Source organism: Carcharodon carcharias, chromosome 2 (genome assembly GCF_017639515.1).
Source record: "Carcharodon carcharias isolate sCarCar2 chromosome 2, sCarCar2.pri, whole genome shotgun sequence".
NCBI classification, from domain to species: Eukaryota; Metazoa; Chordata; class Chondrichthyes; order Lamniformes; family Lamnidae; genus Carcharodon; species Carcharodon carcharias.
This window is the reverse complement of record NC_054468.1, coordinates 23,433,839-23,505,927: the sequence shown is the minus strand read 5'-3', so window position 1 is coordinate 23,505,927 and position 72,089 is coordinate 23,433,839. Positions and strand designations below refer to the sequence as shown.

Genomic DNA, 72,089 nt, shown 5'->3' with positions numbered 1-72,089 from the left:
GACAATCAAAATGACGGCCTCCAAGAATGAAACATTGCTGTCACTTCCTGTCCAAGTAGTAACCGCTTTTATATCAGATGCAGCAGGTATCTGGAGCTGTAAGTACCAACACTGAACCCCTATGTTCAGCCTCAAAAGAACATTATGCAAGTTATTTGACTTGAAACTACTGAACTAAATGCCACATTTTGGAAATGCCCTGCAATATACGAAACAATCACCATGTTCAAAATAACATGCACACCACCACCACCCGCACCCCCCCCCCAACACCCCCACCACCCCCTCACCTTACTCCCCACCATCAGAGTGCTATAGAACACCTCAGTATGTTACTAACTGCATTGATTCCTTATCTATCATGGAATGCAATGTGCCAGAGAACGCAAAAATCACCTTATTGGAGATTCTAATTACCTCTTCTAGCTTAATATGTAAAACACCGGCCACATTCCAGTGAATTGATGCCCATGACACAACTGAGGCATCCAGAGGGTGCACACAAACCACAATAGAGAAAGGTCAAGTGGTTCATGAAGATTTTTTGAGCTTCTAACTCCAACTTAATGGGGTAGATGTGTAACTTGCTGCCCGCCTGTGAAAATAGCATTGCAGGTCGGATTATGTAACCCCCTCAATTTTCATCTCCATACATTTGAATGCAAAGGGATAGAAAATTTTCCAAGCTCTATCATATATGTTGTGGTAGAGTTTCTTCTCACAACAAAAGAGGTCAAAGAAAACTGAATGGGGGACAGATAAGTCTTTGAGTTGGGTGTTGGGTCTCATGCCTGCTTTCAGCCCTACCTGATTTTGCACTCCACCTAAGACAACGCAACAGAAAATGGGCACCCGGCCTGAACTAGCCCCGTTCCCACTGGACAGGTTAGATTAAAATCAGGGCTTAAGTGGTATCCGCAAGCTATTTGGCCACAAGGAATGTTGGAACTGAACCCGGTCTTGCCTCATCTCATATTTACGCATGCAAACCTCCTAGCAGTGGAGGTCACTGGAAAGTTACCAGGACCCAAAACCATGACTAACTTTGTACTTATATACTCCCACCCAATTCACAGAAGCTGAGGCCAAGTCTTAAACCTTCCCCATTGAGATCATCTAATTTCAAGTAGAATAGGAATCATACCTGGTGCAATATCTGAACACATGCATATAGGGTGTTGACCCATTCAACCAGAGTTATCAAAACTTTGGTCTTCCCATTCCATATTGGTGCTCATGTACTGTGGAAACTCAGGGCCCACACGTCAATCCATGTTTCTATTAATTTCTATATATCTCAAGTTGTTGATCTCTGACCTGATTTTACCTCCAGGTCCATAAAATTCAAGCTCCATCATAATGAGAAATGTAAACACATAAGATAGCATTTTCCCTTACTCTAATGTTCTGACTGCCAGATTTCATGCCTGGTTGTGACCACAGGGCTGCTGTTTGGATCTTGAATAGTAGACCACCAGCACCAGAGCTATCGATATAAATTCAATTGGTAGTAGGTCACCAGCAAATGAATTCTGCAATAACATCAGGATATTAAGCTAGTAGCAACATTCTGTTTTACCTATCAGGCATGCAATAAATTATTGGGGTTTTTTTTACGTGCCGACACTATCATTCAGAATGAGTATGATTCCATACACAGTGGGCAGGATTTTGCCCTTGGCAGGGATGCTCAGTGTGGGGTGGCGCTGCTGCCCGCAATCGGCAGGCCAATTAAAGCCCGCCCAGCGTCGAACCTGTGCGCCAGCACTGGGTGTTGCCTGTGCGGACAGGGGCAGGAGGGCTAGACAGGCTAGCACGAATTTTGGGCGTGTGCAAAAGTGCGCTTCAATCTCCCTGAGGCACGGAGCTGCGTCAGGGAGATGAAACTCTGGTTAAAAAAAAAAACTAATGAAGAAAATCAAAATGTTATGAAACACGTCCCCTCAGGTGACTGTCACATGAGAGTGGGGACATGTTTTTAATTCAATTGCTCCAGGAAGCCTCATCCCGCCCGTGGTTGAGGTTTCCTAAAAAGTGCAAAGGCCACTTGGAGTTTTCGCCTGCCCGACATCATCGCGCGTCATTTTACGCTTGGCTAGCTCGGGTGCGTGCCCGCCCGCCGACCTTAATATTCTGCCCAGTAAAACACTGAAGGAAATATACTACCTCGTCTCCATATGGAAATCAACATACATTTTTAATAGAGCTTTGACTTCATTGTTCTACTGGGAATTACACAACGACATTAGAAATTAAACCAAAGTGTCTCGAATTTTTGCCCCCCCACCCCACCGCCCCTGACACCCGCCATCACCCCACCACCCCCCCCACCTCCTCTCCCCCCGAAAGAAGCCTGTGATTTGGCTGATGACTCTAGTACGTTTTACAAAAATCGGAAAAAAGTCACGATTTGTTTTCCCTGCTATTCCTGTTTGGTGAGATCTCCAGTTGTGGTCAACGAGATTATTCTCTGATATTGTTGACAAATGCTGATATGCTTTGCCAGACCATTGAAATATTAATCATCGACGTGAAACACTGATGGTAGGCATGGATTATCGAACCTCCTGCGATTGGAATTAGAAATTCAGTACAGTGCGCAAACAGATTAAACCGCAGTGGATTTGTCTATGATCGGATGGCCTAGTATTCAAATTATACTTTTCTTGGGTATCCATGTTCGATGGACCCTAATTGTTAGTTTGTTATTTAGAGTCTCCTGTGGTTAGTCACACATGAGGCAGCCCATTTCTTTCGCTGCTGTCTGTCCAGAGCAAGATTTTCGATTCTGATCGGAGTATCATCTTGCCTGGTCTTCTTAAGCAGCGTGCTCACTGCAGGAAGGCCTTTGCTGATGCTGTATTGAATCGGCTGCCGAGAGATGCACTACATTGGCTTGCAATGTTTCTCTCTCTGGGATTTTCTTCCCTGTAGAGAAGTGCTTTGCGCATTGCTTTCCTGCGGTGATGTAGCTGAAGTTGGGGACTCAGAGATTGAACAGCATCCTGCCACTTGCTGGTATTGTGCGCTGGTCCTCTGAAAAGCTTTGCCAGCACACTTCACAAACCCCTTTTAAAAGACCACCCACAAGTGCTGTGTGCTGTTATACCAGGCAGAGCACAGGAATGGCAGGTTGAGTCAAATAATTCTTAGCAGCAGTAGGATGTTGTAATTTGCCTCAGTGTCTTCCAGTGAGGGACAGTAAGAGTCAGTCAAACAGGCCAGCTCCTGAGCGTTAATCGGTGATTTCTGATGGAAAATGCATATGTTGTGGGAAATCTGGAACTATATCCCTCAAAACAGTTGTTGAGGTGGAGGGTCAGTTGATCATTTTAAAAGTGAGATTGATAAGCCTAGAAAGTTGGTAGTATCTTCTGGGCTCCTTACCTGGGGAGCGCTAACAGCCTGTGCTCAAGTGGGGAGGCCTTAGCAGCACAGGGTTTTGGGCCTTGGACCTCGGAACTCACTGTCATGTAGATGGCACAGCAGCAGAAGCTCGCACATATTTGTTTGCCGACTTTCAGGTAAGTGATTGTGTCAGATCACGGGGGTCTGGAGGAGGATTGGTGCCTCAGGTTGCGATTGGAGCAGTTTTGGGGATTGGGGGAGAAAATCACAAATGCCCTGGAGGAAGATCTCAGAGGGTTGTCAGGGGTCAAGGAAGAAGATTGTGGTGCTCTGGAATTGGCGGGGGAGATGCGGTATCAGGGGTGCTGCCTGTCGGGGGGTAAGAAGTCAAGGTCAGAAGATGAGGCCAAGGGCAGCGGGGGTGCAGGGTCTGGTTCCTGGAGGTCAGAAACTTGTGTGTGAGATAGGGGATCTTGGGATTGGGAATGGCAGTGATTACGGTGAGTCCTTTCCCTTTTTTCATTCTGTGCTGTTTAGCATTGGTTTCCTGGGAGCGCTGAGCACTGACGTTGGCTGCCTCCAGCGCAAATCAAAGTTGCAAGAGGGAGCAGAAGCAGGCATTTGGCCACTTGTCTATATATGGGAATGGTCTGACACCTACTTCAGATGTGGGTAAAGGACTGACTTTTACCAAAATGGCATCTATCGCACCCCACAGCAAAACTGTGTGCGTGTGATGTTGATGCCATTTTGGACGCAGGCCGGGCACTACGGAGTCCAATTTCCAGCCCATAGATTTATTGTTAGGCAAGGTTATTAAGAGTTATGGACCCAAAGGTGGGTAAATGGAGTTAAGTTTCAGATTGGTCATGATATATGATTGAATGGCATAACTTGGCTGAAGGAGCTGAATGGCCTCCTCCTGTTCCTATTTGTCATGACAGGTAAGTATAGAGTGGGGGGGGGGGGCGCTTATCTGTAATAGCTTAGTGAAATGAATAGCCTGAATAGGTGCCACTGTGTAGAATGGGCACTGGGGTGTGGTACAGGAGGGTAGATGATATCCATTGAGTCTTAACAGCACATGACTCAGCAACATCAGGGAAGAAAATTGGTGGGGGAGGGGTGCGGCAGTGGTGTTGGGGCAGTGCATGGAAAAGCTTTTCAAAATCGAACCATTCTTGCAGAAGGAAAACTGTTAATTTCAATATCTGTGTGTTTCTTCTGTCTGAATCTATTTTTCTGAGGTGGGGGTGGGAGTCAAATATTTGCTTAAACAGCAAATCACCAAAGAGACTGTTGAGAGCAGCATTCGGAAAGAGTTACTGAGTGTGACAATGAGAGGAAGCTGGATTAATGTCAGGTAGAGATAGTCATTAACCCACGGGTGCTTCAGCGATCATTTCAATTCAGCTCCCTCGTGCTGTTTGGCTTAAAACAGATTCACATCAGTGCTTCCCCATCCCCCGCAACCCCCACCCCCCCCCCCCCCCCCGCAACACACCCCACCCCCCACCCCCTACCCCCTACCCCCTACCCAAAGATGTCATCATCACTCACTGTTTAAGCGAAGACATTCAAAATGTGACAGAGGTGGTCAGAAATGAACAAACAATGGCTGGGACTGTGTAAATAGGATTTCCACGACACTAATGCTATTCTCCGAAAGTATTCATGTTGATTGTAATTCTTCTGAACTGATTTCTTTTTACATATAATGAGGTCCTGGTAGTGAGATTTATTCTTTAATAATCAGAAAAATGCATAATAAATTTAGTGAAGAGTTATTGCACCCACAAATTGGCTCCAGATGTCAGCGTTAACATGTAGGCCCTGTGGTTATGTGTTCAAATATTCCAGAAATGGATTTGTGTCTGTGTGGTATATGTCACATGTTAGCTGCAGAAAGTATAATTGATATTCAGTAATAGTAATTACCCTGGTAATTGCTCTGTGAGGGAAAATACGAGGGATCTTTAATCTCAATAAAGTGTTTGACTCAGGATACAGTCCATGAAAATCAGACGGAAATAAGAGACTTGGTTTGTTTTAAGCAGGATCACAGGAGCAGCAGATGCAAATCTTCTACAAGCATCACTAAATCATGCATCTGTAAAACAAGCACATCTTAGTGGTGACATTCTCCTGCCTATTTTTGCGCAATTTCCATGTGGAATAGAACTGCACTCGTGTTTTTTTTTCCAGTTGGATTAAAGCCTTGTATCACTACTGCTATCTTGAGGAACGGCTACAGCTAAATATAAACAGCTTCAAACTGCCAACACAACTAGTCACCAGGGGGACTAACTATAATTATATTGGAACCAATCCAACCCAGCTACTCTGTTTGTGATCGCTGCTTCTATGAAACATATACACAGCTATTTGCAGTCTTTGGGAATTGCTTTTAATATTCAGTAGAATATCAATTCCACTTTCAACTATGAGTAGCCATTAGGATAGTCAAGATACTGTCAAATAGCCATATGCTCTTAAGATGACATTACACATCACTCTGCTTTCGTGAAGAACATTTGTGTGTCAGTTGTGTTGTATCTTTTCTCTCTCTTTGCCCCAATTAATATATGCAAGGCTCCTCCCTTAATCGTTTCACATAACAACTGTCTCTACCCATTAATTTTTCAACTTTAATGTGAGAGTGTTGCAGAATCTTTGCCCAGATGCCTCACTAAACAAAATTAGATTCAGTGGTATGGCTTGAAATGAAGGCATCACAACAGGTCCATGGGGCTCATTAGGCACAGGAAATGAAGTTACAGTAAATTGTATTCCACAGTAATGGACTAAAGAATTGTAGAAAACTGTACAGACAGCACAATGTGTGACTTTGGCTCATATTTTATAGAATGTGTGCAATGTATTTTAATGGCTAATGTTCAAACATTCTACCATGCATTACTGCCTCCTTTCTGAATGGACTATTAGATGTGATGCAGTTTTATTTATATATATATTTTATATATATATATAAATGTAAAATCTTATTTTAAAGAGAAAATAACCTTTCAAGATGAGGTGCTGTCATTTTCTTTTCCCTATTTAGGTGAACATGTGGTGATGAAAGACAAAGAAAATATAAAATAATTACCACTTTGAATGGAACAATTTTAACATTTTATTATTTAGTCTTTGATCACAGAAGAGAGCTATCTTCTTTGACAAGGAACAGTAGTTATTCTTAGCTAGTTCCATTACTTCAGATTCCGAACCCTCCCCTCCCCACCCAATGTTTTTAGCATTAATTATCCTCCACGCCCTCCAAACCCTGTTAAGCATTCTGGGTGCTAGGTGTCACTCTGGGGCTGAGGAGATTGGTGAATGATCTGCTTCATGACTTCCGTTGCTAATATAGTATAACTGGCTACAATGAAGTAAGGAAGAAAGGCACTGTTGGATACACAGACTGACTCTTCCCAATGGGTGTGTGAAGCTCATTTCTTTCCCTCCCTAACATGGTCAAGTTCTGATACTGACTTTCTTGAGATTGGCAAATGCTCAACTGTTCTGTTGTGATAGACTGGGGCCAGTGGTAGAGTCTTGCTGCCCATTGCCTCACACAGAACCAGAGGAACTAAGTCAAAGTAAGTCAACCATTCTATCGCATCAGTGCTCAGAGCACTGCGCTTGAGAGTTCACCATAGTTGAAAAATGGAATGTAAACCATACAGTTTAGCACCACATCTGTGTTTAATCATCATCACTTATTCAATAGATTCCTGATTCACTTTCTATGATGTTAGTCAGCTATTGAGAAGGTGTTAGGACCAACCTCTGCAATGATGGTCAGTTATTCAGAAGGGGCTGGTTCCAATCCCAATGACGATGGTCAGCTACTCAGGAAGTATTCAATCTACTCTGCCTTATAGTTATCAACAGCAACACCAATATTTAAGTTGTCTATAAGTTGTTGAGTTGTTCCCTCCCTAACAGCACTGTGGTATACCTACATCGCATGGACTGCAGCAGTTCAAGAAAGTGGCCCATTACCACCTCCTCAAGGGCAATTAGGGATGGGCAACAAATACCAGACTAGCCAGTGATGCTCAGATCCTGTGAAAGAATAAATTAAAAAAAACAATGAAATGATATCTATAGTGATTCACACCAGCCTTTAGGAGTTCTAGTGAACTGGAGGGGAAAGAAATCTCAAACATGTTCTCACTTCAGGGGGTAAGTCAGAAAGGTGAGTGCAGAGTAGATTTTCAATTGGGCTTCTGGGCATATAACTGGTGTAGTGGATTATAGATTTCAATGGAATTAAAATTGTGTGGTTTCTATAATGGTGGGGAAATCCAGAAGTCCAGTTTAATACCCAAAAGGAAGCTTACACATGTGTCCCACATGTTTCATTGTGCATTGATTGTTAGAGACCAGTAACATTTTTTTTAAAGTAGACAAAGTTTGAAATCCCAGTTACTCACTAGGAGTGTAAAGCCAAAAGATGCCATGGTTTTATGCAAATAAAATAAACTCGACTGTACAAAGTCTGAAAATAAAAACAGCCTACTCTACCTATCTTACCACTCCAAAATATTAACATGAGCCATGAACCAGATATTTGTTATAGTATTAATAGGGCAAACTGCCTCTTGTGCATCTTATCTAGAGACCTTAATAATAGGGTAAATTGTGTGAAGTCCCCCTATGAGAATGCTGTATCAGCAACTGTTATAATGAACAGGATATTTATGATGTTCATTCCCATTGGGAACTAGACCGAGACACAGGGCTGAATCTTCCCCCTGTTGTGGGGGATGTTGATGGGCGGGCGCGTGCTGGCGATCGGAGGCGTGGCGCCATTTTCCTTGGGCTGGCCAATTAAGGCTGGCCCAGCTTGATGTCTACAGGGAAGGGCTATGCGCTTCCTGTGCGGGCGGGGGTGGGGGGGATGCCTAAAATCAAGAGTGCGCTGTTTCGCGCATGTGCACAAAAGAGCGCACTCATCTCCCTGAGGCTAAGTGCAGCCTCGGGGAGATCACCTCTACTTTCAAAGATATTAAAAATAGAAAAAAAAATTCCCTTACATGTCCCCTCATGTGACAATGTCAGATGAGTTGGGACATGTTCATAATTTCCAAAAAAAACTTTATTAACATTTTTAAACCCTACTTGAAACCTCATCCTGCCCGTGGATGAAGTTTGATGCTTTTTCTAATTCCCGCCAGGGCTCCTGGCCTGTCCACCAACCTTAAGGTTGGACGGGCAGGTCCACTAATTACTTTAATTGATCTGTCAATGGCCTCAATTGGCCATTGAAGGGTTGGCGGGCCCGCATCTGATTCTGCTGTGCCCCCGCCTTCCTGAAAATTTAAATGGTGCGCGGTGATGCCGGGATTTCCGCCCGATGTCACCGTGCGTCATTTTATGCGTTGGCGAGCGGGTCCCCGCCCCCACTCGCTGACTGTAAAATCCAGCCCACAGAAAAGCTAACTTCAGTGACAAAGCTTAGAGAAGAAACTTTCTGAAAAAAATCTGATTTTAAGCATCAACGTTTTGAGCATATGACATTTGCAGAGCTTCCCAGTTTGGGTGAATAGGTTTCTCTGAATTGAAATAGTAAAGGTCGGTCATCCTGCGAGACTTTAGAGTACCTTTCCTCTTTCCAAAAGACTTCAAAGCAAGCTGGAGATTGAATTCTCAAACCATTATTTCCACTAGAATTTACATTTCTAAGAAAAAAGGAAGTACTCAACTTTAAATAGGATCTGACTTCATGATGTCACGAAGTGTTTCAAAGTCAATGAGATATTTTTGAAGTCATTGTTGTGCTGTAGGAAAGTGCAGCAGCAAATTTGCGTACAGTTATTTCCACAAATAGGAATGTGATAAGTATTTAGACGTTCTGTTTTAATGATGTAGGTTGAGGTATAACAGTTGGCCAGGCATTATGAGAACTTCTTTGCCCTTTGAATAGTGCAATGGGATCTTTTACATCCACCTGAGATGGTAGACTGGGTCTTGGTTTAATGTCTCATCCTAAAATGGCACCCCTGACAGTGCAGTGCTCCCTCAGCACTGGATTGATGTACTAGACTAAATTATATGTTCAAGTTCTGGACTGGAGCTTACATGCTGTTCTTTTCTTTCATGATTGGCTGATTTTTTTTTCCCTCAGAAAGTCAGAGAATACTTATCAACAACAGAACCTGTGTATTCACAATGTCAAAACAAAAACAGAATTACCTGGAAAAACTCAGCAGGTCTGGCAGCATCAGCGGAGAAGAAAAGAGTTGACGTTTAGGACTCGAAACGTCAACTCTTTTCTTCTCCGCCAATGCTGCCAGACCTGCTGAGTTTTTCCAGGTAATTCTGTTTTTGTTTTGGATTTCCAGCATCCACAGTTTTTTGTTTTTATCTCTGTATTCACAATGTCCTCTGACTCTCCCCTCTCTGACCCTAAAAGATCTGTTCTCAGCGAAGGCCTCATGCCCTTATGTCCCGACCTCATGAATTTTAAGTTCTGCATGACGCTGAGCTCTTCTTCTGCCACCTTCACGTCGATTGCACATCAGACCCTTCTACCCATCTTTAATATTCTCCCTCCTCTGGACCCCACTCTCTGGCCTCCTACCCACCCTTGATCTTTCATTGAGAACTGCCAGTGTGTCTCAGTTTCTCTGCTCCCCTCACTCATTCTAACTTGTCTCCCTCTGAACTTGTTGCACTCCATTCTCTCACATCCAATCCTAACATTATTATCAAACCGGCTGACAAGGGTGGTGCTGTTGTTGTCTGCCAAATTGTCCTCTATATTTGGCAGAGGCCAAATGTCAACTCTCTGATACCTTCTCCTATCTCAAACTGGACTATTATCCCACTGCTGAATATCAAGTCACTGTTGCAAGGACTGTCAATGACCACGTTTTGTCCCAATATCTTCCTTCCATGACCTCAAACCTCATAGTCCTCCAACCCCAAACAGCCCACTTTTACCTCCTTCTCAAGATCCACAAACAGAACCTCCCTGGTAGACCTATTGTTTCAGCTTGTTCCTGCCTCACTGTACTGATTTCTTCCTATCTTGACTCTATTTTTTCTCTCCTTCCAGTCTCTCGCAACCTACATCTGTCCTACGACACTTTAACCAACCCTAATTTAGACCATAAGGCTCTAACTGTCTCCTCTTCACCATGGGTGCCCAATACCTCTACACCTCTCCTCTCCACCAAGATGGTATAAGGGCTCTCCGTTTCTCCCTAGAACGGAGGTCTGACCAGTTTCCATCCACCACCACCCTTCTCCACCTGGCTGAACTTGTTTCCACATTGAACAATTTCTTCTTCAACTCCACTCACTTCCTTCAAATAAAAGATGCTGCAATGGGCACCTGCATGGGTCCTAGCTCTACCTGTCTTTTTGTGGGATACATGGAACATTCCTTGTTCCAGTCCTACTCGTAGTCCCCCCTCACTCAACTCTTTTTCCAGTACATTGATGACTATAGCGGTGTCACTCCCTGCTATTGCCCTGAACTGGATAGCTTCAGTAACATTGCTTCCAATTTCTACCCTACTGTTACCTTCACATGAGCCAGCTCCAACACCTCCCTTCCCTTCCTTGATTTCTCTGTATCCATTTCTGGGGATTGGCTGTCAACAAGCATTCACTATAAGCCCACCAACTACCACAGCTACCTCAATTACACTTCCTCACACCCTGCTTCCTGTAAGGACTCCATTCCATTCTCACAGTTTCTCATCTGCTCTGAAGATGCAACATTCCACTCTAGCACTTCTGAGGTATCTTCCTTTTTTCACAACTGACGATTTTCCCTCCAGCATTATTGGCAGGGCCCTTGACTGTGTCCAGCCCATTCTCAGCACATCTAGCCTTACCCTTTCCCCCTCCTGCCAGAACGATGATTGGGTTCCCATTGCCCTCACCTTCTGCCCCACCAGCCATGGCATTCAATGGATCATCCCTTGCGACCTCCAGTGGGATTCCGCTATCAAACACATTTTCCCCTCTCCTCATCTTTCATCATTCTGAAGGGACCCTGGGGGTTCCCTCCCTGACACCATGGTCCACTCCTCAGTTACTCTAGCATCCCTCCCCTTCTCAAGAGATGCAACACCTTCCCCTTTACCTCCTCTCTCCTCCCCATCAAGACCTCGAACATTCTGTGCAGGTGAAACAGTGTTTGTGCACTTCTTTCAACTCAGTATGCTCCATTCACTGCTCACAATGCAGCCTGTCCTATACTGGGGAAACTGAACACAGACTGGATGACAGCTTAGTGGAATACTTCCATTCAGTCACCAGGATGACCCTCAGATTCAAGTCACTTGCCATTTTAATTTTCCACCCTGCTCTCATGCTGATATCTCTGTCCTCAACCTGCTCAGTGAAGCTCAATGGAAGCTGGAGGAACAGAACCTCATCTTTCTAGCCTTAAAGCCTTCTGGACTAAACATTGTGTTCAACAATCAGATTGTAATCTCGGCTGCTATTTTGTTTCTTGTACTTTGCATGTTTTGGTCTTAATCTTGCTTTTCTCTTGATTTTGCTTTTGGATGGCAGCTGTCTATGATTTTGCCGTTCACACCTCTTCTGGGTGCATTTTTGTTTCTTTGCTTGTCCCATTACTACCATCTTTGGCTCTGCCCTACCAACTCTTTTGTCATTTAATATCTCCCATCTTCAGCCCTATCACAGACACCTCCTTTTGTCCTTTTTTCTCCCTCCCCTATTTGTCCTACATAAAACCTATTACATTTTGAATTTTTTCCAGGTCCGATGAAAGATCATTGATCTGAAATGTTAACTCTCCTTTTCTGTCTTCACAGATGCTGCCAGACCTGCTGGGTATTTCCGGCATTTTCTGTTTTTATTTACGGCCTGTGGTTTCTTTCATTGGCAGTTAGAAAATAAAGACTTACATTTATATAGTGCCTTCTATGACCCCAGGACATTCCAAAGTCCTCTATAGTCAATTAAGCACTTTTGAGATGTAGTCACTGTTGTAATGTCAGTAATGTGGCAGCCAATTTGCACACAGCAAGCTCCAACAAACAGCAATGTGATAATGACCAGATAAACTGTTTGGGAAACAAAACAAAGATGCCAGAATTTACTTGGGGGTTCCCCTGGACCCCTTACTGAAAGCCTGGTGGGCAACTGGCAGAAGCTTCAGGAAAATATCATGGATCTAATTATGTTGGATCTATGCTTATCCCTCACAAAGCTAATTACATCAGGGATTGGCTGCAGGACAAATCCAGGGACAGTAACCCCCCCCCCCCCAACTTACTGGAAGTGCCCAGTACTCTGACCTAGTTAACCTCGTGGAATACTGAAGGCTCTCGCGGAAAATTGACAAGGGAAAGAGACGGCATGTCCTCTTTCAGACACCAAAACTACCGTGTTCCTGCCCATTAGCTTTGGACATGCCTCAGTCACAGTCACTTATCTGATTCCCCTGATACTGCATTTTGTATTGTCTGCTGGTTTTTAGCTTTAAGTTCTTGCCTTGAGTCATTTAATAGCAAGATTTATGCTTCTTGCAACTAATGGACAGGAAATCCTGAGTGCAGAATTTCCCAGGCTGGAATTTTCTGGCTCCATTGGCATCGGGCGTCATGGAGGGTGGGGGAGTGAACAATATGGCAAGAAGGCCAAAAATCAGTTTATCGCTGGTGGGAAAGCACAGCGGTGTCTGCCATGGTGGAATGCGAATCCCAATGGAACCCTGGTTTGCATCCCAGCAATGGATGTAAATTAAGGCCATACTGGATTTGCCCCCTCCCCCTCCTCCACACCCCCCAAGCCCGATTTACCATTACACCAGTGGGAAAACAAGCTGGCCCAGAACACGTCTGGACAGACGTGACACGCAGAAGTTGCTCAGGTCCTCAGGATTTCCGAGGAGAAGAAGATGGCTGGAGCCCTACTGCTACCGGACCCTGGAGGAACACGTGCACCGCATGCTGGATGGATTCTCATGGACATGGTTCCACTGTGAAGCAGCTCATGGAAGGTGCGAGGTGTCTGTTGATGTCTTGGGTCTGCTTCGGACATCACGGACTTGGACATGGGCTGCTACAGATGATAGGCAAAGAGGTGGGAGAGGAAGGTCCAACTGTGAGTGGGAGAGGAAGGTGTATCCGGGAGAGGGTGGGTGGCGTTGAAGTTGAGAGGGGGGGATGAAAGTTGTTGGGGGGGGGGTGGTGGTTGTTGAGGTTAGTGGGGTGAGGGGAGAGGGGAGTACGGGGGAGGAGGGTGTAATGGGAAGAATGCTGCAAGTGGGGAGGTAGGTGTAAGTGGGCAGTAAAGTGTAAGGGAGGGAGTTGAGAGGGGGGAAGGTGTTCAGGGGGAGGAAGGAGTTTGGGGGGGTGGAGGGAGTTCAGAGGGGGGAAGGCATCTGGAGGAAGGAAGGAAGGTGTTGGGGGAAAGGAGGGAGTAAGGGTAGGGGAAGGTGTCTGGGGGGAGGAGGGAGTACAGGTGGAGGAGGGAATGAGGATGGAGGAGGGAATAAGGGGTGGGTGATGTCCTGATGAATGTGCCAGCAGGTGGTCTGTGGAGTCAATGACTGCCTCCTGGGGAGCAAACTGAGGGTGGGCGTGGTAGGAGGGAATGGTGAGTGTGAGGGGGGGCAGAGTGAGCCAGATGGGTGGGAGGGTGAGGGTGCATCAGTAACGGTAGAAGGGACGGCGAGGGTGGCTGGTGGGGACTCGGCCGATACAGACCCTGGGGGTGGACAGGAGAAGGTTGGGATGATCGATGCAGTTGGGGGTAAGCTTCTCCAGAAGTTAGGGAATGTGCACAGCCATCTGGACATCCCGTAATGACAAGGATTTGGGTCGGTAGGTGATAGTGGGGAGGTAGAATGTGATGCCGGAGATTGACAGTGATGGGGTAAAGGACATGGGTAACTGAGGGTGGGGAAAGGACAGGGGAGCTGATCAAAACCTCGACTATGACCATCGTTGTTGAAATCAAAAGCGTGCGGAGCCTCGTGTTGGATAGGCACTGGTGCTGCATGGGAGTCTGATCAGTGAGTGGGCAGAGTTGACAGGTCAGCTCAGATGGACAACTGAAAGAGAACCCAGCAGGTAGTTGGCTCACAGGGTCTCCATGGCGTCCACCATTCTTCCCATGGAGACCTCCATGCGTGTACATGTTGGCACCACTTCATCAGAGAGTGGGTGGACATGCTCCTCTGACTCGGGTGCCACTCTGTTGAGGGCTTCCAACAGCTCTGCGTGATGTTCCCCCGCCTTCTGCTGACTCTCCACGATCAACTTGAAGGCTGAATCCCAAGGCTCATCACCTGACTCGGACTTCGAAGATGCCTCTTCCCCAGCAATCCTCCGAGTGCCTGGGAGCGCGGCTGAACCTGCCTTCTCCTGCTGCGGACATGTGTCCGTGTGGTGACCACCAGATTGTGAAGCCAAGCCTGCTCTAGATCTAGGTGCCGCCAAAGTGTGTGTCTCTGTGTTGGTGTAGGGTGTGGGTAAGCGCTGTGACGGGTCTTCCAGGCTGCTTATTTCCAGCTGTTCGATGGAGGAGGTGTCCTCTTGGCTGGATGTGAGGACCTGGATGGAGCTGATGGACTGGCTGGCTGAGAGTGTCAGTCGCTTGACAGAGTTCCCTGTGAACTAAAGTAGAGTTGATTAGTGCATGGCAGCAGAGTCAAAAACAGGAGAGAGAGCACCCACAGTTGCTTTGAGAGAGAGATGATGTGGTGCAGGATCCTCACGTGGGTGTTCGCCACCAACCTCACCGTCACCACAGGCACAATCCATGTTTTCACCAGTCAGCACGATGGCACACTCCTCAAAGTGACTGAGGGGTCTAATGTGGGCCACACCACCCCCAGCCTGGGACCTCTCCCTGCTTTGTGAGCCAGCTTCTCCTGCATGAAAACAGATGGAGAGAGTGTGAGCGGGATGCATGGCACCGTGTGGAATGGTCGTGTGGTGAGCGGTGCCATGGATGGATGAGGACACGAGCTCCAGAGAATATGAGTCTCACGACGATGTGAGGGTGAATGTGAGGGTTTGTGGTGTCGTCCCTTGAGATGTGAGAACCCTGTGGATGTGTGATGGCTTTGTGAGCGTGTGAGTTGAGAGTGAACAGGTGTGGCCATTCATCCTTTTCATGCTGACCTCCTCTGTGCTCCAATGGCACTGACCACTGCTGCCACCGCCTCCCAAGCCTGGTTGATGACTCTGGTGGACATCCTGTGGCCAGAACGGAGGCAGAGGACATTGTGGCGGCCTTCCAATGCATCCAGCAGGCACCCCAGAGTTACGTCACTAAATTTGGGGCTGCAGTCTACTTTGCTTTTGGGGCTATCATCTAGAGCAGTCTTAGTCTGAAGACATGAAGTAGGCACGCGCTCCGGTGCGCTTTAAATATGGCACCTGGAGCGAGGAACTGCTGAGGTCATAACGTGGCGGGCCAATCAGAGCCCGCCCGCCAGCGATCCAGAGTATTTCCAGCGAATGCATGGTTAGTGAGACAGGACATGTCGAGAATGGGACGATACGGCGCAAAAATCCGCCATTGCGGCCGACGGGTAAAACTATATTTTTTATGCCCACTACTGATTTAGCGGAGATGTGGGAGGATTCCACCCTCAGCATGTAGTCCAAGGGCAGAATTTTACTGCCCTGTTTTGGTGGGGACGGGGCCGTATAATGTGGTGAGACGTTCTAAACCTGACTGGCTTCGGCAGCAACGCAAAATCCCCCTGCCGTAAAATCTCGCCCCAAGTGCCCATCAGGAACAGAGAAGCAGATTAACCTCGTAGTAAACTGTAACTGAGTTTGCCAACTTACACATAACAAATATCAATGTTAATAAGTAAACAAAAATTACTTCATAAAATGCTCAAGAGTTCATCATTTATACAGCTGAACGCTCTTATAAATACAAACCCTCAAAAATGGCCCAGGAGGCAAAGGTTTATAATTAAATGTTTGTTTTCAAATAGAGACTGTGACTAAAAATACATCAACTTGATAATCAATTATTTTTCTAACCATCATCAGAGAAAACACACCTGCTCTGGAAAGATGCTGCCTGTCTGTGTGCATTTCATGACAGCATTTACTAATATATTTAAACATGACGGGTGTGAATTCAGTTGTGTTGCACTGCCTCCACCTCCATGTTAATAGTGCAGGAGGTGTCGCTGGCTGCTTCCCGCACAGGCCTCACTTGATCAGGCAATTGGTGTGATGCTCACAGGTTGGCCCCTGCATGCTCCTGAAGAGGTTGAAAGGGCACCATCTACATGCCAACCGTTATGTTATTATAATGATATAATACCTTGGGCTTATTTACTGTACAAGACACAAGACACCAATCGCTCATAATGGATTGGGTGGGCACGTTGTGCGTTCGTTTATTAAGACTCGGTACATGAGAGCAGTTATACATTGGTATAAAGCTCGGTGGCAACAGAGCTGTGTGTGTGTGCTCTGCTCAGAGCAAAAGTGAAACAAAGACTGGCTCACATGACACATTTCCCTTTTCATGATGTCATGCTGATATCTCTTAAAGGCATATTACAACACTAACAAGCTGTGTGTCATGAAGATATTAATGTATATAATGTTATTGGAAATTATTTTAAATTGGACTTGTAATAGAGTCTGTGTCTGTGAGTGTGTGTGTCTTAATTGGATTAAAGCCATCTAGTCTGGATGCTTTGATGTATAGTAGTTTAGAGGTGTAAACAGGAAGATAAGGAGTACATTTGCGTTTTGTTGAATAAACCATTCAAAGACTGGGGGTGAAATCTTGCACCTAGCTAGGAGACTCCAAGCAATATGTTTATATTACTAATAAAATTGGTACTATGAAAGGGGTTTTATTTTTAGAAGAGGCAGAGTTCAAAAGGGCCTGGTGATACAATGAGAATTTAAATTCAAAGAGAAGGCTAGGTTTATACAGAAGAGAGTTTTGTGTGGGGGTCAGGAGCATGTAAAATCTAAGCCGTCGGTGAGCCTACAACTGTCTGCGAAGGAACCAAATTGAAAGGAACCTCATTTTGAATTTGTGGTATAAAATGTGCTTTACCTGGTGTCTGTTTAAGTCTATGGGCTATTGTTACTTCAGTGAAGTTTTACCTGGGAGTGATTAATCTGGGGATTTGTTTAAAGTTATTACGGTAGTAATTTGGAGATGTGTGTGTGTTTAATTTCTTATCAAATTAATCGATGTTTAGTTTAATTTATGTAAAAAACCTCCTGAGGCTTGGTGGGTTTCATTCCTGAATTCAGAGCTACATCTCAAACATACCAATCGAAAATATCGGTTATGACAGTTGTTTAAAGTTTCCCTCTGGGATTTTAAAGAACTCAGTCTTTACCAACTGCTGGGTCATAACAGATAACGCACAAACAGTAAAATTGGTCAACAAATGTGCAGGGAATACCTTCCTTATTCGTTCCTGAAGCAACAAGCATTAGTAACAAAGATGAGTCCTGATCTGGGCCACTTGACAAACTGAAGCTGAGGTGCTTTTGACTTCATTGTGCCCAGGCGAAGTTGATGGAAACATTGTGGTGAGTTGCTGGAGGCGTTTGAAGTTTCTGCTGACCACAGAAAGTCTGGAGAGTTGCATTAACTTTCACAAATTACAGGGCTACTTGCTAAACAACATGAGCAGGACAGACAGAGGGGCAGCTAGAGAGGGAAAGCTTTGTTAAGTCCTGTGCAAGAGAAGAGGACTCCCTGAGAGGGTTCCGAGAGCATTAGTCCCAGGTCAGGAGCTGTGTCTTAGGAGGTTTCTATTTGCTAAGGACGTGGTGATGGAGTTGTGTCACCTCATTCAAGGTGAAGATGGCCCTCACGATACCAGGGAAGATCGCTATTACCTTTTCCTTCTTCGCAGCTGCTTTCATCCAGGCAGAAACTGGAGACATCAACAACGTGTCACAATTCGCCTTCCCCAGAAGTTCCCGGGAAGTGACAGAAGCATTCTGCGAGACAAGAAGGGGACTAATCATCACCTCCCTGAGGAGAACACCGAGGTGCAAGAGCACATGGACTCACCAGGATAGTAGGAGTCGTGATGATACAGGGTGACAGCGACTGCACACATGTGGCTCTATGGGCTCCTCCCATCTATGGGGAGCAATACCCCAACTGCAAGGGCTATTAGCCTGTGAGTGTGCAACCACACCAAGAAATTCATCTTGGTGAATGTGCACTGTCCTGGCAGCACCCATGGTGCTTTCACCCTTTGACTGTCTGCACTGCCACAATCATCGAACCTCCAAGGCAGAGAGCACTGTGGCTTCTTGGAGACAAGGGATACTCCCTCCATAGAAGTCTCATGGCCCCCTTTCGCCATCCCACCATGTGAGGTCAGAGGGCCTTCAATGAGAGCCAATGGATCCTCACACAACACCATGGAGCAGGCCATCTGCCAACTGAAGCAGAGATTTTGCTGTCTAGGTTGCTCAGGAGGATCTCTGCATTAAACAGCTGAGAGGATCTCTATGTTATTGGTAATATGCTGTGTCGTCCACAACCTCCACCTCCTGGTTTCTGGATGCACCTCAGGTGGAGGAGGTAGTGGAGGAGGAAGAAGAGGAGGGAGGGAGAGACCACATGCACCAGCTGCAACTGGACGGAGTGAGTGGAAGAGCATAAAGGGAACGTCCCCACCCCTAAAATAGACAAACCATTCCCTTACAATACATCCATTTCAGATTCCCCATGACATTGCTCAATGAAAGCCAACAACAAAAACCTTCACACAGAAAATTAATTCAGCAATACAGCAATAATGAGAAAAAAAGAACTAATCACCTTTGTATACTCCCTTAGTGCCTGCCATGTGGGTGTCCTTGACTGGTTTAATTCTTTATGCAGTTTAACCCCAACAGCAGCAACATGGCTGCTGTAGAGCTGCTGCCTTTCACCCTTGAGCAGCTCTGGTGGGCCTTAAAAGCCTGTCTTAACTGCCCCATCTTTGCATGGGTGACAGCAATCTGCACTGGCTAGTGGAGGGGCAACAGCAAGGGCACTTGCGGAGTGGCAGGTGGTGGCATGAATGCTGTCATCTTGAGAGAGGATGAGGGTCATGCTCCACATCACCACTGCCACTGCCAAAGGGCAGCAGCTCAGCAATCCTCATCATCTGTTGGAGGACTGGTTGCTGGACAGCTCTGAGAGTCTGCATACCCTGTCGAGCACTGAGATCCTCGTCCAAGGTGGAAGGCATTTACTGACTGCAGCACTGATACATTGGGAGGCCTCGGTCTGTGCTGCAGTGGAAGGGCAGGCAACAGGCAACTCCATCATGGGTTGGGTCTGGCAGTGCTGCCATGGAGATGCCACCACTTCCACAATGGAAAGCATCTAAGTTTTGCATAATGCCTTACGCAACAGTCAACTGCTCCAAGCCAGTGACTGGATGCTATGTGGTAACCCTGCCAATACGCCAAGCATCTCGGTGTGCACGTTCATCAGTGTTCTCCTGTAGTCACCAATCGAGTCTCCTGCAATAGAATTGATGTGTGGCCTTGCCCTCCTTGCCACCACACACACCCACATCTCCCCACCCCCACTCCCCACCACATCCCCAAAAGGAGTTTGCACGTGAGTGATGACTCCCCTCTCCTGGCTGCAGCCCACATGTGCCCAGTGACTCAAATGTACAGATCCCAACTCTGAACCTGCCTCTCAGATACGTGCTGTGCCAGTATATGAGCTGGTGGCTACGAGTATTAGGCCGAGTGACAGTGTTTCTTCCTCCTCTTGCCCTTCAACTTGCCCCAGCAGGGGCTGGCCAACTGGCAGTTCCTAGCTATCTGAAAGCAGGAAGTACGAGGGGAGGGTAAGGACAAGGGAAGGAAGGGTTGGGCAAGGAAATCAGGAGGCCCCTGTTCACTCCATCTACAGATTTCATTTCATGCATCTTTCAGATGGAGGTTCAGGATTTGGTAACTATATGGTGGACAAGGCACCAACTTACTGTCATCCAGGATGCCCATTGCTACACTGGATGCCACTGACTCCATGTTACTGCTGTCAATGAGGACCATCTCCTCCGAAGCACTGAGGTGATGTACTGTCCTGATCCTCTTCCAATCTTCTGGCTGTTTTTTTTCCCTTTTATGTGCCACTTTCTCCTGCAAGCGAGAGAAAGCAGAATGTCATTGGTTGTAAGCCAGTGTGCTTGAATGATGTGCCCGCCACAGCTGAATAGATACAGACATGTGGAAACTGTGAGAGGAATGCATTGGGTATACTTCAGAGGTGTGTGTGTGTGGGGGTAAGGTGTAGTGTAAGTGGGTGTCAGGGTGTGGTGTTGATTGAGTGATGGGTGTGTGATTCATTGAGCAGCGCAATAAGTGGGTGGTGCAGTGGTGTAATGTGCCAATAAATTCACTCACCTTTACCACCTGAATGAAGCCATTAAACTCTTTGGCACAGCTGCCTGGTCCAAGGTTCTGCACTCTGAGCAATGATGACTCTTGTCACCTGTTCCTGCTCCCTTCTCAGAGACACTCTTAAAAGCTTCTTACTTCCTGCCAGAAACATGGCTGCCATGCTGGCTCCAATCTCCTGGCAGAGTGCATCCAGTCACTAAATCTAAGAGCCCTCTCTTTCCTTTGCTGTAACATAGCTTATCTGTGGGTGGCCAAAATCAAACAACCAGCAGCTGGAGCGCATTGCTACAACTTCCCTTTAATAGGGGCTGTGGCTTTAAAGAGGGGAGGTTGCCTGGAACAAATGGGCCCAGATCTTCTGGTCTCCAGATAGTTGGAGACTGAATGTACCCCCGCAAAAATGAGTTATGGGACCCCTCAGAAGTCCAGATGCAATGACTCCGTGGGAATTACCTGGGAAGTTTGAACTTCCAATGACAATTCCTCTACTCCCAGGGACCCTTTGAAAAAGTCGCCAACTCTGAGTTAGAGTCGAAGGCTCTGGACAGTTCCGACTTACTTACCTGGCTAGTTACCCAGGATATGTTGGACAGATTGGAACCTAGTCTAACTCCTGGGTAATTATACAACTGACCCCCCCCAATCACTCACACTGATCCCCGACTCCCCCTCAAACCCACAACTTACCCTCAACTCCGCACCCTCCCCTCTGATTCCCCCCTAACCCCCCGAGCCTCGGACTTCACCCCCTGACACCATCGAGCAACCTGACCTGACCTCCTCACCCAACTCCCCCACAGATCACCCAACTCCCCCCCCCCCCAACCCCACAACCTCCCAACTGTCTCCCTGATGCCCCGAATCCCCCATCACTGACCCGCCCAGTTTCCAACAAGTGAACCCTGACCCCGATCTCGAAAATCAGGGCAGTTGAATTTCATCCCCACAACTTGTCAGAAATAAAGAATTGAATCTCCAGCATACTTTAAACTCTTGGAGAAAGAAAAGAAATTCTCTGAAAGCCTCACAGATTTAAGAGATATATTCTTCTATACTCATGTCCTGCTGATGCATAGGTTGCATGTGAGGAAATTTTACAAACTCCGCAGATTTAGAATGCAGCTGTGGTTAAAATCTCAATCCTGCAGCTCTGAGGTAAAATATTTCAAGTCAGATCCCAAGCTTCCTAAATAGACTGAGGCTTTTAAATAACTTTAAGGAAGGAATTTTAAAACATTAAAGGCATTTCATCTGACCAATCTAATCACACGACTGCAAATATGTGTTCCTTCATTTTACCTAAAAACTTATTTTGGACAATGAAAATTTCAGTTGCAAAGAGGAAGTGATATTGAGCAGAATTTTGCAGACCCTGCCATGGGTTTGCAGACGGGAGAACAGGGTTTCCTACCTCCTTCCCGTCTGGCCCCTGGCCTCTCCTGAATTTGTTGGGTAGCGGGTGAGGTCTAAGGGAAGCTGAACAGTAAACCGGTGCAAGTAATAGGAATGCTTAAGGAGTCTTTAGAAAAATGCTGTACCAAGATAGGAAATGCATGTTAAAACCATAGCAATAGTACAAGTGAAATGTGTTCCCTCAGAACCTATTAGAAAGGGAGATATGGTTCAGGATAGTCAAGGGAATTCTCCCTTGGGAGGTTTTAGAGGTTTTGTCTCGAAGGGAGCAATGTTCCCTTACTCCTCCAACAAAACAAGCAAAGACACTGGGACAGATCAGTAATTGATGGTGGCTGATGATGCAATTTGTGTTCCAGGTGGTTTGATGAAGGTAAAAGTATTAATAGGGGGAATATTAGTGAGATTTATGAACCTGTTCCCTTGTATAAAGTCAATTTACAAAGTGACTTAGTAAACAGAATTGTTACTGTGGCAATTGTTCCTGTTGAAGGGGTAGATTTTATTCTGGGTAATGATTTGGTTAGCATTGACGGTAAATGACAATGACTGTGTTACAGCAAGCACCTAATCATGCTGACCCTTGCTAACTTCCTAAAAATCACTGTGGTTGATAACGAGAAATTGAAGGAAAACCTGATTAGTGTAGAGGACCAACATTCACACACAAAAGATGAGTTTGCTAATGAAAAACAAGAACTGATGAGAACATCTGAGTGTCGGTCACAGGGAAAGGAATTGCTGATGAATCAGGACAGTTGGTTGAATGCAGAATTAAAAACCAATACAGATGAGTTTAACCCTGAAAAGTGTGAGGTGGTACACTCTGGGAGGAGTAATTTGACAAGGAAGTATTCAATGAATAGCATGACACTAGGAAGTTCTGAGAAACAAAGGGACCTTGGCATGCGTGTCCATAGATCTCTGAAGGTGGAAGGGCATGTTAATGGGGTGGTGAAAAAGGCATACGGGACACTTGCCTTTATCATTCGAGGTATAGATTACAAAAGTAGGGAGGTCATGTTGGAATTGTATAGAACCTTGGTGAGGCCACAGCTGGAGTACTGTGTGCAGTTCTGGTCGCCACATTATAGGAAGGATGTGATTGCACTGGAGGGGGTGCAGCGGAGATTCACCAGGATGTTGCCTGGGATGAAACATTTAAGTTATGAAGAGAGGTTGGATAGACTTGGGTTGTTTTTGTTGGAGCAGAGAAGACTGACGGGCGACCTGATTGAGGTGTACAAGATTATGAGGGGCATGGACAGGGTGGATAGGGAGCAGCTGTTCCACTTAGTTGAAGGGTCAGTCACAAGGGGACATAAGTTCAAGGTGAGGGGCAAGAGATTTAGGGAGGATGTGAGGAAAAACATTTTTACCCAGAGGATGTTGACAGTCTGGAATGCAGTGCCTGGGAGGGTGGTGGAGGTGGGTTGCTTCACATCCTTTAAAAAGTACCTGGATAAGCACTTGGCGCGTCATAACATTCAAGGTTATGGACCAAGTTCTGGTAAATGGGATTAGGTAGGTAGGTCAGGTGTCAGTGCAGACTTGATGGGCCGAAGGGCCTTTTCTGCACTGTGTCATTCTGTGATTCTGTGAAGTGTTGGGACTTCATTGAGAAAAGAGCAATTAAGTTCTTGAACTTCAAGCAATCAGGAGAAGATGAAAGGTGAAATGTGTGGCATGGAAGGGCAAATTCAGACTTTAAAAGCAGATAAGGAAAATTGTAAGAAACAGATTGAGGAAGCAACAAGTGAATTGGAAAAAGTCTGTAAGATGCAGACAGTAACCATAGAAGAAAGAATCTGAAAGGAGCCGAATGCCCAGGTGAAGTTATGAAATTTGTGTAAGGGTTCCACAGATAATTCTGAAACAAAGGAAACTGAACTCACCAGAGCAGTTGCTGAGTGAAATGGAAAATTTAATAAGCTTGGGAAAGAATTAGAAAATAAGGGAAAAAACAAATACTTGGATAAAATTGTGAAATAAATAAAATGGAGGTACATTTTTGAAACGTCAAAGAGAAGAATATGAACGTGTGCTGAAGGCTGTGGCACATCTCTTGCATAAACTGAAAAAATGACTTGAGTAAAGAGAGGAAACTCCCTCCGTGCAAGTTTATTCATCTGGTGTTGATCAGAACAATGGAAAGAGAAAGTCTGTTCTGGAGGAAGTGATTGAGGAAGATAATTTTGTAGTTGGTTGTCAATCAGACATACACGGTTTCTGTCACAAACTTAAAGGCATGTTTCCATTAACAGACGAGAAGAGTAAGAAAATCTTCATGTTCTTCTGTATGAAAGTTGCTAAACCTATGCAAAAGTTAATTGAGGCATGACTAATATGAATCCAAATGTGAAGAGGGGAAGACTGCCAGAGTATTGGTTTGTAGTCATACCAGCAAAGTTGAAAACTCTGGTACAAAATAGAGATACAAGCTGGTCAAGATATTGCTAAAGAAAACTTTGATGTGTCTTCACTATCTTTGGTTGATCATAAAAATATTATAGCCAAAAAACATATAATTATTGGTGTTCTATTCAGAGTTTAAAGAAAGGGTGTAGGAGAAAAGGCAGATTCTGAGTTATGATAATTCTGTGATGTTTAACTTCTGCTAATCCTACTTGTTACATGTATTGGCTTTGGCTTTGGTTTTGGTAATCCAGAGGCCCAGGATAATGCCCCGGGGACCTGGGTTCAAATCCCACACGGCAGATGGTGAAATTTGAATTCAATAAAAATCTGGAATTAAGAAGTCTGATGATGACCATGAAATCATTGTCGATTGTTGTAAAAACCCATCTGGTTCATTAATGTCCTTAGGAAAGACATTAGGAAGGAAATCTGTTGTCCTTACCTGGTCTGGCCTACATGTGACTCCAGACCCACAGCAATCTGGTTGACTCTTAAATGCCCTCTGAACAAGGGCAATTAGGGAAGGGTAATAAATGCTGGCCAAGGCGACAATGCCTACATCCCATGAATGAATAAAAAAAAAAGCCCCAGTTAAGTTAAGAAAAAAGAGAGGCGCAGAGAATGCACGATCCGAACAGGAAAAAGGCTGTGGGGAGCTGACTTTAAGTGAAAAAGGCAGTTAAAAGCTGTTGACTCCTGTTCTGCAGACCATTGGAGCAATGACACACCTTTGGAGTAGTGGTGTTCTGCTCAGCATGGCCGGAGATCTGAAGTTGGTTCTTAAGTCTACTCGGGAATCCAGTAGACGAGACTGAAACCCTGCGAGGTGGGCTGTCGTCAAAGCTGTACGAGTTGGAGCGACCTTTGGAGAGAATTCCATGGCAAGGTCTTTGAAGGTGAAGGCTGGAAATCCTCATGAGGCAGAGGGAGTTTCAGTCTTTCAGAGACTGGTTGACTCACACCTGGGTGACTCCTTTTGAGAGATCCATGGAATCTGTTTTGGCTGCATTTGGCATTTATTATGTAATGTGGTGTGTTCGGCCACAGTTTGCCTGTGTACCTCATATTAACCCTGAATGTTAGAGTTTAAAATAGATATTGTAAATTGTTTTTATCTTTCTGACCTTGTATTGTAAAGTTTATTTTTGTTTGTCCAAAACCTGTGGAACCTTGTGGCTTTCTTCATTGAGCAAGTGTCTTAAACATCAAACTTTGTCTACTTTAGACAAAATGTTTTTAGTCCATGGCCAGATCTTATCAAGAATCTTAGGGGTCTGACCAAGGGTCATAACAGGACTGCCTTAAAGAAGACAGGGAGATGGTGTGGCAGAGAATTCTGGAGAACCCAGCTTAAGTGGATGATAGTGGGGCAAAGGGAGTAGGGGTGAATAAGAGGCCCGAGTGATGGGAATGGTGAGTTTTGTTGTGCTATTCAATTCTAACTTCTAATATGGCTGGAGAGAATAATGGTGAAATTTATTTGTAAACTGCAACCATTATTAAATTAAAGGGGCAGGGTCAAAAAATTTTGAAAGAAAAATATATGTGCTAAGTATAATTTATGTGTAACTTGCTTTACAGGTTCTGTTTAGATCTCCACATGACAGAGCAGAATCTATCTGAGCCTGTAACACTACCAGCATCTTACAGAATGGGTGGTCCCAATTCAGGACAGAAGAAAATCACTTTTTTTGTATGAAGTCAACGGAAATGACATTTGTGAGGGATGTAAAGCAAACAGCTGATCCGATATCACCAATTTTATACGACTGACAAAAGCTCAAATACGTGTAGGTAAATCTCCCTTTATAACATAAATGGCATTTGGTTTAACTTTTTAAGCAGTTGAGTTCCTCAGATGTTTTCACAGGTCTGGGAGAAAATGATTTAATTTGGTAAAATTTTCAGGTTTATGAGTCTCATTTTAGCCATTTGGCAAATACTCTTAGGGAGACAATGGGCGGAGTCATTCCAGATTTGCACTAAGTGCAGTAGCGGGTGGGAAAAAGAATGTTTTACTCACTGGCTGCAGCAGCGGCTTTTTGTGCCATATCGTCACATTTCCGGTGCACCCTGCCTCATTAATTATGCATTTATGGGGAACGCGCCAGCTCGCTGGCAGGCAGGCTTGAATTTGCCCACCACGCAGTGAGCTCAGTGCTTCCTCACTCCGGATGCCATATTAAAGCATACCAGAGTGCACTCCCCCTTCATGCCTACAGACCAGGATGCTCCAGGCCACAGATGGCCCCGAAAACAAAGAAGATGGCAGCCCCCAAATTTAGTGGCACTTCTCTGGGGTGTCTGCTGGGTGCAGTGGAAGGCTGCCACAATGTCCTCCACATCCGCTGTGGTGCAGAAGGTTCACCAGAGTCACCAATCTACTTGGGAGGCGGTGGCAGTGGTGGTCAGTGCCAATGCTGCACAGAAGACGTTGGCCATCCAGTGCAGAAAGAGGATGAATGATCTCATCTGTAACGCCAGAATAAGGCAACCATCTCATCACTCTAAACTAACACACTCAAGCCCATCACACATTCACAGTCATCTAACTCACTGCCAGCTCAAGGGACATCACTATATCACTATTCACTCTCTCACACACACCCTCATATCTCCATCTGGCCTCATCTCCTCTGGAGGCTGCCTTCTCAGCCCTGACCCTCTTGAGGCCACTTGCACAGGTCAACATCTGTCCCCACACATACCATGGGATACCCCCCTTCCCCAGTACTGCCTTAGCCATGCAGTGTTGTCCCTTGCTTAAGGCCACTTCTCCCCTTTCCTCAAGTTGCCCTAGCCTTGCAACCATTGAAAGGCCACCCCCACCTTAAGGCCTCCCCTTGAGCCCCTTAAAAGTGATGTGTTGCTGCCTGCGAAGCCTGGCGCTGGTGACTGCTAGTGCTGCCGAAGCAAAGTAGGCAAACAAACCTCAAAGTCCCGAGTGAAGTGCAGCTCACCAGGTGCATATTGCTTATGTTGTGAAACACGCCGGTGTGATTCGTCGGGGGATGATTCCAGAGGGCAGGCAAGATGATGAGATGCAAATGCATTGAAATTAGGTGATCAATGTTGGACGGTGGGAAGGGCAGCCCACCGTTGACAGGCAGAGCTGACGATCACAAACTGGTTTCACAACAGCATAAAACCGATTTTTGGCCTTCTCGCCATATTGTCCACTCACGCCCGCCATGACGCTTGATGCCAACAGGGCAGAAAATTCCATCCCAATATATTATTTGTATGGGACCCTATCTGGTAGCACTTACGTATATAACGAATACACACTGTAAAATATATGCACATACCAGCAAAATTACTTATGTACATAATTTTGTAAATGATTAAGAAGTAATGCGCTTTCTTTTCTAAGGTTGCTATGTTAATTAAACAATCAATAAAGAGCCAAAAATTACGTATGTTCATTGACAGTTGCTAAGCAGCTATTATCCAACCAGTCAGAACAAGGAACCATAGCGAGATTTAGAATAACTTCCAGGAATAAAGATTAAGAACTCTCAGTTTGATACAAATATGATTTTTAAAATTCAGATCTGGTTTAGCATTGATGTGTAAGCCAGAACTTGCTCTTGTTGGAGAAAAATAATGTGGGCAAATTATCTGAGCATTAGTAGGATGAGGTTTGATTTCCCTGCTCACTGTTAAATCTGATGAGTGGCATTAGTGCATCAGCTGATTAGAATTGTTGCTCTTCCAGCTGTGCAACATAGTATTATCGAGTTTGACCACTTGGGGAAAGGTAAACCCCTTAACAAGAGCATCATACAATTCAAGATGGAAAAAGTATCAGTTTCTTGATCAACATTGTTAACTTAGTTTTTTTTTACTGTTGCTGACTCAGTGCCTAATTGAGATTGAGTGACATTTCAGAATCCAATGTTTCCAATAACCAGAAATGTGATCTTACCCTGCTCCTGTTACCTTCATAAGGCTCTTGTAAATGGAACAAACCAAACTCTGCTATAGTGTAGACTAAATTTGACCTGTATTGACTGATTTTCTAACTGGTTTTCAAATAAATATCCTTTCTGTTTTCACATTTAGACATTAAATTAGCTCAAAAGAACTTGATGGAGCTACAGATGCCTTGTGGTCAAATTTGGAAATGGCTATAAGTGCCATGATATAACAACACAATAATAATATAATGGATTTACAGCCTTTAGGGATGAACTTCCTCAATAAAGTCAATTCAGCTGTTGGAATGTCAGTGTAAGATCAGTGGACTCCCTCTTTACGTGCAACTTCGACTGACACGACAGTGATGAAATGAGAGAAGCTCAGAGGTAATTTTTGCTACATGCTTCTATTCAAAGTAAACATACTTATCATATGACAAGCATTGGTAAAATAATAATGCAGCTTCTTTATTAGAAGATAAGACTACATACATAAAGTGTTAACTAGGAGATTGTGTACACATGTCTGACTTCTACATCTGCTGCTTTATACTGAGTACAGAGGCATGGGCTGCTACATCACATCCTGTCTTAATGGTAGTGATTGGCAGCCGTTTAAGACTCGCTCCCTTAAAGGAACATGTACATCATATCACAACGTCCTCCTTTTTTCTAAACTAGAGATTTACCTTTAAAGAACCAGACTCTTTATGTTAAAACAACAGAAAATAACATTGTGTCTGGATATGCCATTATACAAAGCAATAAAATTACAAAGCTCTGAAACGTAATGATGGTTTACTTATCCATCCAGACTTAGTTACTGTGAGCTTGGTTGGAGGCTGCCATATATTTTCTGAACGCTGGTTAGGGGGTGCTTTGTTTGTGCTGTGTCTTAGACCGTGTTATATTCATAATAGGATTACTTTGTGTTTCTTGTTGCGGTATTGTTCTGAGCTGGCATCTGTTTCCTCACACTTTCATGCAATTTGGCATTTGTACTTGATGCAATCTTGGTTCTGGTCTTGTGCTGATGATTTTTGCTGGATTCCACATTCCATCAGCTGGGTGATGTACTTGAACCTTTTCTCAACATTCAGGTTACCTGCTTGCTGGCCGTGGGCAGATTTAATCTTCCCCAGTTTTTTGATGAATGTATCTTGTACTCCTGGGAGTATCAACGAGTGATGACTGGGGAGGGTTGTCTGTACTTGCCTGCTGAATAGTGCTTCCACAGATGAGGGAAGGGTTGCACTCAGTGCTGTTGCTCTAAGATGCAGCATGGGCACATGTAGATCGATGGCACTTCATGATGAAGGATTTTATGGTTAGATCCATATGTTCCTCCATTCAATTGAATCTGGGGTAATGTGCTGATGAAGTGCTGTAGTTGATTCCCTACTTCTCACACATCATCTTAAAGGGTTGTCCTGTGTATTGGGTCCATTGTCAGAAACAGCCTCCTGTGGTGTCTCCAGTAGACTGAAGATCAAAATTAATGTATCTATGATGGTTGCACTAGATGTGTCATGTAATTGATGGATAATGGGAAGTTTCGAAAAATAATCTATGACAACCAAGAAATCATCTCCATGGACACAAGTTGTAAGTCTGGTCCATGAATGTGAGAATTCCTCGTGAAACAATAATTATTCTTCCTGGTTGCTAGGCATGAAGGTTTGACATGCCTTGCATTCCTCATGGCCTTTTTGATGACATGGTGATATCCTAGTCAATTTACTGACTCTCTGGCCAACATTCTGGTCTGATCAATTCCTATGTGTACCTGGTGCAACTGTCGGATGATATCAGGTCGCATGGAGCTTGAGATGATGATTTGCTTAAAAATATTTTGATTTGAGATATTTCGATTTCATCTCTATGGGGCCAAAATAGTCTTACGGCCTGTAAAACATCCTGGAAGGACTCTGCCCATCCACCAGTCACTGTCTTCCATAGTTTGTGTTCTTGCTGCAGTGCTTGGCACTTAGATTGACCAAATGCATAAGGTCAACATGCAGAACATCTTCTATTTCAATGTCCACAAGATCTACTTGCAGATCTAGGGAGATATTTGCAGTTTCTGACGGGTTAGGTAGATGCCTTAGGGTATTAGATGTGACCATGGAATTACCTGGTTTGTAGCATACAGCACAAACGTAGCCTTGTATTTTGACCAGTAGGTGCTGTAATCTTGGTGCACAAGTTCAGGGCTTTCGCCAGAACATTTTAAATAGCTTATGGTCAGTTTCCACAATGAACTTCTTTCCAAATAAATAAGTGTGGAACCACTGCTTGCTGAATACCATTGCTAAAGTTTTGCATTCTATATTTGAATAATTAGCTTGGGAGTGGACAAACTCTTGGAGGCAAATGCAGTAAGCTTCTCTTTCTGGAGAAGGCACACTCCAAATCCTTTGTGGATGCATCAACCTCAAGCATAGTCTCCTCAGTTGGATTGTAGAATTAAAGAGTTCATGGCGCTTTGGTTAATGACTTTTTGAGGTCATTAAAATATATTGATGGTCCATCTGCCAAAAAAAAGATATTACTTTATTCAAAAGTTCATGAAGAGATCAGGCTTCCTGGGAAAGGAAATTAAACAAATCAAGTCAACATTGCAGATCACTTTTGTCTTGTGGGTGGGTGTTGCACTGATATCTTCCATTTTGTTAGGGCCAGAATAGATGGATCCGATAAAACTGATCTGTGTTGCGTTGATATGGATTTCTGACCATTAAACACAGGCTTCTTCTGTGTGCAGCTTCCATCAGAAGGTGCAAGTTTCGATCCTGCTGCTGTTTTCTTGTGCCAACAGTGGCGATGTCATCTATCACGCTGATGTAATCTGGAATCTTGCACGCAATCTTGTCCATATGTTGTTGGAAAAAATCCTGGTTTATGGAAAGCCCAAATGATAACCTTTGGAAACAGTATCTCCCAAAAGAAGTACGGAATGCCTTGAGCTCTAGGATGGCTTCTCGGGATGCATTGACTTGCAGCCAGTCTCAGCATCCAGTTTAGAGCAGAATTTGGCATTTGCAAACTTGGGGTTCAGCTGCTTAAATGTGGGAATTTTATGGGGGCTTCATTTTAGAGCTGCATTCAGATGCCTTGTGTCTAAACAAACTTGTACAGAGACATCTTTCTTAACAACACTCATAATGCAGCTACACTAATCTGGGTGGTGCTGGACTTTCTGGACAATGCCATCTCTCTCCATCTTATCCAGTTAGCTTTCATCTTATACTGGATGTGAATGTTACACTTATATGGCAGATTGATGATGGAGCAGCATCTGCATCACCCTTGAAACTTCCAAACTTGTTGAACCTGTCTGGGTATTGGGATATTAGGTCAGCTACTGAGGCAATCAGGGTGTCCTTGTGTTCTGTTGCCTTCGTCATAAAGTCATTGTCGCTGTGGATGGTAACCAGGATTAGTTCCCTGCGTGCCAGTAGGCCTGTGATCACCGGACCCATGGTGTTCATGGTATATACCAGAGGTGACCTGAGTGAGTTGTTGTAGCGACACTTGAATGTAATGGAACCCAGGGATGGAATCTTTGAGCTATTGTATGCAATAAGTTTGACATTGGTTGGTTGAATTATCACTTGCCATTTTTGTGGGTACATACATTTCAGTGTGCGAAGTGGAAGTTTGCACCTGCGCCATTATCTAGTTTTGCATACAATTTGAGCTGCCCCTGCATCTGCGGGCATATAACCTGGATGGTGGCAAAGGCTTCTATCGGTACCACCGTGCTAATACATTCTTTGTTGAACACCATGTGGAATGTTTGCTCACTTTGTGTATCGATGGTCTGGTTATCCCTGCCACCTGACCATTTAGCTTGGCTAGACATTTTATTGACCTTATTATGGCAATGACTGTTATGTGCCCTTGATTGATTGGAATGCTGTACATGTCTGGCCTTTGGTTGTGGCTCCTCATGACATCGAACTAATTGTTCCGACAGTTGCTTTCTGCATTGGCACTTCCAGTATTCTCTGATGCCACATGCCTTGAATATATCGTTAAAAGCTGGGAAATTTCTGGGTGCATGTATGAGGCTGGAACGCCCATATTGCTTACTAGTCTTGCCTGCATTGCCTATCATGCCAAAGGTGCCAATATTATGCATAACCTGCAGATTCTGTCTACCTAGTAGTATGACATCATGCTTGCATCTGCTTTGCAGTAGTGCTTCCAAGCTGTAAGCTTTGGCTTGGTCCAGGGGATCTTTTTGAAATGCTTCTACTGGGATAGATAATTGATTATTCTGTTGGCTAACTCTGCAGCCGTGAAGTTACAACCATGCCCCTTGTCTCTACATCTACTTATGAATTGATCAATGGTCTCTGTCAGTTGTTGCCAAAAATACATGAATTCTAGTCGGTGTATTCAGAAGTTGAGATTCACTTGTAATTGATCTTCGAGTGTTGACAAGATTTTATCTGGATTTTTAAGGTAGTTGTCCAACAGACCTGAAGCGTTCAGTCTGTGGAGGCCTTCATTGCCCATCGCAATTTTAATCTTAATGGTTTGTTTTTCTGGTTCAGAAATATTGAGGTCCAGAAAACAGAGCTCTACGGATTGGAACAAGGTAAATTCAGACAGGAGGTCTGCTGCCTTCAAATTGAGTATTGGAAATTTTGTGGTCATCCTGTGGCTTTTTGCAGGATTGTAAAGATGATTTGGAACAGGAACAAATGTTCAAACCTTTTTTTACAACCATTCAGAGCTTAGTTTGTCTCCCTGAGTTGCAGTACCTTAAGCGACCACAGCCTTAGATAATCATAGGTTGTTGCTTGACTGCAATAGTGGTGCTTTTGAGCTGTTTCTGCTTTCCTGGTTGTACTGAAGCTCTGCCCACAAAACAGTGATCTTTGGCATGAAAATGGCCTGTAGCCTTCTAAAGGTAAAAATAAACAGAAAAAAAATACTTTTTGCAGCCTTCTTCTAGCTGTTAGGAGCTTCTGGAAACTGTTACTGGATGGAGTCTGCTTCCCTGGCTCAGTGTCCAGTGTTTCATCAAACCCTCGACCTCCTGAAGGGATAGTAAGCAGCAGTAATGGATTTTCCTTTCTGTTGAGCTCTGCTTAAAGATAGACCCCCCTAGAGTTGGCTGTTTAATCATAGTTCCTGAGCAAACTCCACAGCAGGTAGTCTTAAACAAATTAAGCTCTCCCAAATTTGAACAACCTTACGAGCAACTTGTGCCTGCTGGCTGGAGCAAGGTGTTATGACCAGAATGAAGATACAGTGTGTAGTGTTCCTACAGTGTTGCAGAACCACTTATATATACTGAGTTAGTACTTGATGGTTGTTTCATTTCCATAGCAGTTCTTCTCCTGCATGTGAAAGGTTTCAGACTTGTATTCTTCTCAGTCAGATCTTCAAAACTCCACTGCCACCATGTTACATTCTTCTATTTGATGTAAATGTACCAATCTTTATTAGAGGATAAAACTATATACATACAGTGTTAACCAGGAGGCTACGCATATATGTCTGGCTTCAACATCTGCTGCTGTATACTGAGTACAGAATCATGACACTCATACATCATATCCTGTTTCAGTGGTAGCGATTGACAGCAGTTTATGACAAGGGTAAAGATACATGTACGTTATATCACATCAATTTTCATCCTCCACCCTCACCCATTGCATTGTTTCTGTAATACTGTAATATAGTCAATCTTATTAAGGAAGACATACATAAGAGCTATTGCAATTATAAATAACAATGTTGAAGTCAAGGGAAGGTGGTGGCATAGTGGTATTGTCATTGGGCTGATAATCTAGAGACCCAGGGTAATGCTCCGGGGACTTGGGTTTGAATCCCACCGTAGCAGGTGGTGGAATTTAAATTCAATAAATATCTGGAATTAAAAGCCTAATGATGACCAATTGTTGTAAAAACCCATCTGGTTCACTAATACCCTTTGGGGAAGGAAATCTGCTGTCCTCACTTGGTACATGTGACTTCAGGCCCACAGTAATGTGATTGACTCTTAAAAATATCCCCTGAACAAGAGTAATTAGGGATGGGCAATAAATGCTGGCCTTGCCAGTGACACCTACATCCCATGAATGAATAAAAAAAAAAGTTTACTGTATCTGAAAAGCATGGTCCTCCTGATAGGAAATGGCATTCATAACTCTGAGTTTGTTCTGTAAAAGCAGACATAACAAATTAATTGTAGGATGGCATCAACATCTAAACAAGGCCCATGTGGCACATCTAATTCATGTTGGCACCTGAATCTGGTTTCCTAAATAAGCTTGCAATGGAAGTTGCTATTGGCTACCCTGTCACTTTTATCGTCTGCTAGCCACAATTTTAAAATGGCATTGCCAAGGCCCTTAAGAGATAGAAAATGAGCCTCAATAAAGAGACATCTTTTTTATAAACTTGCTAATATCAATACTATTTACTAAAATTATGTAACAGTGACTCCTTTGGGAAGGTAGGGTCTGAAAAGCCATGTCAATTGTGTTGGGATAAAAGCAGAAAACTACGGATGCTGGAAATCCAAAACAAAAACAGAAACAGAAATACCTGGAAAAACTCAGCAGGTCTGGCAGCATCGGTGGAGAAGAGCACAGTTGACGTTGCGAGTCCTCATGACCCTTCAACAGAGCAGGTTCAGTTGAAGGGTCGTTTTTCCAGGTATTTCTGTTTATGTTTTTGTTTTCAATTGTGTTGGGGACTGCTGAGCAGTTTTAATAAGTCTGCCCACAATGGCTGAAAGGGAAGACATCCTGTGCTGTTCTCGTATACCTCCCAGTTTCAAAGCTGCCTTAGGTCTGGAAGCTGGTTGTTGCCCAGGTCTGTACGTAGCACTGAAAAAGGGTCTGAAACTCCACGACTGATGCCAACATGATTTTCGTGCCGTGTCACTGGTTCAAACTGTCCCAAGGGACCAGGGCATGGACTGTCTCAAAACATCCACCACAGCCGATTTCAATAGTTATGCCTAGCTGCTCATGCAGAAATACCTTCTGTGTAGGGAGTCAAGGCAAATGACACAAGTGGAATTTCAGATCTGCATCTGAAAGTTAAGTGGTTGTGTACACTTATAGGTAAATGCCAGCGTTACAGGGGCAAACATTTATTTCAGCCTTTTTCAAAAGTTGAAGGCAATTTCACATATTCTCTGAGAGGGAGGGGTGTGAAATGTCCTGCACAGTTGAGTGAAAGTAGACTCAGTGGGGAGATACAAAATAGAGACTGGAGGCAAATGAAGAAAGCACAGCGCAGCACACTAGTTGCCCTCGTTATTTTGTAAATTTTTGGGATCATAAGCACATGATGCAACACTTCAACCACTCATCACCAGCACTAGTCCCTTATACTCTTTTTGAGTAACCAGTTAAAAACTAAATTAACAAATCAAGGGGCAAATTAAAAGGCAGCCCCTTAAAGAGTCCTTGCAAAAATAAAGACAAAAATCTGAAAGGACACTTAGGAAACTCAAATTAAAACATGATTAAAGGAGTCAATGAAGCACCCCAGTCCCTGTGGTGCCCACCAGCAAGGGAAGGCCTCGATCGTGCCAGTGGACACCATGTGCTCTCTCTACAATGACACCCGGCTGGGAACGTAGCCACGGAAGAGGGGCAGAGTGTAAGGCAGGGCGACCCCCTTGATCGCCTGACCAGTTCCTTATATAGAGCAAACTGCACGCTGAATTGTTTCCTCTAGTATATCACAAGGACATACCTTAACTGGAAAAAGGTAGGCTGGAAAACTATGTACATTAGGAATTAGGCATTGAACTAATGACATGTACTGTCACTGCTGGAGAACATGCTACTGCATAAAGTCAACACGTAGCAGAGATGAAATCTTGCTGATTTCTTGCACCAAAATAACACAATACAAACACAATAATCCACATTGTTAAGGAGGCCCTTCAATGGATCAAATTAAAATAATTATACATTGATGTGTGTGCTATTAAATTAATGTATCAGTTCTGAAAAGAATTCACTTTGCCTTCATGGCTATCTATAAGGAAGCTCTTGCCCACTTAACCATACTCCTCCAGTAAACCCTTATATTTATTAGTGCAAACAAAAACCGATTAATGCATTCCACACTGGAAATCTCTGTTGGTGTCATAAAAGCAGATATTTAACCAATACCTATCGTGGTTGCATAAGACCCTTGCTGCATATTCTTAGTACATTGCTGGAGAATATTATGCATTGTTACACAAATTTAATGTTTTATGAATGAACAGTTTTGCTCCATCTGGTCAATTTGATAAACCTTAGCCTTTATAAATGATTTTTTTTTTATATTCTACTCACTTCCCAGGGCTTTTCAAAGGGAACAATTCTGGCAGTGGCTTTTAATGTGTCCCAGTTTGATAATCTGTAACGGGTGCATAACAGCTCTGTTTGCGAGTCTGAGTCAAGAAAATAGATTGCTTTCATCAATTGTGAATACTCGAGAGTGAAATTTCGCTGTGCTCTTGCGCTGTGAGCTGAAGTGCCACAAGGCACCAAAAAAACTATCGTCACTGTTAAAATCATTCAAGTTGCTCAGCCATTGGAGAGAATTAACGCATCACTCTAGGATTCATGCTCACTCCTTCATTCGTTGCTCTCAGATTAGACAATCTGCTGTCAGTGACTACTAAACACTGATGTAGGTTCAATTACTTGTTCCCTCATTCAGCATCCAAGCATGTTCCATCCTCGACACGTGTCAAGCTTTTGTAGGCTGTTAAAAGGATAGCTATGGAAGTGGTTCAAGGAACTGTTTTCGCTGAAGAAGTATCACTGAACTAGCCACAAATCATTTCAGAAACGCAAAGCTGCATTGTCAAAGGATTCCCCTCTCTCCCGTGATGATTGCAAATGATTGGCTACATTACTTGTATAATCATGGACTTTAGTAAAGGAAGAATAACTGATTTGCTCAAATGAAGCAATGTCTGTTCATGTAAAACCACCTGCCAAATAAAATGAAATAGATATTTGATAAACTGCAGTACTTGTTCGATACTGAGCAGCCCAGAATTCACTTTTTAAAAAATTACTAGAACTATATTTTCAACAGATGTCCTGCTGTCCTCTGGGGAATGTGTCCTACATTCCACACTGGGCAACTTTCTTTGGGCAACTTTCCTTGCACCCATCTTCTACAATTGCATAGCTAATTAGCCATCTCTCAAACCATCAGTGGTGCGCTGCACTGAACTTCCTTCATTTGCCTCCAGTCTCTATTTTGTGTCTCCCCACTGGATCTACTTTCACTCATCTGTGCAGGACATTTCACACCCCTCCCTTTCAGAAAATATGTGAAATTGCCTTCAACTTTTGAAAAAGGCTGAAATAAATGTTTGCCCCTGTAACGTTGACATTTACCTTTAAGTGTACACAACCACTTAATTTTCAGACGCAGATCTGAAATTCCACTTGTGTCATTTGCCTTGGCTCCCTACACAAAAGGTATTTCTGCATGAGCAGCTAGGCATAACTATTGAAATCGGCTGTGGTGGATGTTTTGAGACAGTCCATGCCCTGGTCCCTTGGAACAGTTTGAACCAGTGACATGGCACGAAAATCATGGCATCAGTCGTGGAGTTTCAGACCCTTTTTCAGTGCTACGTACCGACCTGGGCAACCACCAGCTTCCAGACCTAAGGCAGCTTTGAAGCTGGGAGGTATACGAGAACAGCACAGGATGTCTTCCCTTTCAGCCATTGTGGGCAGACTTATTAAAACTGCTCAGCAGCCTCCAACACAATTGACGTTGCTTTTCAGACCCTACCTTCCCAAAGGAGTCACCTTTGCATAATTTTAAGTAATAGCATTGGTATCAGCAAGTTTTTTTTGAAAAAGATTGAGACTCCTTTTCTATCTCTTAAGGGTCTTGGAACTGAGATGAGTACATGAAGTTGAGATACAGATCAGCTGTGACCCCAGCAAATGGCAGAACAGTCTCGAGGGTCTTAAAAGACTACTTCTGCTCCTGTATTCCGAAGATTGGATCAATTACATAAAATCCTCTTTAAAAGGCAAGATAACTTACATGAGTGCCAGTTTATAAAACTTTCACCATCAGGACATCTTTTAATATGCATTAATGATATTAGTACCCCTTTAAGAAGAGTGTCACTATTAAACATGTCTTTGTTTAAAATGCAACAATTCAAATAACCATGATTAACATTCTTCCGTCTTCTTAAGACTGGAAAGCAACTTGCCCTAAGTGGGGATACAAGGTGGACCTTACAGTGTGAATGGGTGAGTGGTGAATGGATACAGGGTGAATGGGCACAGGGTCAATGGATACAGGGTGAATGAACACAGGGTGAATGGGTACAGGGTGAATGGGTACAGGGTGAATGGGCACAGGGTGAATGGTTACAGGGTCAATAGGTACAGGGTGAATGGGCACAGGCTCAATGGGTACTGGGTGAATGGGCACAGGGTGAATGGGTACAGGGTGAATGGGCACAGGGTCAATGGGTACAGGGTGAATGGGCACAGGGTGAATGGGTACAGGGTGAATGGGCACAGGGTGAATGGGCACAGGGTGAATGGGCACAGGGTGAATGGGCACAGGGTGAATGGTTACAGGATCAATGGGTACAGTGTGAATGGGTACAGGGTGAATGGGCACAGGGTGAATGGGCACAGGGTGAATGGGTACAGGGTGAATGGGCACAGGGTGAATGGGCACAGGGTGAATGGGCACAGGGTGAATGGTTACAGGATCAATGGGTACAGGGTGAATGGGCACAGGGTCAAAGGGTACAGGGTGAATGGGCACAGGGTGAATGGGCACAGGGTGCAGAGGTAGAGGGAATAGGTACAGAGTGAATGATAATGCGTTTAACAAAGTTTTGAAGCTGAAAACAGTGATTGGAAAACCGGCTCTTCCAGCTGTTTAACCTACTTTGTACATTGTGTCTGCTAACCCATACTTTGTGTGCTGAACTCATTGCAACTGCTAAGCACGATCAGTCAAGTAGAAAATCAGAAGTTAAACCTAGAACGAAGGGGCAGAAGAGGCTAAAAACAAGCCCAGAAATCATTTTGCATTACAACTTTTGAATGCTAAGCGTGTTCTGTTTTGGAGGTCTGGCTGGGGTGCCCTGCAGCAACGCTTTATCTCAGTCTGCTGCAGGCAGTGTGCTGCAATTAGTGTGGTCTGATTTTTAAACTTAGTATAATTCATTGCTAATGACTGTGAGGCAATCAGGACTGAGTTGTGGATTACTGTGGTGCAATCAGAGGACAGCTACAGATTTATAAACAATAGACATGATATTGAGACTGAGGTCAACGGATTTTTCTTCGGGATGGGTATCAAGGGATGTGGATCAAAGGGAGATAAATGGAAATGAGTTAGATCCAGCTCTGATTCTAAATGTGAAACTATGGCAGAAGGAGTGTGTTCCTTATTTGCATGTGAGCACCACATGTCACCCACAGCATTACAGGGTCCACCTTCCGGGTAAGTTTCGTGATCCCAAGCAGCTTTCTGCCCTAGTCTAACCCGGATCTACCAAGATGCCAGAAAGCTTAGGCTTGAATGTCCTTGTCATTAAAGTGAAACTAAACTCATTCACCCTGTACCCATTCACCCTGTATGCATTCACATTGTATCTATTCACCATTATCAATTCACCTTGTACCCGTTCACCCTGTACCTGTTCACCCTGTACCCATTCAACATGTACCCATTCACCCTGTATCCATTCACCCTGTGTCCATCCAACCTGTACTCAATCACCCTATAGCCATTCACACTGTATCCATTCATCCTGTACTCATTCACCCCGTACCCATTCATCTTGTGCTCATTCACCCTGTACCCATTCAACCTGTTTCCATTCGCCTAGTATCCATTCACCTTGTGCCCATTCACTCTGTACCCACCCACCTTGTGCTGAATGCGGCATAGGTGGGGTGGGGAGGACAGAAAATCAGGTAAAAGCAGACCTAAACTATTATAGAGAGCTGTTGGCATAGTGGTAATATCACTGAGATAGAAACCCAGAGGCCCAGGCCAATGCTGTGGTGATGTGAGTTCAAATCCCACCATGGCAACGGATGAAATTTAAATTCAATTAATAAACCTGGAATGTAAAGCTAGTCTCAGAAATGGTGACCATGACAACTATCATTGATTGTTGTTTAAAAACCCATTGGGTTCACTAATGTCCTTATAGGGAAAGAAATCTGCTACCTGCTCTGGCCTACATGTGATTCCAGACCCACAGCAATGTGATTGACTCCTAAGTGTCAAAAACAAAAACAGAATTACCTGGAAAAACTCAGCAGGTCTGGCACCATCGGCAGAGAAGAAAAGAGTTAATGTTTCGAGTCCTCATGACCCTTCGACAGAACTAGGTGAATCCCAGGAAGGGGTGAAATATAAGTGTCCTAAGTGTCCTCCGTTTAAAGGCAATTAGAGATGGGCAACAAATACAGGCCTTGCCAGTGACACCCACGTCCCATAAAAGCATAAAAAAAGCTATTCCATATGTTTTTCTAGCAGGCATTGCTCAAATTAAGCCTCACTAGTCTTTCCATCCCTTTATGATGGAATCTTGGCCAGGAGGAATTTGGTAACAATCAAGCTGCCCACACTCTTCTGCTTTAGCACTCAAATGGTAATTCTCCCCTCAGAGCTGTTTCTCACTGGCAGCAAGCTCTAGTATTCAGTTTGCTGCCCTGATTATCCTCAAGTGTTCACACCATACCACTTTAAAATTGCAAATGTTTTGGAAATAGGCCTCTGCCTTATTAACAGTAAAACTCCCTTGACCCTTGTTGATCACAATCTCTATTCTTGTCTCCTTGAGTTCCAGAAATGGGTCTTATGTTTTTACAGTCCTTTAAACAGCTTGATATGGTCTGTCAGAAAATTGATTTGATTTCTATGAAAATGTTTGGCTATCCTTTCTCTCATAACATACTGTGAACTACATTAGTATTTCCTGAGGATCTGATAGCACACTGGGATAAGGCCGCAGACTCGCCAAATCTCACGCTTTTTCACTTGATTCGGGTTGAAATGTAATTGTTTATTATTTATCTCACTATGAAGTAAACTAACACATGTACATAGGCTTGTAATTTTTCTCAAGTGTTTGCAGTGAAGTTCGGATCCTGCTAACACGCTAAAGTTAAACATGGCCAGGGTCTCAAACCCTGTCCACCTCCAAAAACCTCACTGGAATTCAAAATAAAGAATGCACGTGAAATCATGACTATGTATTCCTTTCTTTGTGCTTCTGATTGCCCCTTCTTATAGAGCAGCATTGGGACCAAAGAGGTAGCTGATAAGCGCAGAGGAGCCAAATGTTTGTTACTAGAGTTACCAACTATTGCTCCATTTAGCATTTCATGATTGGCTAGGGTAGAGAGGATGAGAGAGCAGGACTGAACTAAATGGCTCAGGTGGAAAACAAAAATTGGCACCGGCTTGATAAGCCAATTGGCCTTTTTCAATGCTATAACATTCTATGATTCTACTGGGGAGCTAGTACAGAAGAAAGAATTAGTCTAGATACCTGATGTGGAAAAAAAGTACCAGCATCAAACTGATGGGCCAAATGCCCTATCACTGTGGTATAACATTCGATGATTCTATAGATAGATTAGCAAAATAAGGGTGATATCCCTTTTTACTGTTTATTATAAAATGGGGTGTATTTTACAGGCTGGTGGTTTGTTCACCCAACACCACCCACTGCCCCCACCTAACCAGTGAAAAAGGTCAGTTGGCAGCTTGCCAACTTTAAAAAGATTGCCCCCATTAACAAGCTGAAAGTGGGACTTCTTTCCCTTAGGGACAGGAAGTCTCCCCCCTTCCCACTGCCTTGAGAGTTGTTGGCCAACTGAATGGCCAGCAGCATTGTAGTCCCAGCAGTGCCAGACATTATAGCGGCCACCGCTGGGACTACAAGGGAGTCTCAACAAGATCATGAATACCACGCTTCAGTAAGTCCGGGGTTTTTGGTTGGGTGGTGGATTAGGGACCCGAGTGCGGTGGGAGGAGGGGGATGGTGGGTCGGGTTTGAGAGGCCAGGGGAGAAGCAAAAGGGGGTGGTACCATCTCACAGGGGCCTCCCCAAAGGGGGTACCTCCTTTCCTTCTTGCATTGGGAAAGTAGCAGGCTGGTCACTTATCTTCTGCCCTCCCCACCCACTGTATTATGACGGCAAAGGTGGCAACTTTAGGGCCTCAATAGGCCTAAGGGCATGTGGGCTGCCTTGCTTGCCCACTGTAATATGAGGGACAGGCCAGGCATGGGCTGGAAGGTTATGGGCTAGCCACCCATTTCATTTTACATGTTGCCCACATTCAAATACACCAGTGGGTGGTGGGGGCTGTAAAATTCTCCCCATGGAGATTAATCTATAAATTAATTACACCTTCTCCTGTTGAAGTATATAGCACAGTGCAACTTTGTAGCAAGACCAGGACAACATTCAGGCTTGGGCTGATAAGTGGCAAGTAACATTTGCAACACCTAAGTGCCAGACAATGACCATCTCCAACAGGAGAGAATCTAACCATCTCTCCTTGGCATTCAATGGCATTACCATCACTGAATCCCCCATTATCAACATCCTGGGGGTTATCATTGACCAGAAACTGAACTGGACTAGCCATATAAATAATGTGGCTACAAGAGCACGACAGAGGCTGGAAATTCTACAGTGAGTAGCTCAACACCTGACTCCCCAAAGCCTGTCCACCATCTACAAGGCACAAGTCAGGAGTGTGATGGAATACTCTCCATTTGGCTGGATGAGTACAGCTCCAACAATATTGAAGAAGCTTGACACCATCCAGGACAAAGCAGCCTGCTTGATTGGCACCTCATCCACCAACTTTGACATTCATTCCTTCCACCAATGGCAGCAGTGTGTACCATCTACAAGATGCACTGCAGCAACTCACCAAGGCTTCTTCGATAGCACCTTCTGAACCTGTGACCTCTACCACCTAGCAAGACAAGGGCGGCAGGTGCATGGGAACACCACCACCTGCAGCTTCCCCTCCAACACGCACTATCCTGACTTGGAAATATATCGCCATTCCTTCACTGTCACTGGGCCAAAATCCTGGAACTCCCTCCCTAACAGCACTGTGGGTGTACTTACACCACATGAACTGCAGCAGTTCAAGAAGGCAGCTCACCACCACCTTCTCAAGGGCAACTAGGGATGGGCAATAAATGCTGAGCTGGCCCACATCCCATGAAAGAATAAATTTTAAAAATCACATAAAAATCCCTGTTGCTCATAACACTAAGTAATGTCATAAGGTGCATTGTTGAAAAGATCTGATTATCTTTACTGTATTTGCATTGGCGAGATTTTTGGACTGAGTGTTTTTCACAACATCATATACTTTATTTCATATATGCTGTAGAAAACAGTGCATAAATCGACCTTTGGATCTCTGAAAAAACCTTACAAAAACAGAGGTCGACTTATACGCTGATCATAAAATGTGAATCACTGGTATTGATGTAGGTGATTGCCATTGATATGCATAGTTTACTCTGTTTGGGCTTGTCTTAAACTCCAGTGACAACATGGCCGGTATTGCCTGCTTGATCCCATTCCCACAATTATAAAACAAAGACAGAATTACCTGGAAAAACTCAACAGGTCTGGCAGCATCTGCGGAGAAGAAAAGAGTTGACGTTTCGAGTCCTCATGACCCTTCGACACTACTTGAGTTCGAGTCCAAGAAAGAGTTGAAATATAAGCTGATTTAAGGTGTGTGGGGGGGGGGGGGGGGGGGGGGGGGCGGAGAGAGAGAGAGAAAAGTGGAGGGGGTTGGTGTGGTTGCAGGGACAAACAAGCAGTGATAGAAGCAGATCAACAAAAGATGTCACCAACAATAGAACAAAAGAACATATAGGTGTTAAAGTTGGTGATATTATCTAAACGAATGTGCTAATTAAGAATGGATGGTAGGGCACCCAAAGTATAGCTCTAGTGGGGGTGGGGAGAGCATAAAATATTTTAAAATATTTAAAAATAATGGAAATAGGTGGGAAAAGAAAAATCTATATAATTTATTGGAAAAAAACAAGAGGAAGGGGGAAGCAGAAAGGGGGTGGGGATGGGGGAGGGAGCTCAAGACCTAAAGTTGTTGAATTCAATATTCAGTCCGGAAGGCTGTAAAGTGCCTAGTCGGAAGATGAGGTGTTGTTCCTCCAGTTTGCGTTGGGCTTCACTGGAACAATGCAGCAAGCCAAGGACAGACATGTGGGCAAGAGAGCAGGGTGGAGTGTTAAAATGGCAAGCGACAGGGAGGTTTGGGTCATTCTTGCGGACAGACCGCAGGTGTTCTGCAAAGCAGTCGCCCAGTTTACGTTTGGTCTCTCCAATGTAGAGGAGACCACATTGGGAGCAACGAATGCAGTAGACTAAGTTGGGGGAAATGCAAGTGAAATGCTGCTTCACTTGAAAGGAGTGTTTGGGCCCTTGGACGGTGAGGAGAGAGGAAGTGAGGGGGCAGGTGTTGCATCTTTTGTGTTTGCATGGGGTGGTGCCATAGGAGGGGGTTGAGGAGTAGGGGGTGATGGAGGAGTGGACCAGGGTGTCCCGGAGGGAGCGATCCCTATGGAATGCCGATAGGGGGGGTGAAGGGAAGATGTGTTTGGTGGTGGCTTCATGCTGGAGTTGGCGGAAATGGCGGAGGATGTTCCTTTGAATGCAGAGGCTGTTGGGGTGATAAGTGAGGACAAGGGGGACCCTATCATGTTTCTGGGAGGGAGTTATAAGGTGAGTATAAACCTAAGCATGTATTTCTGAATTGGAAGATTGAGGACGACTCCTAATGCAAATATAGCCCTAAACCTGCATTTACTGGCTGAAAAATGATGAGGTTGGTGGGCAGTGGGTGGAGGGGGTGGGGTGTTGGGGGCAGGGGGGGTTATCAGTTGACTTGTCTGCTGGGTATAGGATTAAACATGCGTTCTGGTGCCAAAAAATTTGGGTTGCTTTATATGCTGGGTTAACTTATACGCCATTAAATGAACAACATGATAAAGCTGCAGGCCCCACATCATTGAAGGAATACACCTGGAGGTCTTTCCTTCTTTGTAGCAGGGCAAAGGTAAAAACATTTTCACTATGGAAAACAACGCTGTTACACAATGGGCGAAATTTTACAGCAGCGGGATTTTACGTTCCCGCCGAAGCCAATGAGGTTTAGAATGTCTCGCTGCATTTTACAGCCCCATCCCCGCTGAAATGGGGCTGTAAAATTCTGCCCAATGTGCAAGTTGCTCTGAATTCATTCATTTAATCTTGGGGTTTAAATGAAGGACATGAATCAGGAATGTTATATAACGTGAACCTTTCAATTGGGTTTCTGCCTTATTATTTCCGGGAGGGTTATCTAATATTTGAAGGCATGATGGCTTTACTAATGTAGTAAGTTAGAAATGATTCAAAATCTGCAGTAGGTCCATTGTCTTAAACTGCAAAAAATCCCAAGTCAGGCTATTGCATTCCAAGATGATAAATGTTCAATTGTTTTTTAACAGTCCCAAACTACCTTGGACAGATTGTCACTGTGATGACACATGTCCACTCTGATCTCCACATGGTTACAAGCATGCTGAAATACGTCTCTTCTTTTGCCATGTGGAGATCAGAGCAGACTTTCATTATTGCAGTCATTTCAAATATTAGCATTTGACCCTTCCTTTGCAGCTGACTACATTGAGAACTCCAGCAACCATCTGCAAAGGGATTCTGAGTGCAGAACTGCTCAACCGACAGCCAGGTTGCTAAGTAGCTGTGTTGGCTAGTTACCAGTCACGGTGAGGAATGCTTAACCCAAATTACACACCTACCACCACCAACATCAACTTGCATTTAAACAGTGCCTTTCACATTGCAGAATATCCTAAGGCTTTCACAGGAGAGTAATCACACGCAAAAAGTATTGACACCAAGTCACAAGAGGTGTTAACAAATTGAGAGGTGGAAAATGAACTTAGGGTTGAAACGCTGGAGGTGCAGCCAGCCACCAATGGATGGGTGTAAGTGGCCAGAATTGAAGCAACACAGGGTTGACTTTTTAACTTGCATACATATAGGGCAGAATTTTACAACAGCGGGATTTTACTTCTCTGCTCTCGTCAATGGGATTTATAACGGCCCGTCACATTTTACGGCTCCATCCCCACCAAAACAGGGCCGTAAATCTCTGCCCATAGTATCTTTCACAAACTCAAGATGTCCCAAAACACCTTACAGCCGATGACGTTCTTTCAGAAGTGTAGTCACTATTGTAATGTCAGATTTAAAACAGGCTGCCAATTTGCTGCGGCACAAAGTCAAAATTTCTCCCAATCATTATTCTATATAACTCCTTAGTTGAATAATGTATGATATAGTACAGCAACCATAAGCAAGCAGCTAAATTGGATTGTTTTAAAGGGGAGGAGCATGTTTGTGCACTGGTACAATGCTGTGATAAACTGTGACCTTTAATTTCCCATTGACCAGATATTGAGCTCTTGACCTCAGTTGAGTCATCAGTAAGGGTTAGGGAGCAGAGGTTAGGTGCTTCCATTCGGGATGACAGCAATGCAGTTATGCTCCCACATCTCTCAGCAGGCGGTTACCCAGCAGTATTGGCTAGGCCTGTGAGCAGATAACTCACTGGCTCTCAGATACAACAAATGTCAGGAAGAACCTGGGGGAAGGCTATACTATTGGCTGAAAATTGAATTCTTGGGCTGAATTTCCCTGTCGGTGTCACCGATGTCAGGACCAAATTGGGGTCCCAAGACTACAGTTGCCGGCAGCTAGACTGGCAGTGCAATCTTCCTGGAGACAGACTCCTAATTGGTCGCCTCTGCACCTTCCATCCTAATAAGGCTGGCAGGCAGGGTCCCAATGTTGCCTGCCCAATCAGAGGACCCACAGCTCTGAAGCTTTGGAAGCCCCATGGGGAGTGATGACTACTGCTGAGGTAGCTCGGAGATCGCAAGGGTGCCTTAAAATGGAAATGCTCTTAGAAGCGTACATTTAAATAAATCATTCTGAGGGTCAAAGCCATTAGGCCTCTCGAGTGGATGGGAAACCCCTCCGAATGGATCTTTTAGGCTGTGACTGGGCCTGTCACTGGGGAATGAGTCTCCGGCTCTGATGGCCACCCAGACTGCAGCAGGGAGGCTGCCTCTATTGAGCTGGGGGAGGGGCACTCCCCTCAATGGCTAAATGCCAGCAAAGTCACAAAATCATCTTTAATTGGGGTCTAACGATGTTAACGGCTGCCCACCTCCGCTTCCCATGACACCGCTAGGACACCGACAGTGGGATTACATTCTGACATACCTCCCCACGATTCCCCCCACCCCCCACCCCCCCACCCCCACCCCCGCCCCCCACCTGTCCCAGCACCTCCAGGCCCACCACCACAAGGCTGCGAAAGTTCAGCCCTCTGTACCAAGGTCTTCCCCATCTTTGGGAAATTTTGGAATTGCTCATGCAGAAACTGGATTGGCCCAAAACCTAATCACTAACAGATCAGCCAGCCACTTCCAACATTAACAACTGCATTAGCTGATAAGTTGTCAGAAATTCTTGATTAGAGAGGGAATTTATCATGGGATTTGCTCCTCGATTGATTCAGATGGGTACAGGTGGAGGAATGTAGACAAATCTTGAGGTTACAATCTTTCTGGACTTTTTATTTTTGGGTAGTGATTGCCCTCTTCTCTGACGAAGGTAAGATGGGAGTAGAAATGGTGAACTACTGTTTTCTTAAAAATGCCCTTGCAGTCAGTATTAAGCATATTTATTCTTAAGTGATTGACAGAATCAATGCATTAATTCAATCAGAGGGAGTTCGAGGGCTGTTATGAACCCCTCAAACTTAGCGCTTGTACATTATTATCTCGTGAGAACCCCAAGATTCAGTTACTGCTTAGCTTCTCCTGACTGTCTATCTGCCTATCCATCCATCCATCTATCTACCTATCTATCTATCTATCTATCTATCTATCTATCTATCTATCTATCTATCTATCAATCTATCCATCTGTCTGCCTATCTATCTGTCTGTCTGTCTGTCCATCTTTCTCTCTGTCTATCTGTCTGTCTGTCTATCTGTTTAGGTGTCTGTCTGTCTGTCTATCTGTCTATAAGTCTATCTATCTATCTACCTGTCTGTCTATCTATGTATCTGCCTGTCTGCCTGTATATCTGTCTATTTATCTATCTATCTACCCATCCATCCACCCATCTGTCTATCTCTCTAACTACCCATTATGTATACAATATAATGTAACATAATATAGTTAGTTCCTTTTCCTAATGAAAAGCAGGACACTTAGCAGCAGTTTGCAATCAGGCGTTTTGTAGCCTGATTGTGAGACCTGCAGGGACACAGAAATGTCAGGCTGCTGATTTTCAAGCTCAGGAATTGATCATATGAGTGATTACACGAGTATAACTCCAAAAGGAATTTAGCAGTGGAAGGTTTGGCAGGCCAATCGGAAAAATTATTGCAGGCTCAGAAAAACCTGATAACGACGTCAAACTCAGCATGTGCAGTTATTAGAGGACTTTAAAATAATAACTCTCAAATCCTTATTCATTTTAAATTAATTTCCCTGAAAATGGGATGATAATATTAAACACTATCAAGACTCTTTAGTCCAGAACAAAAATGCCACAACTTGAAGCGAAAACCTTTTAAACTCTGCCTTGTCTTTGCACCTCAGTTGATTCTTGTTTCAAAGTCAGACCACTGGAAACAGTCACTCCTCTTTTCAGTACTTTGATTCAACTGCATGTTGAGACATGACATGCGAAACATGAAACAAAAAAACAAATTACATTAAAATGGTCCAACTTGCTTTCATCAATGTTTACTCAGGAGCCCTTTTAGGAGTGCATCTGCCTTTTAAAAGAAAATAAAAAATCAGACTTTCTGTCGGCACCTGCCTTGAAAATCAGGCGGAGTGAAGTCACTGAGGGGTCTTCTCAGGCCTCATAGAAAGCTATCGAAACAGATTTCTTTTTTTTTTTGAACAGTTCAAAGGGTCCATTTTCCATCTGTGTTTGGTGAAGGGTGCAGAAACCATGGGGCCATCTGCAAATTCAGCTTCATCACTAACACTTGCAATAACAAAGGTGTTATTTTTCAAAGCTGTTCCTTCTCTCCCTCCCACCCCTCCTGCGGTGGCAATGCGGATATGGTTCAGGGAAGGTGGGAAACTTCTAAGCAGATAGTTTGCTCCAGGACTTTGCCTCCGTCAGGGAGTTCTTTGAGGATGTCATGGCTGTGGCCTGTACAACATGGGTTACTGCCAACAGAGGCCAGGCAGACTTGATGAGGCATGGAAAAAAATTCTCTTCATCATTCTCCTTGGAAAGCTGCTGTGAGAAGACAGCACAGTGGCAATGAAGGCAGCCTGCAATTTAAAGTCCAGTGTGTAGGTGGCACTGTGGGTCCATATATTTCACTGAAAATCAGAACTGCTGTCTGCTGAGCTAACCGTAAGTAATTTGCTGCTATCGTTCTCTACAGATCCAAGCAGGCGTTAGTATCTTCCCCTGTGTTTTCCTTCACTCACTGACACCGACTTACTCAGGCCTGCCACTGGTGCTATCTTGCCCTGTTATCTTGCCCTATCCGATGCCACCACCACCATTTTCTGACTCTATTGCTCTCTACTTATATAAGAGAGAAAAATGCCAGTTTAAAATGTTCGAATCCCAGTGCAAGTCAGTATTACTGGCACTAGAAATGCTGGAGTTCCATTTTAAGGTATACAACACCAGTTTGTACAAGTTTTACTGGTACCCTTCACTTCCAAGTTTTACTGTTTTTCCCTTAATATTATACATCAACCTGGGGTACTGTGTACAGTTTTGGCCTTCTTATTTAAGAAAGCATGTAAGTGCATTGGGAGCAGTTCAGAGAAGGTTTACTAGACTAAACCCTGGAATAGGTGGGTTGTGTTATGAGGAAAGGCTGGGCAGGTTAGGCTTGTATCCATCCGCTGGAGTTTAGAAGAGTAAGAGGTGACTTGATTGAAACCTTTAAGATCTTGAGGGTCCTTGACAGGGTGGATGTGGAGAGGATGTTTTCCCTTGCGGGAGAACTTAGAACTGGGATTCGATGTTTAAAAATAAGGGGTGCCGATTTAAGACAGAGATGAGGAGAAATCCTTTCTCTCAGAGGGTCATGAATCTTTGGAACTCTCTTCCTCTAAAGGCGGCTTTGAATATTTTTGAGGCAGAGGTAGATAGATTCTTGGTAAGCAAGGGAGTGAAAGGTTACCGGGGAAGGCAGGAACATGGAGTTGAGGTTACATTCAGATCAGCCATGATCTTATTGAATGGCGGAGCAGGCTTGAGTGGCCGAGAGGCCTACTCCTGCTCCTAATTCATATGTTCGTTTGTTTGAATGTAATCTTCAGAATCAGGATGACCCGTCGTCCAGTATGTCATCCACTTTAACAAGTGCAGAATGGATGGACTCCAAACCTCCCTTTGTCATTTCCTCTTTCAAACTGAAATTATACAGTCAGTGGTAAAACACTTGAGTGTTTTCTTGCTGCCACAATCCTATATTGGGAAACCATGATCCGATGTTTAAGGTATTATGTCCTTTGTGGGTGGAAAAATTGCTGCAAATGTACCTGCAATTTCCCAATATGTTGTTCTGATGGATGAGACTCAACACCAAGAGCATGCACTCATATATATAAAATAAAATATATTAATTAGAAAGTGGGTGCTGGAGCAGAGGGACCTTGGGATATATGTGCACAAATCATTGAAGGTGGCTGAGCAGATTAGGAAAGCGGTTAATAAAGCATTTGGGATCCTGGGTTTTATAAATAGGGGCATGGACTACAAAAGCAAGGAAGTTATGACCTGTATAAATTTGATGTGTATTACTCTGTTTGCCATTATAATGGAGAGGCAGCATTACAGGATAGAGAAAGAACCATGTCCTGATGAGATTCGCACCCCACCACACCCCACCCCAGCCACCCCCACAACCAACACCCCCCCCCCTCCAACCCCACCCCCACTCCCCCAACCAACCAGATTCAACTCCTCCGACAATTGTATTGTGACAACCTGAAAAATACAAGGACACGGTTTCCATTTTCACTCCTTTTTCAACGTCTCCAGGGCTTCGCTTTGGCGCAAATCAGATTTTCTACATCACAAGTTGGAGAAGTAGCCACGTTCACTGATTTTCTGCTCAAAAATCGATGCACCAAGTTGCTAGTTGCATGTTCTGGCCTCTCTGTGATCCACTATGCTGAGATCCCAAATGAGGCCAATGGAGTTGGCGCTCCAAAATCCCACAAACCATGCTTCGAATGCAGCAGGAGAAACAGAACCAAATAGCTAAGACATATCTTCTGCCAGTAATAACTGAGACTAGTGGAAGTGACAGCTGACCACTGCAACTTGTGAAGATTTTTTGAATTTTTCTTTGGGGGATGTTTTGACATACAAAATGCTGGAATTTAGTCTGACGGTTGGAACGCTGCGGCCGGTATTTTCCTTGACGGCTGGCATCGGGCATCATGGGCGGGTGTGAGCAGGCAATATGGTGGAAATCCAAAAATCGGTTTGGCGTTGTCGTGAAGCCAGCTCGCAGCCGCCCGCTCTGCCCGTCAATGGCGGGCAGTGTTTCCCACCGCCGCACGTTCGGGAACTTAACTGCAACACGTCTGCATATTATTATAACCTCGGAACCACCCCCTCCCCACCAACCCCCCACCCTTCCCATTCTGGATCATTTGAGCAGCCATGCAGACGTGTTCCAGAATTATACATAAGCGACGGGCACTTGGCGAGCTGCACTTTGCTCGGGATTTTGAGGCCTTATTGCCTACTTTGCTTCGGGCAGCGCTCACGGTCATCAGCGCCAGGTTTCACAGGCAGCACCACATCACTTTTAGAGGGCTCAGGTCAACCGTAAGGCGCGGGTGGCTTTTCAATGGCTGCAGGCCTAAGGCTTGCTTGGGGAAGGAGGAGACGTGGCCTCAGGCAAGGGAAGAGGCTGCAGGACTAGGGCTGTAAGGATGTAAATGCGTCGGGAGCAGTTCAGAGAAGGTTTACCAGACTAATACCTGGAATGGGTGGGTATCTTATGAGGAAAGACAGACTAGGCTCGTATCGCTGGAGTGTGGAAGAGGTGACTTGACTGAAACATATAAGATCCTGAGGTGTCTTGAGAGAATGGATGTTTCCTCTTGTGGGAGAATCTGACCCCTAGAACTAGAGGTCAATGTTTAACAATAAGGGGCCGCCCATTTAAAGCAGAGATGAGGCTAAATCTTTTCACTCAAGAGAGTCAAGAGTCTCTGGAACTCTCTTACTGGAAAGGTGGTGGAAGCAGATTCTTTGAATATTTTTAAGGCAGAGGCGGATAGATTCTTGGTAAGCAAGGCGGTTAGAGGTTAGCAGGAGTAGGTGGGATGCAGATTTCAGGTTACTCTCAGATTAGCCATGATCTTATTAAATGGTAGACCAGGCTCAAGGGACTGAATGGCCTACTCCAGCTCCTTGTTTGAATGTTCGTATTACTGGGGAAGGCAGATATCCCAGGGGAGGGGGCACATGTTGACCTGTGCAAGTGGCCTCAAGAGTGTGAGGGCTGAGGAGGCAGCTTAAAGTGATGAGATGATTGCCTTACCCTGAATGAGATCATTCCACCTCTTGTGTGCAGTGTTGGCACTGACCACCACTGCCACCGCCTCCCAAGCAGGAGTGGTGACTCTAATGGGCCTCTGTGGCCAGACTGGGAGTAGAGGACTTCACGGTGGACTCCAATGGTGTCCAAAAATCATCCCAGGGATGCGTCACAGATTTAGGGGGCTGCAGTCTTCTTGCCTTTCGGGGCCATGTCCCTTGAGCAGCAGCCCTGGGCTGGAAAGCACTGAGAGGTGTGCGCACGGCTGCACTTTAAATATGGCGCCCGGCGTGAGGGAGCAGTGGGGTGGCGGCATAGTGGGGGGAGGGGGGGGTGCGAATGAGGGCTCAGCCGCCATCGAAACGGCGTGTTTTCTGGGAACGCATGATTAATGAGGTGGGATTGGGGCGATATGACGTGAAAAGCCGCCATTGCAGCTGACGTGTAAAATGTTCTTTTTCCTGCCCGCTACTGCACTTTGAGCAAATCTGGGTCAATTCTGCCTAGGATACTTTTGCATCTGCCCATGTTGAGAACTTCCAAGGACCGGATATGGGATTCCCAATGGTTATTCCTCTATATGCCATTATGTTGGAAAGGCAGCAGTACAGGGTAGAGAAAAGGGAGAAAGATGCACCTTTTGAGTTATTATCCTCTCCCAAAGAATTTAAAGACTTGTAGATTCTGTAAAGACCTTAGTGAGGAGCTCTAAGCTGGAAGACTGTTCTCTAGCAAAGAGAACTGTGTAGCATACTGTACAATGATCTACAACCTGTCATCTTCCTTCACAGCTCTTCCTGTGTCTGTGATCTCACCTAGGCTGCCTTCAGTTTACCAGTTACCTAACATAATTTTCCTTTGAATTTAATTTGTTAAAAGTTGCAGTGTTACGTTCGTTCTTAGGAATATAATCAGGTGAATCGATGGCTTGTGGGTGATGAGATGTTCTGTGGTGGACAACGAACCTTATAAAAGTTGCAAGGACAGTAGCTAAGTTGAAATAGAAGGGGGCATGTGTCTCTACCAGTACAGCTATTAAGAAGACAATTGGCATTGTAAAGAGATGGTTTTAGCTGTTTTGGTGGAGCGTGAGGGGCTCTACACTACATGTGTTCCACATAGCCATAGCTTGTTGTGTCCTGCGCAATTTTGCCATCCAAAAAGCCTGGGTGAAGGCATTTCTGGGGAGGTGACAGCAGCTGCTTTGGAAGGAAGATGTACATGGAAGAAAGTATCATGATTGCTGTCAGTCAGAGTAAGCTCCAATAGCTGCTGTGCTACCAGCCAAGTACAACTTATTAATGAAATGTTCCCATCCATTTAACACAAATTACCATTGTCACAGTGCACATTTGTCCTACCCATCATCAAATAAAGGACAAATATTTCAACCCAGTATCCACTTTAAAACATCACTTCTTTGGCCCTTTTTAACCATGCAAGTTTTCATCATTTGATTGAACAAGTCAAAGTGTAATACATGCAAGCTTTCCTGTGTGATGATAATCTCAAGTAATAGTGCACATCATGGGCTGAATTTTACCAGCCCTCTAGGGGCAGGCTGCAAGTGAGTGAGCCTATAAAATGGTGAGGGAAAGCAAGGCAAGGAGTACCCATTGCCTTCTCATTACCATGACATTTTACCTGTGGTCGGGGGGATGCGTGGGGTGTGGGGAGGTTGGAGGAAGGTCCTTCCGGCCAGAGGCCAATTGAGCCACTGAAGTAGTCAACTGAGGTCCTCTTCCCTCCACCACTGGCTTTTCACAAGTGGCGTGTGGTCCCCCTGGCAGGCAGGGAAACCACCAGGCTTTTATTTCTACAGCAAAAGAATACAAGGGGTAGAAGTCATACTTCAGATATACAAAACCCTGGTTTTGGAGTACTGAGCAAACAGTTCTGGATTGCTTACCTTTGAAAGGATATGTGGCACTAATTTGCTGGAATGATACCTTGACTCCAAGGTTTAAGCTACAATGACTGATTAAACAAAGTAGGGTTGTATTCCCTAGAATTTAGAAGGTTAAGGGCTGATTTGATTGAAGTTTTCACAAGCAGAGAAGGTAGGATTAGAGAAACTATTTCCACCAGTTGGGGATTCTAGGACTAGAGGGTGTTTAATAAAAATTAGACTCAGACTTTTCAGGATTGAAATTAGGGAACACTTCTTCACACAGAGGGTTGTAGAAGCTTGGAACTCTCTTCCGCAAATGACAATTGATGGAAGATCAATTGTTGATTTTAAAACTAGGATTGATAGCTTTTTGTTATCCGAAGATATTAAGGCTTGCAGATCAGTCATGATCTCTTTGAACTGTTGAACCAGCTCCAGAGGCTTAATGACCTACTCTTGCTCCTATGTCTCTCAGCCATCATTGAGAAGGTGGCACATCTTCATCCGTTCCCCAGTTCTGTGGGCTCCTTTGTGCTCCTTAAATCACCCCATGCCACGTCTTCACTGATACTATCCAATTCCCACCAGGCGGAAGCTTCTGAGGTTGCGTGCAGAACTGACAAAAAAAGTAACACGGTGGGCTTATGTTGTGAGGGTGGTGTCGGAAGAACATGGGCTACTCAGGCTCTAAGACTGATGCAGATTCAGGGACTTGTACTCAACATACTCTCCCTTATCGTCTTCATTCTTATTGTTGTCATCATTATCCATATTGATGAAAAATAATTTCTTTCTTTCCCACTTTTCCTCCTCCTCATCTTCAATCTGTCCTTAATTGTATTCACCCACTGTCACTTGCCCCTTTGCTATGGTGGAACTTGAAAAGGATGTGGGTAATGTTGGCAAGGTATCACTCACCGCTCACCCCCAATTTCCTTGAGAAACTAGTAGGTGGCTTTTTTTCTGGAACTGTCGCAGGGCCAGCATTGGTGGTGTTTCGCGATGGCATTATGTGCGAAATTCCAGGATATGATGATAAAGGAATAATGATAAATGTCCAGGATGGTATATGATTGCAGGGAAACATGGAGGTGATACGGTTGTTAGATAAGGGCATAAAGCATTATGAAACCATGCCTGACAGATGGAATTACAGTGTAGATCAGCCACGACCTCATTGAACAGCAGGACAGCTCAGTGGCTGAATGGTCTACTCCTGTTTCTATGGGGAGAATCTTCGGCTCCGTGAGCGGGGGTGAGGCCCACTTGCCAAGGTGTAAAACAATGCAGGGTGATGTCAGGCACGTGTCCCGACAACGCCACGCGTCATTTAGATTTTCAGTTCGGTGGACGCGCAGCCAACTCAGCTGCACGCCCACCGATCTGTCAAAGACCTATTAAGGCTATTTAACTAACAATTAAAATAATTAACGGAGCCGACCATCCAACCTTAAGGCAGAGAGCCCAGGCGGCCTTCGCATTTTTGATAGAACCTCATCCACGGGCGGGATGAGGTTTCATGAATGATTTTAAATTTTCTCAAAATTTTTATTGAAATTAATGCACATATCCCAGCTCATGTGACATGAGGGGACATGTCATAAAAATTTTTTCAACATTTTATTGAACGGCTAAAACTTATCTCCCTGAGACACAGAGGTACCGCGGGGAGATTTCTGCGCTCTTATGCGCGCACTCACATGCGTGAAAGAGCGCGCTCCTGGCTCAGGGAACACCCCCACCCCCGGCCCGCACACGGAGCACACAGCGCTTCCAGGTGCGCGTCATGTTACCACGTAAAATGGTGGCGCGCACTCGATTGCGGGTGCCGATCGGGTCCGCGCCCGTCCTCACACAACAGCTCCCCCCCCCCCCCCCACCCCTGACAGGGGGACAATTCTACCCTATGTTCCTATTCCAATGTCCTCCAGGTTGGACTCCCACCTTACACCTTCTGTACGCTTGAGTTCATTCAAAACCTCACTGCTCATATCCTAACTCGTACCAAGTCCTGTTCAATAATGTACTTGCTGACTCACATTGACTCCCAGGCCAGTAATGCCTCCATTTTTAAATTCTCACCTTTGTTTCCAAATCCTTCAATGGCCTCATTCCTCCCTGACTCTGTAACCTCCTCTTTCTTGGCCACCCTCAGAGATCTCAGTATTTCTTCAATCTTGGCCTCTTTTACATTTCTGATTTTCAACACTCTACTATTGGTGATCGTGCCTTCGGCTATCTTGGCCCTAAGCTCTGAAATTCCCTGCCTAACCTATTTGCTTCTCTACCTTTCTTTGCTCCTTTAAGATATTCTGGATAGCCTACCTCTTTAACCTTTGATCCGAAAATCTCTTTAAGTGGTCAGTGTCAAATTTTATTTGTAATGCCCCTGTGAAGTGCGTTGGACATTTTACTATGTTAAAGTTACTATGTAAATTAAAGTTGTTGTTGTTCTTATCCTCATGTCCTTGTTGATGGTAGAACTTACAGGGCAGGGAAGTAACACAATGCATCCTGTGGACCATGCATTCTGCAGTAATAGTGCACCTGTGGTGCAGGGGAGCATATTGAATCAAGTGGCAGGGGCACCATCAAGCAAACCTATTTATTCTGTATTGTCTTAAGCTCCTTCAATGTTGTTCTGGCTGCACCTAACAAAGCTACTGGTGAGTATTCCATCACAATCATGAATTGAGCCTTGTAGATGATGGGGAGGTGTTGAGGAATCAATAGAAAAACCATTGTCCTGCTGCTGTAACCATGGAGTTGATGCTGCTGGTTCAGTTCAGTCCCTGGTCAGTGGTGACCCTAAGATGTTGGCTGGAGGTGCCATGGAAGAGCAAGGAAAGATTACTGGTCTTTCTTTTATTCAAGGTGGTCATTATCTGGTCTGAATTTTACCTGCCATTTATGGATGTTGACCATGCCTTGCTATAAATAAAGAAAGAATTTGCATTTATATTGCAACTTTCACACTCAAGACATCCCAACGCACTTTACAACCAATGAAGTGAGTTTTTGAAATGCAGTTACTGTTGTAATGTAGGAAATGGAGCAGCAAATATGCACAAAACAAGCTCCACAAACAGCCTCGTGATAATAGCCAAATAATCTGTTTTGGTGATGTTGATGATGAAGCAGGGTCACTTGACTGATACCTGAGATGGAAGAATTATCTTATGGGGAAAGGTTACACAGGTTGGGCCTGTATCTATTGGAGTTTAAAAGAATGAGAGGTGATCTTATTCAATCCTGAAGGGGCTTGACAGGGGGGATGCTGAAAGGATATTCCCTTGTGGGAGAGACTAGGGGACAGAGTTTAAAACTAAGGGGTCTCCCATTTCAGATGGAGGTGAGGACACAATTTTTCTCTCAAAGGGTTGTGATCTTTGGAACTTTCTTCCCCAGAGAGCTGTGGATGCATGGTCATTGAATATTGTTAAGGCAGAAGTAAATAGATTCTTGACTAATGAGGGAGTCAAAGGTTACTGGTGATAGGCGGGAATGTTGAGTTGGGGCCATGATCAGATCAGCCATGATCTTATTGAATGGCACAGCAAGCTGGATGGGCCAAATGGCCTACTCCTGTTCCTAACTGATATGCTCATATGTATAATTAAGGGGTAAACATTGGCCAGGAGGCCAGGTTCGCTATTGTATGAAATGCCTCTTTGGTTACCTGCCTCTTATAGGATATTGTCTATTGTATGCTCCTGGCCAAAGCCAAAATTGCCCCCATTCTGTGCAACTTTCTCCTGCAACATCTTTGAGCAACCTAATGAAGACCAGCTATAGAGCAATGCCCCTCAGAGGTAATAAGGTTGCTGATATTACCCTGTTAAAATGAAGGAAGGGGTCATAAAGTTCTGCATAGAAGTTAATGTGGTCAAGGAGCTAGAAACACGAAGGAAATAATTTTGAATCTGTGCAATAATATAAAATGGCCGATGGGCAATACATCTCCTGATTTGAAACCAATGGATGTGAAAATCAGGAGAGATATAGGAAACAAAAGGCCTCCTTCTGTGCTGCGCTATTTTATGATTCTATCATTCATACTCTTGGGCACCGAGTATCTTTTCCTCCTTTACTGCCTCTCACCAGGAAGGTTTATCTCATTAAAATTATAGCGCTCTTCTTTTCTGGTTCCTTGCAATATTCTACATTCTTCCCCCAATGGAAGACTGGCACAAAATCACATATGAGGCATCAAGTACAGCTGTCTGACAGTCAAATCACTGAGCCAGACATGTTTCTACCCCTGCTGCAAGCTGGAGCCACTTATGGCTTTTTAAAGGTTAGACTCTAATTTCAAAACACCCTTCCCCCCACCCATCTCCCACTCCACGTCATTCTCACTTTACAGGGGGTTTGTGTTATTGACGGCCAATGAACATGTAAAAGAACAGACCCTGAAAAAATAGGTGAGTGCTTATTGCAGAGGAGCAGTTGGCTCAAATACTGTCTCAGGGGCTTAAAATCAATATATATAGCCAAAATGTATTTTAAGCTGTAAATAGACCAAACTTGGCTCAGATTTAAAGACACATCTATTCCAGGTAGAATTTCAATATTAAAAATAAAAGTGTAATCAGGTTTTCTACCCATGCCATTATACTGTGATGGCCTTTGACCTGGAAGCAGTAACAGTAAGGCAAATTTGCAATTACTTTAAAATGTTTGGGGAATCTGTAATTCTTTTTAAAAAGTATTTGAAAAGGACTTTTATACATTTGTATCATCTGTAATGGGACCACTCATAATTTATGGATAATAAGAAATACTGGTCCATGTGATTTGGTGACCCTTAACCTGGTAGCAGTACCACCAGGAAGCAAGTTAAAATACAGAAGCCCAGTGGCACACAGATAGAAAAAGAAGCAGAAGCAGAAGAGTGGGTAAGGAGAGTTGAGATGGCTTTGGAAGGAAAGGTGCCTTATGTGAAAGATTTCATGTATAGAACACTGTTTACGCAGCAACTGCTAGCTATGGCGAATCAGCTAAATCCTTGAAGGAAAGGGACTGGAATTTTCTTTGGATTAACTGTGTGGCTGAACCTGGGACTCTACAGGTGGAGTGAACTGCCTACTAAATCAGTGAGTTAGTCTCCGTAATTTCTATTCCATGTGTCATTTATAGTGTGTACCGACTGTGATTTGCCTGTTACTTTGTGGTCAATTGACCATTGATTCTGATTCACGTTAACGTAAAAGTTATAAGAAGTGAAAACTTTTTATTGGTAATTTCTGCATTTGGGGGTTATTCAGTAAATTTGGTTATTTTGGGTTATGAATCCTCATGGGGATCGTAACAATACTATATCGCACGGTGTCATTTTGGGATTATTCTTTAGTTAACGGCTGATGGATTGGTATGGCTGTGTATGTGGAGGAACCATTTTCATTGCTATTGGTGACTCTGAAAACTTTGAACATCTACACAGTTTTGCTGCAAAAATGGCAAATTAGAATTTTAATTTATAATTTAAGCATGCATGTCCATTGGGATAGAAAACAGAGCATGATAAATTGTAAATGATGAGTGTTATCCGAATCCTAGTAAAGCAAGATTTTCAGGTATGTATTTGCCTCATTAAAATGTACCAATTTTTCCACCCCTTCCCCAGTAGATTTGATGTTCAAATTGTTAAATTGTTTTACAGACGTCCTGGGGTGACAGTCATGAATTACCATACAACATGGGTAATCTAATTGCTTTATGAATGTTGCTTCAGACAAAAAATTGGAATAGACATTTTGAGCCTTCCATTTTATCAGAGGTACAGTAATCCATTGATTAAAATAGCTGGTGGTTTACATTACAAATGGTTTAGAGAGGATTGTTTTTCCCAGAATGTTCAATTGAGTCTCACGAATTACAGCCTTCACTTGGACACTTTATAAGACGGGAGGGCAGCGTATAATTAAAAGAATCTTATTTTAATTCATTTGCTTGTTAGTCTTCTGTTCCTTTATTCATCAGTAGGGTACCTTGAAGAAATAATATATTTGGAATTGCAATTTTCTCTTGTATAGACCTGGCCTTGCTGATTCACAGCAGCTACAATAGTGAAGCTATCATCAGGGCCTGAATAAATTCAATTCCATTTTTATTACATGGGATTGCAGGATTCTTACACACGTTTCAGGTTCACATTCCTTGTTACCATCCATTTATATCGACTGATAGGAGGTTATTTTAATCTTTGTGGGTAGGATGTGGTGTATGGGGGTGGGGGAGGTGGTGGACTGGTGGAGGGGAGGTTGCTGTGTTGATATCAGACCTGCCACCTGTTATACACCCGACTCGATTTACCTATCCATTTAAATCAATAGAAAGGAAATTTGGAAGAAATGTACATCTATTGCCGAAGGGTAACCTTAGCCTGAGTGAGTCAACTATTTAAATATGGGATTTTTACCAGTGCTTTGATTGTTTGCGCACCTCAATTCTATTTATCGGTGGAAGCGCCACATCAGTGGCTTTGCCTATCATTCTTGCCTCTAACCCACGGATTGCTCGGATGACACTGCCAGGCCACTATATTGCTTGAAATAAACTTTAAAGACAAAATAACATATCTTATTGATGCATTTATATTTACGTGCTAACAGTAATTATCTCCGAGTAACCAACTGTTGATTATCACTCGCAGCAATCACACCCCAAATGTTAGTCATTCAGTGGGGGGAGCATTCTGTGTTGATAGAGAGCAGTAGCTACCACCATTTGCCATGAAGAGATAAAGGCCAAAAACACAATGAGCTGACCCTAAGTTCTTCACGGTAGATTAGATGAAGTAATATGTGCCCTGGACTGATATGATAACTGTAATTTTATTCGAGATAATAGTTATGAACTATTTTAATCTCTACTCCATGGTTGTTGGTGTCATCTAAAGCCTTTGAGATTTCCAGAAGAATGGAAGAGGGATTGTTTGAGCAGATCCCACTTAACAGATAGGTTGAATGTCTTTTTTTCATTCATACCACATACCTTTAACATTATGATATACACTGGCATATTATTCCATTGTAACAGGCAGTGAAATTAGATCCAATATCTTCAATCATATGGTAAATATGATTCAAAGGGCTGAATGACCTACTCCTGCTCCTATTTTCTATGTTTCTTTTGATGTTTATGATGCTGACATAAATCTCACTCTGCTGCCTTGATAAGTTACCTCTGAAAATATATAGAGAGCCAGGGATATCTATTGATCCTTGGCATCCAGGAACCAAATGGCTAAGCACATTGGACACAGCAAAGCTTTGGGCATTATTCTGGCTGCAATAAGCAAGACCTCTTCTCCAAGAGTGAGCATGTAACTAAATTGCTCCAGCTTCAACACTAGCATCTAACCAATAATGTGGAAAATGAGCCAGATGTTCCCTGTCCATAAAAAAAGCAGCATACTCCCAGTCATCAACAAAATGATGAAATAATTCATCATTAGCGCTAGCAAGCAGCACTTATTTACCAATAACCTGCTCACCAATGCTCAGTTTGTGTCTACCAGAACCATTCATCTCCAGATTTCATCACAGCCTTGGCTCAAACATGGATTCCAGAGATGTGGGGACATCAAGGCATCTTTTGATTGAGTGTGGAGCTGTAGTAAATCTGAATTGGGAATCAGGGGAAATCTCTCCACTTGCTGAGTCATAACTAGCACAAAAGAAGATGGTTGTGGTCATTGGAGGCTCATCATCTAAGCCCAAGGACATGATGCATGAGTTCCACATGGTAGCATCCTTGGCACAACTATCTTCAGCTGCTTCACCAATAACCTTCACTCCATCATACAACCAGAAATGGAGCTGTTCGCTGATGTTTGCACTGTGTTCAATTTCATTCACAATTCCTTCTATAATATAGTAGTCTGCATCTGCATGCATAAGACCTGCACAACATCTAGGTTTGGGCTGTTAAGTGGCAAGAAACATTTGCACTATTAAAGTGCCAGGCAATGACCATCTCCAATGAGAGGAAGCATAACCACCTGCCCTTAACGCTCCATGGCATTCACCAAGTCCCTCGAATCCTTTCCATGACTTAACAAGGCACAAGTTGGGAGTATGATTGAATACCTTTTATTTTGTTATGGTAGGATGAAACACTTTCTAACGTGGGCATATGATATTTGTCATCTTTGCCAGCTCAAACATAAACAGTTGGTTTCAGAGGAAGACATTCTCAATTCTTCCGCAATGATGTATCTCAGGCTCATTCATAAAAGCTGCTGCTTCAATGGGACATTTTTCTATTTTCCACATCTTTCATCCCCTTTACTCTGGATGAGATTGCCAATGTTTTGTGCCCTTGTCCACTAGAAACGGGCTTTCAGGTAGAACTGTATCAGGTGGAAGGCAGATTAGATATTTTTTAAATCAATCTTGGTAGGATTGGAATCCATCCCCAGAGGTAAAAGGAAAATAACTAACCCATTACAGCAGACAGTTACCCTTTTAAACAACATAAAACAAATACATGTTACCTAATGGATAATTATAACAAATAGAAAATATAGCTGACAAATATATTAAGAATTGCATTACTTGAGCTTTGCACTTACTGTTTATAGCATCATCAGAATGCTTCCATTCAATTATTCTTATATCTCACTGACAGCCATCTATTATTGTTTGAATATTTCATATACAGCAAAGGGAATGCATTTCTCCAATGGTTAAAGAACGGACCTGTTTTAAACAGACTAGCACTTCCACTAGGATCTGTCAGCACTAAGTCCATAGCATTTAAAGCCATTTTATTTCCTTTGTCAAATCATCTCATCACCTGCTTTCAAGCCAAGAATCAGCCTTTAAATCAAACAGCATACCCTACTGTGGCACTTGCATGTTGCTTGATGTGCTGTCTGCTGAAGAGATCTATAGGAAAGTAAAGGGAACTAAAGACGGGAACACTTAAACCATCCAACTCCCTCCACCTGTTTGTAAGGGGTTTAGCAGCTCATCTTAATGGTAACTGCAGATCATTACTCTGGGAGCCAAGTGCTTTTATGAGGTCCACAGCTCAAAGCTGAAAGACATATGTAGGAGGGCCACTGTGTATTGGTTCATCAAGGGCTATGCTGTAAAGATGCATGTGTATCTTTTTATATTTACTGTCTTTTACACAGAAGATTGGGGAAAAAATGAATATTCTCAAATCATGTCAGGATGCACAGGACTTGCAGATTCATGTGATGAAGATATTACATGGAGTGACAATACCGATTGACAAGTTCTGGGTCCAATCTTTGTAGCGGCCTTAGCTTAGGCAGGAACCCGCTTGTAGGGTGGAGTTTTCCACTTTTGAGACTGAGTGCTATGGTGGGTGGATTCTGTGGCGCATTTCCCGCTTGGTGACTTGGCGGGAAATTGCACCTGATTTCGCTCTCGGATGCTCATTAATTATGCATAGGTTGGGAGCTCCGAGTCACTCACCATTCTGACTTGGAGGTATATCGCCGTTCCTTCACTGCTAGGTCAAAATCCTGGAAATCCCTTCCTAACAGCACTGTGGGTGTACCTACACCACATGGACTACAGTGGTTCAAGAAGGCAGCTCACCACCACCTTCTCAAGGGCAACTAGAGATGGGCAATAAATGCTGGCCCAGCCAGCCAAACCCACATCCCGTGAATGGATTTTTAAAAAATAAATTGATTCGTCTGCTCCGGTGTCATCCAATGGAATCGAATGTCTAGGTGCCATATTTAAACATCACCTTCACTCTCTCCAGACCAGCTTTGAGAAGAAGACGTTTCCAGATGGCTGCTTTGGAGAAGAGGGCTGCCCCGATTTTAATAATGACTCCCTGGAGGTGCTCATCAATGGTGTACAGCAACACCAGGAAGTCCCCCACCCAGAGATGGCTCCAGGAAGCCCACCAACCTCACCTCGCCAGACTGGGAGGCCATTGCAAGGGCGACCGCCTGAGAGATGCCATCCAATGTAGGAAGAGGATGAATGGATTTCGAACTCTCCACTGTGTAAGTCAACCTTCAGCTCACTCCAATCTCACACTCTCATAATGGCATCATGCACTCAAAGGGTTATACTGTTCAATATTTCACACAATATTAACAAGGGACACATCACACTTATTGCCTCATGGATACTTTAATATCCTAGCATCTCATCTGCCATGGTGTGCAAACTTCATCCTCACGCCTTACTGGTGAGAGCTCCGTGTACAGTAGGTATGCATGCTTCCCAATCTCTCCTCCATTTCTTCTCATCACACTCCATCCATTTGACTCCATGTAGGCCAAGCTTACCCACAACAAGAGGGAGAGACCCCAGACTGGAGGAGGGAGGGCCGACATCCTGGAGCTAACCAAATTTAAGGAGGATGCTGCCGAGTTGGTGGGCAAGGAGAAGGACCACTCCTATGGGGAAGGCAAGATCGGCCTCTCCCAGCAAGCCATTACGGGTGAGACCTCCAGGAGGTGGTCACATCCTGACATTCTCAGTGAGTGGCTTGCAACGTTGCGTTCAGTCTGTTCATGAACTAAATCTCACTCTCACTCTTGCTCTCGCTCTCTGATGAGCCCCTGGAAACGGCCATGTCACACATGCTGGAAATGCAACAACAGGCGGCAGAAAATCAGGCTGAGTTGCGAGAGGTGGTCAATAGTGCAGAATGAAGGATGGAGGAATCTGTCCACGTCCTGTCTGAAGTTGTGTCTCCAACATGTGAGCATCTCAAAGTCTCCATGCAAAGGGCGGCGACTATCTTGGAGGCCTTGGTCCAGCAGATTTTGCCGGATTTGTGCTCAGACCTGCATTCCATCGCTATAGGCACTGGGGGGATCCATCAGTGGCTAGGCAAGGGGGAGGCGGCCATCTTGACCTCCTTTAAGTGCCCCTTCTTCTTCTCAGGGAGTTAGACAGGGGCCCTCGGGTACCACCAAGGATGAGGGCCAGCAGCTAGACACCTAGCCACCCAGGTGACTCTGAGAGTGTCCAGCCAATCCCAGTCTCCTTTGCCTGTGACCCCATGACCTCCAGCTGTACAGGCCAAGGAGGTTGCACCTGCCCCACGGCAGGAGACCCAAAGCAGGATGGGGCCCTCCAGCTCTCAAGCCACTAGAGGACACCTGCCAAAGTCATCAAAGGCAACAAAGCGTAGCAGTCAACAGGCTGCCTCCACCTCTGCTGCGGATGTCGGGGGTGCAGCAGGATGTAGCGATAGAGTTAGAAAAACTAAGAAGCTTTGAAATCATTTCTGGTTAACGAGTGTTTAATACCTGTTAATATAATGCACCTTTGTAAATACATGTTCATGAGAGTGGTGTCATCATTTGAAAGCGTTGTACATGTGTATCTATGTGCCCTCTTATTGTGAGGGAGAGCCATGCTCCCAGTCAGTGTTTGCCTAACATGTGATGTGTAGATGATGCGTGATAGTTACTATACCCTTGTGATATGCCAGGGAGATGTGCCAAACTCTTTACTGAAGTGTCTGCAAAATGCTTCTCATAAAGGTGGCCACCACGGCATCAAGGCTTTTGATGCAGCATCTGTGCTGTTGTAGTGACTATCACTTCCCAGAGCGCAGCGATGGAGCGTTCACCACTGACCTTTCCAAAGAATAAGGCCTAGCGTGCAAGGCCAAGTGTTGAGATTGCCATCAATGTTACTGGTTGTGCAGGTTTTCAGTCCACTAGCGTGGCACAAAGGGACAGAAGAAATGTGGCTGTGTCGCATTGCCTGTACCTTTAATCATCCTGGAATCACGTGGCTATCACTGTGGCATGGGCATGTCTTCCACGTTGTGCTTCTTTGAGGGCACCCTCACGTGCAATCGGTCCCTCATCTCCCAATTCAGATTCCTGCCCATCCTTTATCGTCTGAGGAGCTATCAGCCATATCTCCCTCTGGCAAAGGAATCCCCCCTCTCTGAAGCACGAGGTTGTGAAGGGGGCAACAGACCATGATGATGCAGGACACCCTCTGTGGAGAGTAATGCAGGGAGCCACCTGTGCAGTCCAAGCATTGGAACCGCATCTTCAGGATGCCAATGGTCTGTTCACTGATGGATCGTGTTGCCTTATGCATCATGTTATATCTCTCCTCAGAGGGCGACGCATGGGTGTCATGAGCCATTGTTTGAGCAGGTAGCCCTTATCCCCAAGCAGCCATCCCTGCATTTGCTGAGGTCCTTCGAATATGTGAGGCACCTGGGAGTGACTCAGGATGTATGGCAAATCCCAGGCACAAATGTGCACAAAGATGTGTGTATCTTTTTACATTTGCTGCCTTTTATTCAGCAGATTGGGAAAAAATGGATTATGAACGTTCTGAAGTCATGTAAGAATGCACAGAACTTGTAGATTCATGTAATGAAGATACTACATAGAGTTTCAATTCTAATTGACAAGTTTCGGGTCCAATCTTTGTAGCAGCCTTGGCTTAGGCAGGAACCCACTTATAGGACAGAATTTTCCACTTTTGAGACTAAGTGCTGTGGTGGGTGGGATTTGATGATCACACATGAATGAATGTTGATGGAGTGGAGTCTTTTCCTACTAATGAACATCAAGGGCTGCTGCCATGGAGCTCTCAATGCCACATGTGTGTAATCGATTGCGCCCTGTATTCTAGGGAAGCCTGAGATATCTGCAGCCTCCAGAAATCTAGCAGCCAGGCTAGCTTCATCGAATATGAAGTTCGCATAATCACCCTTACTGTAGATGGCATCTGTCACATCCTTGATACGCTTTTGTGCTGAGGACTTGAGATGCTGCACAGCTCCCCTGTGGATCCCGGGAATGATCCACAGGCAAAAAAATTGAGTGCAGCAGCGACCTTCAGGGCTACAGGCAGGGGGTGCCCTCCCAGTCCATGGGACATTAGAGCCTCCCACAGAATGTCAGATGTGACCCACCACCTCTCTTGACAAGTGCAGATTGGGGCGGCATTGTCTGTTGCTCATCTCCAGATAGGAGAGTCTTCTCTGGTAGAACGTTGCTCTTGTGAGTTCCCTCCCCTGGGGTGGGTCTAACCTCCACATCCTCTGAGTGTTGCTGGGGCTCCCCTCGACCATGGACCTCAGGCTGGGCCTCCTCTCGAAGCTGGACCAGGCGGTGTGAGGCCTTCCCCTCCTCCTCAGTCGGATCAAGAGGGCAGCATTGACCACAGGCTCCATCCATCAGTGATCCTTCTCCGTGGGAGAGGACCGATTTCAAGAGATTAATGAACACTGGGCAAATATGGTGGACCTTGCACTTGAATACGAAAAGGCCAGGTCATGCCCCAGAGCTGCGTCTGCTCTAATAGCTTTTCGCTGATACAGCTATGCAGCTGAGGGCACACTCATAGATCTAGGTGACCAAGATGCCAAACTTGATACTTTCCATCTCAATCCCAAAGAACTTATGAGAGCTTTTGACACGTTGAGATGTGCAACCTGCAATCTATTATCTTTTATGCTGATCAACCTCAGCTTGCACTTTAACAATGACTGGATGGCCTTTGGCCTGTGACCTATGCCAATTGGATAAAGCACATTTCAGGCTTCCATTGGCAGTCTGGCACATGTGCAGCTGCTGTATTTCCTGTATGGTTGCCCTCATTTAAATTCTTACATAACTCTGTTGAAGCTAAAATGGAGTGACTGTATTTTGAAGCCATTGACTCCTGCAGTCTCTTGTTAAAGCACAAATAAAAGGCAATGGCTCCAATGGAACCTTCTCAAGGAAATCTTCCTGTTTTCTAACTCCATTTCCTGACTCCATTTCAATGTTTTGAGTCCAAACAGTTTGAGGGTTCTCACTGAAATGTGCCCTGAGTGCAGCCCTGGGCTCCTCCCACACTCAGACCCCACCCATCCAGATTTCTTTCCACTTTTTGTTTGTTGCTGCGCCATTACTTCAAGATGGTGGTGCTGAGATATTATCTTGAGACCAGTTTCAAACCCTCCCTCTGTCGGTGTTCAGGTCCCTTTAATCTCCCAGGAATCCCACAATGTGCAGGTAGAGCTCCCTCTGGTTATTCTCCAGCCTCCCCCAGCAATCCTGGATCCCATTGCAATTGTGGTGGACTTTCCAACTCTCCCACCCAGACCCATCACTGTTGATGTATCCCTGCCCACTGTGGACCTCACCCTTACCCATCTCAAGCCTGTGTGCATGGTCACATACAGAGGAGACCGCTCCCTCTCTCCCCACCCAGGAAAGTTTTTTGAATACAATCCCCTGTATTATCTTTTCCCCCTTTACAGGCTGCAGATGCCTCCCCTAACCCTCACCATCCCATCTGCAGCCCAGTACCAAACCAGACAAGACCATGGCCAGTGACAGCAAGACCATGACCATGCCCTGCACACCAAGCTGTGCCTTATCACAGCAGCAAACAGTGTGTATGCCATGCATACCCTGGAGCATGGCCCGCAAAGCCCCAAGAGTACCTTTAATCTCTCACTCTGACCCTGAGGTCCTCTCAGCCCCAGGACTACCTTCAGTCCCTTACTCTGACTACCTGGACCCAGACCAGGGGCTATGACTATCTTTCAAAGAGAACTCCCATTCCTTCTTTACTGCTGACAACAGAGTCTCTCCCCCACCCCGCCACCCACTCCATGAGTCCCTATGCAACCCGTCCCTCGCGTGCAAGCCTTTCTTCTCCCCCACCTCCCATGAGTCTCTGTGCAAGCCATCCCTCTTTTACCATGCTAACATAAATCCCACCCCCACCTTGTATTCCGGAGTCTGTGTGCATCCCCTCCCATTCGTACAGTTTGATTTCTATCCACCCCCTTCTGTGCCTGCGTTCCAGTCTTCCATGTCAGGCTCCAGCTTCCCCACCCTCTGCCTGCAATTGTCTCCCCGCCCCTCTCTCCAACCCCACCATTGCCCGTTGTCTCCAGTGTCTCCTCCTTCCTTCCCAACCCACGCCCCCACCTCCTGTCATAATGACTGGTCTCTTTCTTGTAAACAGCCCTGCCTGAGCCCCGCTGAAGACACTCTCCCAGAAGATGGAGAAGGCCAGTGAGAAGAGCAAGCCTATACCCCGACCCGTGTAGCATCCGTGAGAACCTGGGGCAGCAATGTTGCAGGTGAGCTTTGACTGTTGCACTCATTTCAAAATCAGGAGCGAAGTGAGGGACGGCAGCTGCAAGCCACTTATTTCCAAATGAGTTTCAGACGGGTCTAATTTCCTGCTGACATGGTGCTAGGTTGGGAGGGGCTACGTGATTCCGGTGAGTAGCATTTTTATTGAGCATTCGTGACATGGTAATGCATGCGAATGGGGCTCCTGCCCTGGATCAGCAGGAAACCTGACCCGCCATGATAGTGGCGAGGGGAAAATCCCAAACTGTTAACCAGCTGACGGAAATCCGATTTTTGTCCTCTCCATGTTTTCAGGCCACCACAAAACCTGCTGCAGACGGGAGGGGAAACTTGTGCTCATAGCCACTTCGTTTCCTCATTAATCTAGAATTAATTAGAGTAGAAGAAAGTTGGAGGTTGGTGTTGTCCATGGTGACAATATTTGTTTAGATTATGGAGTTGCAGGATTTGGGTTTATGCCTATAGTTCTTCACATGATGTGTTTTTCATCCCATTCTGGTGCTGAGCATACCTAATTTGACCATGGATAGTCAGAGTGCAAACACTCTGTATCTCCCAGTAACTGCCGGTAGAGTGACACCAGCTGATGACTGAAATAATTACGTGACATAATGGTGACTGAATGGTGCATGGCTTGAAAAAATAGAAATGAAGATTTCTAAAACAATACATGCTATGTGATCATGATAATTCCATATTTGTTTTAAAGAAAGTGGCTGCAGAGATGGTGGAGGCATTGGTCGAAATGTTCCAGAACTCACTGTGTTCCGGGAGGGTCCCAGCGGATTGGAAAGCCATTAATGTGATGCCCATGTTCAAGAAGGGAGGGAGACAAAAAGCAGGAAACTGTAGGCCAGTCAGCCTAACATTTGTCGTTGGGAAAATGCTAGAGTCCATTATTAAGAAAGAAATAGGACATTTAGTAAAGCTTAATGCAATCAAATAGAGTCAACATGGTCTTGTGAAAGGGAAATCATGTTTGACAAATTTGCTAGAGTTCTTTGAGGGTATAACAAGCAGAGTTGATAAAGGGGAACTGATATATGTAGTGTTTTTGGATTTTCAGAAGACATTCGATAAGGTGCCACACAAAAGGTTATTGCACAAGATAGGAGCTCATGGTATTAGGGGTAATGTATTAGCATGGATTGAGGATTGGTTGATTCATAGAAGACAGCGAGTTGGGATTAATGGGAATTTTTCAGGTTGAAAAGACATAACTAGTGGAGTGCCACAAGGATCAATCCTAAGGCCTCAATTATTTACTATCTATATTAATGACTTGGAAGTGCCTCGACATTAAGGTGCTCTCATGTTCTCCACTTTGCAGTGCCTACCTGTCCCAATGGTACTGCTGAGGCTCTGGAGCTGCCTATCCTTAACTGGACAATGGACCTGGCAGTGTCCAATTAAGAGACCAGCTCTGGGAAGATTAAAAAGGCAGACTATCACTTAAATGGTGAGAACACAAAGGGATCTGGGTGTTCTTGTGCATGAAACACAAAAAGTTAGCATGCAGGTGCAGCAAGTAATTAAGAAAGCAAGTGGAATTTAGGCCTATTTTGCTAGGGGGTTGGACTGCAGTTCTGCGGTCTGTCTGTATGTGCTCAGGACCTGCATATGGTCCGAAAATTGGTACTTCCTCTTTTTTGAGACAATCCCAGCCTAGATATCAGGATCACATTTACCAGGTGCTGGATTACATTTAATTTCCATGCCAAGGATGCCTAGAGACAGAATATTTGATAAGTGTTTTCAGGGCCTCCAGCAACAATAGCCTTCTCCTGTTCCTAATTTATATGTTGGTATTGATAGATTCATGATTGATCAGGAAGTCAAGTGTATAGGGAGTAGAGAGCAAAGTTGAGTTGAGGCTGCAATCAGATCAACTGTGATCTTATCAAGTGGCAGAACAGGCTCGAGGGGCCGAATGGCCTACTCCTGCTC

The 72,089-nt window shown here is 44.5% G+C and overlaps 1 long non-coding RNA gene across 1 annotated transcript; it reads left to right on the top strand.

Annotated features, from left to right (window-relative positions):
- The first annotated feature begins 60,132 nt into the window (after positions 1–60,132).
- LOC121287556 lies at positions 60,133–70,020 on the top strand. Its single transcript, XR_005945198.1, has 3 exons — positions 60,133–60,153; positions 60,720–60,836; positions 70,009–70,020. It is a non-coding gene; the product is annotated as an uncharacterized LOC121287556 (long non-coding RNA).
- The last annotated feature ends 2,069 nt before the right edge of the window (positions 70,021–72,089 follow it).